Consider the following 71841-nt stretch of genomic DNA (forward strand, 5'->3'; position numbering starts at 1 on the left):
GAATGCCTGGCCTTAGCTTGGCTTGTTATTAAACAGCTTCTCTTAACTTAAATTAACCTATCTATCTTTTGCCTCTGGGCTTTTATCTTTTTCTATTTCTGTATACCTTTTTTTTTTCTTTTTTTACTTCTTTCTTTGTGGCTTGCTGTGTAGCTATGTGGCTGGCCCTTTAATCCTCTTTCTTGCTCTTTGTCTAATTCCTTCCAGATTTCTCCTCCTGTTTAGTCTCTCTGCCTGCCAGCCCCACCTATCCTTTCCTGCCAAGTTATTGGCCATTCAGCTCTTTATTAGACAAATCATGTGTTTTAGACAGACAGAGTAACACAGCTTCACAAAGTTAAGCAAATGAAACATAAAAGAATGCAACAAATCTTTTTTAATTATTAAGAAAAATTTTCTCATTCATTTTACACACCAATCAAAGATCCCTCTCTTCCCTCCTCCCACCCACCAGCCTCCCACTCCCAACACACTATCCACTCCCCACCACAAGAAGAAAAGCCTTCCCATGAGGAGGCACATCTGGTAGAGGCAAGTCCAAACCCTTTCCACTGCCTCAAGGCTGCACAAAGTGTCCCATTATAGATAGCGGACTCCAAAAGGCCCACTCATGCACCAGAGATGAATTCTGATTTTACTGCCAGGGCTCCCCCAAGCAGATCAAGCTACACAACTGAGTCACGATGCAGAGGGCCTAGTCTAGTCCCATGCAGGCTCCACAGCTGTTGATCCAACTTTCATGAATTCCCACTAGTTTGGTTTGGTCATCTGTGCAGATTTTTCCATCATGATATTGATGCACTTGCTCATAGAATCCCTCTTATCTCTCTTCGACCAGACTCCTGGACCTTGGCCTGGTATTTGGCTGTGGATCTCTGCATCTGCTTCCATCAGTCACTGGAGAAAAGCTCTGTGATGACAGACTTCATCCCTGTTCCAGCTCTACCATCCCATTCCCTTATGTTCTCATCTCCTACCCTCTAACCTCCATTGCCCACCCCTCATCTCCAGTTTACTCATAAAGATCTCATCTATTTCCCCTTCCCAGGATGATACATGCATTCCTCTTTGGGTCTTCCCTGTTAGCTAGCTTCTCTGGAATTGTGGGTTGTTGTCTGGTTATCCTTTGCTTTATATATAGTATCCACTTATGAGCATGTTTGTCCTTCTGAGTCTGGTTACCTCACTCAGGATGATATTTTCTATTTCCTTTCATTTGCCTGCAAATTTCATGATGTCATTGCTTTTCTCTGCTGAGTAGTACTCCATTGTGTATATATATCACATTTTCTTTATCCTTTTTTCAGTTGAGGAAACATCTAGGATGTTTCCAGGTTCTGGCTATTGTGACTAATGCTGCTATGAGCATAGTTAAGCATGTGTCTCTGTGGTATGATTGAGCATTCCTTGGGTATATGCCCAGGAGTGGTATATCTGGGTCTTGAGGAAGATTGATTCCCAGTTTTCTGAGAAACCACCACACTGATTTCCAAAGTGGCTGTACAAGTTCACACTCTCACTAACAGTGGAAGAGTGTTCCCCTTGCTCCACATTCTCCTCAACATAAGCTGTCTGCAGTGCTTTTTATCTTACCCATTCTGACAGGAATAAGATGGTATCTCAGAGTCATTTTGATTTGTATCTCCCTGATGACTAAGGATGCTGGGCAATTCCTTAAATGTCTTTCAGCCATTTGAAATTCTTCCTTTGAGAATTCTTTGTTTAGCTCTATAGCCCATTTTTAAAAAATGGATTGTTAGGTATTTTGGAATCTAGTTTCTTGAGTTCTTTATATATTTTGGAGAGCAGCCCTCTGTCACATATGGGGTTTGTGAAAATCTTTTCCCATTCTGTAGGCTCTTGTTTTGCCTCATTTACTGTGTCCTTTGCCTCACAGAAGCTTCTCAGTTTCAAGTAGTCCCATTTATTAATTGTTGCTCTCAGTGTCTGTGTTGCTGGTGTTACATTTAGGAAGTAGTCTCCTGTGCCAATGCATTCAAGACTACTTCCTACTTTCTCTTCTATCAGATTAAGTGTAACTGGTATTATATTGAGGTATTTGATCCACTTGGACTTGAGTTTTGTGCATGGCAATAGATATGTATCTATTTGTAATCTTCTAAATGTTGACATCCAGTTATGCCAGCATCATTTGTTGAAGACTCTTTCTTTTTTACATTGTACAGTTTTGGCTTCTTTGTCAAAAATCAGGTGTTCCTAGTAGTGTGGGTTAATGTTAGGGTCTTCAATTCAATTCATTTGGTCCACATGTCAGTTTTTATGCCAATACCAAGCTGTTTTTATTACTATAGCTCTATAGTAGAGCTTGAGGTCAGGGATGGTGGTGCATCCAGAGGTGGCTTTATTGTACAGGATTCTTTTAGCTATCCTGGGTTTTCTGTTTTTCCAAATGAAATTGAGTATTGTTCTTTCCAGGTCTGTGAATAATTGTGTTAGGATTTTCATGGGGATTGCATTGAATCTGTAGATTGCTTTTGGTAAGATTGCTATTTTTACTATGATAATTCTACCTATCCATGACTTATGGGAGATCTTTCCATTTTCTAATATCTTCTTCAATTTCTTTCTTCAGACTTAAAGTTCTTGTAATATAGGTCTTGTAAAACAGAGATGGGTGGGTGTTCCCAGGGACTGGCTGTGTCCCAGGGCCTATGTTCTTGAGGCCACAATACATCTTTGCATCAATAAAACAAATGTTCCACAGCATAAACAAATGTAATACATTTTAAAATAATATTCCACAACAGTTCTACTCTCATTACGATGATTAGATTAATACTATTACTGCTTTCTTTGACCCCACTCCTGACTCCTTGAGTGATTCTCTGCTACACAACCTGTGCAACTTGAGCATCCTCATCACTTGGAAAAAACCTCTTCCCATAAATGGTCTTCCTATATACATAAAAAAACCCACACAGGAGTCCTCTTATTTTTGTGATATCATCCTTAATACTACCACATTCTTAGCAGTTCTCCTGGCTCTTCTACCATGCTTCCCCATTCACACACAGGGTGCAGGGTGGTATCCCATCTTCTGTTCCTGTGGACTGCCTGAATTCAGTCACTTCTCTTTACCACTTAAGTGGGCATTTAATCCTTGGAACTTCTGATTCTTTTAGAGTTTTGGCAGTAGAGATGGACCTAGAATAAAGAGTTAGTTTGTTGAATCTGTTGATGTTAACTGAGGAAAAAAAATGACTTCTCTCGTGAGAGTTTGTACACTAGGGATGGAGTGTGCAGTCTTCATTTCACTCATCCTTTGACAGCTAAGGAAGCTCAGAAATTTAATTCAGGCATTAGTGTTCATTGTCTTCTAAATACTATTCTCATAAATGCAACATGGTACCCAGGTTCAGGCCAAAGCATGAGGAACATCACTGCAGGTCCAGTCTGTCTCACAATGAATTTGAGGTCAGTCCCTCCAGTTTAAGTACAGTATGGGCTACATACTGAGTTTGAAGCCAGCATGGTCTACATAATAAGGTCATAACTCAGATCAAACAAACCATAGTGAAAAAAATGTCTTCATCATGCTGAGGGTAGTAGCATATGGTTTTAATCACAGCACTTGGGAGGCAGAGTCCAGTGGATCTCTGTGAGTTCAAGCCCAGCTTGGTCTACAAGAAAGTTCGAAGACAGCCAGAGTGCTTGCCTAATATGTGTAATACCATAGCTTCAATCTCCTCTGCCAAAAAAAATAGTTTGTTCAGGACTATCCATTCAAAGATAAGGATAATTTTTGGGGGCGTTTGAGATAGGGTTTCTCAGTGTAGCCTTGGATGTCCTGAAACTCACTCTGTAGACCAGGCTAGCCTTGAACTCACAGTGATATGCCTGCCTCTGCCTCTTGAGTGCTGGGACTAAATGTGTGCGCCACCACCACCCAGCAATAATGATAACTATTAATATGGTCCCTGCCAGGATTATATTGGCCATTATATAGGACTTTAGGAACCAGTATGCCACATTCTTTCACTTAGTGCTCCTGTCTATGATACTGCCACTAGAACCTCCAGAACCCTGTGATCTCCATAGACTAAACTGAATGTCTTCTCCCATTTATCCTTCATTCTTCTGAACCCACACCTACCATTTATCAGTCTTTAAGGTTGTTAGATTGTGTGTTTTGACCTCTTCGTCTAGGGCAGGTCTCAGGAACATGGTGGCATCTCCTCTCCCTATTTCTCATATTTTGACTTATCCTTTTGGTTGTCAGGAGAAGTATCCTTCAAGAGTATTTTTCAGCACCACCTTCATCTCTCCACCATCGGATCCACTCAAACACGCATTGATACATCTTTCCACATTGACTGAAGCTGAGACTGTCGTTGGTAGATGGAACAGAGGAGTCAAGGGAGAAATGAGAGCCATGGACCAAACAATGAGTAAGTTTCACCCATAAATGCTTCTTTTAAAATATTTTAAGACTTATTTATTTTAATTTTGTGGTGCATGTGTGTGTGTGTGTGTCCAGGAGCCCAAGGAGGTCAAAAGAGGCATCAGATCCCCTGGAACTAGAGTTACTGACAATTTTGAACTACCATGTGGATTCTGGGAACTGAACCCAGGTCCTTTACAAGAGTAGTAAGTGCTCTTAACTGCTGAGCCATTTTTGCAGCCCCTAAATGTTGCTTCTTAGACGATAAAAATAGAGATGCATTCAGAGATTTGTTTCCAGGAGTTACGTTCTATTCATGTAGAAGACAATTGGCTTCAGGAAACCGATTTCTCTTGGATCCCATCTAACAGTTCATTTCTCACATTTTCCCTCTGTGGCACTAAGGACATGATTATAGATAGTACCTGAAAATCAATCCTTTGAAAGCATACTTTGGATGTAAGGGGACCTCTCCAGCACTTTGCCTATTCCTGTTCTCATGTGGTCATCATTTATCATGGTCTGTTATTCCTTATTCTCCCTTTCTGTTCTTGATCCAGCTGGGATCTCCTGCTCCCCTAAGCTTTCTTTCCCTCAAATATTGCCCTTCATTACTCCCACTGTCATCCAGGTTGTTCATGTAGATCTCATCCATTTCGCTGTCATTGGGTGATCCCTGTGTCTTTCCTAGGGTCACGTTTTCTAGATAGCCTCCCTGGAGTTGTGTAGCAGTCTAGTTATGTTTGTTTTACATCTAGTATCTTCCTATGAGTGAGTACATACCATGTTTGTCTTTCTGAGTCTGGGTTACCTCACTCAGGATGATTTTTTCTAGATCCATCCATTTGCCTGTAAACCTCATGATGTCATTGTTTTTCTCTGCTGAGTAGTACTCCATTGTGTATATGTACCATATTTTCTTTATCCATTCTTCAGTTGAAGGGCATCTAGGTTGTTTCCATGTTCTGGCAATTACAAACAATGCTGATATGAACATAGCTGAGCAAATGCCCTTGTGGTATAATTGAGCATTCCTTGGGTATATGCCCAAGAGTGCTACAGCTGGGATTTGGGGGAGATGGATTCCCAGTTTTCTAAGGAAGTGCCATATTGATTTCCAAAGTGGCTGTACAAGCTTGCATTCCCACCAGCAGTGGAGGAGAGTTCCCCTTGCTCCACATCCTCTCCAGCATAAGCTGTCTTCTGTGTTTTTTCTTAACCACTCTGACAGGTGTAAGGTGGTATCTCAGAGTCATTTTGATTTGCATTTCCCGGATAATTAGGGATCCACAATGATACATCCTCTGTAGACTGCTGGCAATGGTCGAGAGAAAGCCTGATCTGACCTAGTCTGGTGATCAGATGGCCAAACACCCTAACTGTCGAGCTGGAACTCTCATCCAATAACTGATGGAAGTGGATGCAGAGATCCTCAGCCAGGCCCCAGGTGGAGCTCCAGGTGTCCAATTGTCGAGAAAGAGGAGGGACTGTAAGAGCATGAATTGTTGAGCCCAAGATTGGAAAAAGCTTAGGGACAAATAGCCAAACAGATGGAAGTACATGAATTATGAACCAAAGGCTGTGGAGCCCCCAGCTGGATCAGGCCCTCTGGATAAGTGAGACAATTGAATAGCTTGAACTGTTTGGGAGGCATCCAGGCAGTGGGACCGGGACCTGTCCTTAGTGCATGATCTGGCTGTTTGGAACCTTGGGCTTACACAGGGACACTTTGCTCAGCCTGTAAGGAGGAGACTGGACCTGCCTGTACTGAATCCACCAGGTTTAAATGAATCCCCAGGGGAGTCTTGGCCCTGGAGGAGATGGGAATAGAGGGGAGGGGCTGAGGGGAAGATGAGGGTGGGGGCGGGAGGGTGGAGGACAGGGGAACCCATGAGTGATGTGTAAAATTAAAACACAATATAATAATAAAAAATAAAAAAGAAAGCATACTTTGGGAGATGTTGATAGCAACCATTTATCTAGCACATGAAAGTCCCTGAGTTCTAACAATATCACTTCAAATAACAACAACAACAATAGAAAACATAAGGAAAGCCAGACATGGTGGCACATGCCTATAATCCAAGTATTTAGGAATTGGGGATACCTGAATTTCCTTGAGTATGAAACCAACCTGAGCATCATAATGAGCTAAAGAAAATCCTTACACATGGTGAGACTCTGTCTCAAAATTAAAATTAAATTAAATTAAACTTTTAAAAAAGGAAAAAAGAAAGAAAAACAACTAAATATCTAAATAACAAGTATTCAAAACTACGATAATGCAAAAGCACAAAAACCATGCTTACTGGTCTCTATGCATTTTAGATTTGCTTTTCGGTAAACATTTCCTTAGGCTCCAAATTGTCCTGTCTTTTGACATGTGACAAATATCTCAGTGAATTAGTTTGCTTCAAAGTAATGTACACTGAGCAGTAAACTGTATGGGTTTACTATAATCAATTAATTATCTATTACTTTTCTCATTAATTAATTAATTAATGGTTTATTAATCATTTATTGACTTTTATTTATTTTAAAAAAAATTTTTCAAGACAGGGTTTTTCTGTGTAACAGTTCTAGCTGTCCTGGAACTCATTTTGTAGGCCAGGTTGGTCTCAAACTCACAGAGATCCCAAGTGCTGTGATTAAAGGCATGCACCACCACTGCCCAGCTATTTATTGACTTTTCTATATTAGGGTTTTTTGGTACAGAGTCTCACTATAAAACTCTGGCTGGCCTGGAACTTGATGCATAGGTTATGCTGGACTTGACACTCACCCAGTATTACAAATTGGTCATCATCTTTGTGGCTGAATATCTGTATCCAAACCTCATTGTGTGTCTGAGCCAGAATGGAACTGTTAGAAGTCATTGTTATGCCACAGTAATCATTCCTAACAGACAGTGTCCCAGGTTTGAGGACCCTGTCCTTATGTTGTCTTGTATTTCTTTGCAGTTGTCCAGTGTTCACTGTCATCATGACGAAATTCAACAAAACTTCCAAATACCAGGTAGGAGGTTTTGCTTTGTCCACCATAGCATGGATTCTTTGCCTCACCTCCATGGGCCTCCCACAGTGGCGAGTGTGGTATTTGAAGGAATCCATGATCTCTTACTCTACTGTGGCCTTTGTGGGAGTGTGGAAAGCCTGCGTCTACCACTATGAGAACTCCAGCAATATTAGAATGTGTCACCAATACAGCTACTATGACACCTTCATCCCTTTGGATATTCGTGTTTCTCAACACCTGATGCTGATCACCAGCATTTTCTGCCTGATTGGAAAAGTGGCTACCATTTTTGCTCTTAGAAATGTGTACACAGGAAGACAAGAACTGAATGTGACCTACAATGCCTTCGGCCTTTCAGCGGTTCTGAACATCATTGCCAGTAGCTTTGTCTTTCTTGCTGTTTTGTGCAATTATTTCTCCATCATGAACAAAGAGGGGATTGCATTTCCACCATCTTTTCATATGCCCTTTTACCCACATATTCAGAAAGTTGGGGTTGCTATGGGAGTGGCATTTCTAGCAGCCATGCTATTTCTATGCAGTGGTATGATTTTCATTTCTTACACATTTCCCTTAAGCATCCAAGTCTTTCCTGATATCTGAAAATGAATTTACTTCACCTTAAAAATTCCAAAATTCCCTGTGGTTATAGCAAGGATTTTTGAGATGTCTACCTAAAATTTCCAAGGACTCAACAATGCTCAAGTGGCCTGTGACAGAAAATGGCCAAATGGCTCCTTCTATTATCTTTTCTGCCTTTTTTGTTTCATTACTTCATTGGTTGGATTGTGGACTTTCATTAAAATAAAAAAAAACCCTTACCAACTTATCAATTTGTCTTATGAAATTTGGGCTTTAATTTATGTCAGTGAAGGAAATGATAAATAAACTTTGTATATATAAAAATGAGCATCAGAGCACATTAATCTCTCACATTGCCATCTGGTTCCAAAGATAAAAGCAAAAGCTGACTTATTTGCCATGTCATAATAATAATAGCATTTCTGCCACATGAAGTTTTCCTAATGTGTTTAAGTTGACAGATCAGTGGAAGGAATCTCCCTAGTATATTGCAAGTCTCAATGGTCTGAAGATGTCTATATTTCCTTTAATAAGCAATCATGTACTTTGTCTGACCTAACAGTACTCAAGACTATCATACTAAACCTTTTGAGTCATATTGAAAGGCCACTAGGTACCACTAACTCAGAAGCTAGGAATATCAGCAGATTTACATATGAAATCTATAGCAGAGGTTTCTCATCTTTGATGTAAGATCAGCTACCTAATGTTCACATTAGTGCATTGAAAGATGCCTTGGATTATGACTTTGTTTTGTTCCCAAACCATAAAAGCTTTGTGAGTAACTATAAAACTTCATTTATGATAAACAAATATCCATTCACTATTTCTGGGCCTGCATAGCTGCCCATTCCTCTCCTAGGTAGGGATATCATGTCTAAATTTCAGACCCATTTAAGTCTTTTTGATAATCCAATGATTTTTATGAATCCTTGTCCTGCAATGCTATCCTGTAATGGCCTAGAGTTGACTGGGGTCTCAAACATCACTGTCCCCACAGTCTCTGGTACAGACCCCTACATCATCCAAAAATAGTCCTCCTACATTTTAGGATACCTCTATTCCTGAGCACTCATTAACAGCCATTTCATCACAATTACTCTTAAGGACCTTAATCAGTTTCCCTGAAGTCTCCATACCCTTAAAGTCCCAAGGCATTAGAAGGTTTATTGCTGCTCACTGATTAACTCCTGGTTACTGAGCTACTGAGTCCCTGTAGCTCTTTGTACACTACCCCTTCCATAACAATTTTTTAAAAGGCATATGGATCCTACAAAAGAGCTCAGGGTCTAAGGTTCTAATCCACCCTATGTTTTCCAGTCCTGCACTTTCTTGGGGCAGATACCCTCCAATACTTCCTCGTTCACATTAGACATTAAGGATGTTTTCTTTTAGATTTCTACTCACTTGGATTCTCAATTCCTATTTGCATCCATCCGGTTTATTCAATAGCTTTCCTGGATTGTGTTATGCTAGGGCTTTTGTCATAGCCCCCACCTTTTTGGATATGCTCTAGGTAAATACTTATCTTAGTTAACTTTGTCAACTTGACCCAACCTGGAGTCATCAGAGAGGAAAGCTTCCATTAAGGAACTACCTATATCAGATTGTCCTGTAGACATGTCTGTGAGGGGTTATCTTATAAATTAGTACAGGTGGTCCCAGACTTCTGTGAGTGGCACCATCCCTGAGCAAGTGGGTCTGAGTTGTATAGGAAAGATATCAGAGAGAGCCAGCAAGCATCATTCCATGTTCCTCCATGGTACTTGTCTCCAAGTTTCAACCTTGAATTCCTGGCTTGACTTCATGCCCTAACTTCCGTTGATGATGGACTGTGACTTGGAAGTATAAGATAAGCAATCTCTGTTTGGTTTTGGTCACGTTTTATTGTTGCAACAAAATGAAACTAAACTATGTGTTCTTTGATAAATTTCTCCCTGGGAGTAACCTCCCTCAGTACACGGATGATTTATCTATCTACAGGCTGAGCAAATTTATTTTAGATCAAAATACTGTTCCAATGGTTCAAGGAAGGTCTGAACCCTTGAGAACTCTCTGTAACCAATTGGGAAGGTAATGCCAGATGTTTGGCTACAAGGGGCAGATGAGGGTACCTGGTGCTAATCCAAGTAACAACTCCAGTTAAAGTAGGTTGTCTTTGGAGCTCCTCATCGGACACCAAAAATGGTTGATGCAAAACACAGTCCTTACCTCTAAGGAAATTAGTGAGTTTATTGTGGATACAAATATGATGTACATTTCTTATAGGCTGCATGGAGATAATACTTAATTTTGAGAGCTACACTTATGCTCTGAGTGATATTGGAAATGAAAGCAAGGACATTATCAGATTGAAGGGACTAGTGGAGCCCAAAGTGAAAAAAAAAAGTGTTCTATGAAGACAATAGCTACTTTTGATGCCCTTTCTGTTTCAGTGGGAAATGCTTCCATCTATAACCACTAGAACTAGCAGACATCCGAGTCCCTTGCATAGGGACATAGGAACAAAACCTTTGTCAGTATTCTCATAGGATAGTGTCTTTATGCTGGAAGGCTGTAAAATGGTGTGTGTGAGGAGGCAGGAGGAGAAGGGCTGAAAATGTATCTGGAGTCTCAAGAAAATGACCACACAATCCAACATATTTTGGAAAGTCAAAAGTTTTATTTCTGCAGAAGGCCATGCTAAATCAAGCAAGGAAGCCTACCCGGCAGGGGTCCCAATAGGTTTTTTTACTCCTACTGCAAAGGATCCTGTGCCTTATTGTGAGTGGTCAGAGCTCAGTATCATTGGTACAAGAACAGTGCAGCTTCTAGGAAGAAATGAACTTGAGCATATATTTTAATTTCGTGAAGTGCTAACCCTGGAGGAATTCACAATTCTGCAATTTACAACTTTTAGTGGTTTGTTTTGTTCAACCCTTTGATAGAAAAAAGTATATTTTGTTTATATTTTCCACATGTATTCATAACATCTAAGACTAATATCATTTCCCTTTTCCACTTTCCAAACCATCATTCCATACATAAGATTAGAAAAAGAATCATTTATTCCTAAATAAATGTATTCCTGAATAAATAAAATAAAATGAGCTGAGTTATTGGAAGAGTAGTTAATCCCCAAAAAGCCTTTGCAATGGTGCCATCAGGAACCATATAATTGGGAATGAAAATACAATAGTGATGAGCTTTCATGACATAGAGCCCCATTTTTGTTAACATCATGTCTAGGGATAGTCCATTTTCCCACGCCATTCTACTGGTGACATCTAAAGCTCTTGATAGCATCCCTGGGGAAATTTACAAATTGTTATTGATTTTGGCACATATGATTTGTTTAGTCTGTACTTTTATGGTAGACCACCACAATAGCACTGGCTCAAATTCTGCTGTTATTTGATTCCTCTCCTTAAACTTGTTAGGGGCTCCTTTAAGCACTCTGATGAAATTTATATAATGTGAGGGCCAAATGACCTTCCAGGAATTAGAAGCTCCCAATGAGACAATGAGGTCAACCTTAGGTAGGTTGGCAATAGACAATAGTGATAGGGGTGGCCAGCTGGACCAAAGCACAGGTCTCATTCCAATTGTCCAGTATTACCTCAAGTACTAGTCCAGCACAATACCACCAGCTATCTGCTCTGGCCATGCTCAGGCAAGAAAACAGTGTTCATCTCCTCAAAGGCATGGAGGCCCTGTCATCCCAACATATTTCTCAAGAATTCCAAATTCTTCACCCACCTTTCAAGATAGGAGGTATAATTGGTTCCTATTAAAGGAGGATGCACAATTCAAAGGAGAGGGCCCTTTCCTCAGTCTCTTGGTGGCTGGAAACAGAAAGTACAGGAATTGACAAGACAGATACCTCCAGGCCATCTCATCCTGGAAGAGGAAGACCATGCATTCCATCCTTAGATATCTGAGGTCCATCTGAATGGGAAAGGACATCTCCATCCTCTGGCTTCCCTACAACACAAGTGTAACCATCATTCTTATTTAATGTTCTGACATAATATTTAATCCATTTCAGCCATGCATTCATTTCCTCATACCCACTTTCAGTTTCCATAGTCTGTCTTTATTCTTAAGTTTCTATTTGTATCCCTTAGGAATTTCTGGTTTTCTAAGTCTCCATGGGGTAAACAAGACTAGACATGCATCAAACTGAACAGTTAGCAGACAGGTTGTTTGAGTAGCATTCATAACCAAATTTCCCATTACTTTCCTCCTATAGTAAACAGACTAAGTAAATCTTTTAAAATCTTAATTTCAAAGGGACTCTGTGGGAGGACTGCATATCTCCCCTGGGCATTTTTGTTAGCAGCCTTCTTTTATTTGGGTGTGATGTGTCTGTTCTAGTTTGCTTTATATTGTTTTGAGAGACATCATGACCAGAAGCAACTTTGAGAGGAAAGGGTTTATTTGGCTTATATTTCCACATCACAGTCCATCATGGAAGGTACTCAGAGAAGAAACTTAAGTAGGAGCCTGGAAGTGGGAATTGAAGCAGAAACCATGAAAGAGTGCTGCTTACTGGTGTGATTCCTCTGCCTTGCTCAGCTAATTTTCTTATGTAGCCCAGATCCATGTGTGGGGAGAGGAGGAAGTCTTAAGTGTTGTCCTGAGAGAATGTGCACTGTTGACATGGGTTCTAACATGTCAAGAACCTCAAAAGCATCAGGCTCAGAAGGATAGGAAAGCCTTATTTGATGAGAAAGCCTTTGTTGAGTATTGACAATGTGTACAAAAATGTTCCCCATAGCTTTTCCCCCTCAGATACTTATTACATGAACACTGTTCCTCTACAGAGACTGTTCCTACAGAGATTCACTAAACCTATCACATTAATCTAGCTGCATACCATAAACCCTTTCTCCTTGTTTATGCAGTAATCCCACCTCTTTGTTCAGCTGAATACAATAAGCCCTCCTCTCTCTTCAAATCCATATAATAAATATGCTGAGCTTCCAGAGTGCTGTGGTTTCTTCATGTACCCATCTTTCTTTTCTTCATTCCTTTATCATAGCAGTCAAGTCCATGCCTGGAGTCATGCTGGATGTGGCATACCTGCCTAGGGATGATGCTGCCCAATGTGAGCTGGGCCCACTTATATCAATTAGCAATTAAGAAAATGCATCACAGACATTCCCACAGGTAAATGAAAGCAATTCCTCAGGTGAGGTTCTCTCTTCCTAGATGACTCTAGTATGTGCCAAGTTGGCAAAAACCAATGAGAACAGTGTCCAATCTCTTTAAGCCACATGAACCATAGTTTCAGTTGTTAACAGTACTAGAAAGAACCCCTCCCTAGTTGATTTCAACTTATTCTCTTCCAAGCTTCTTATCAGTGTTCAGTCCCCATGCAGGACAGAATGGATTAGACATTTGAGTGGTGGGAATCTGGGGGAGAAGGCCTTTTAACCCAAGAGAAAGCAAAGTATATAATTTGTGAGGAATTATTCTTTTTTTCCAGGGTGGGAGGTCAGTGCCTCTTCCCAAGTATGACAATCCATATAGCATCCCTTAATGAGACAGTCCTAGGTTATTTCAAGGGGCAATAGGGGTTCTAAGCAAAGCTATAAGCAAAAGCCTGGTACAAAGCAATTTAATCAAATATTAATTTGTTTAAAGGTCTGATTCATTCTTTCAACTTCACCTGAGGAGGGAGGTGCCAAGATGTATGATAGTTTTGATTAGTATTTGATGTCTTTATGAGATCTTTTAGAATAATGGCTTGATTTATCTGAGTCTATATTTTCTATTAACCTAAATCTTGGGACTATTGTCTCTAAGATTGTCTTTGTTAAATGGTTAGCTGCAGCTACAGGGGAAACGGAAAGCCTCCACCCAATTAATAAGTGGTTGTGGTAGTTGAAATGAGAAATATCCCCCACAGGCTCCATTATTTGAATACTTGGTTCCCAGTTGGCATCACTGTTGGGAGAGGTTTAGGAGGTGTGGCCTTGTTGGAGGCAATATGTCACTTTGAGAGCATGAAGCCTTGCTCTACTTCCAGTTCATTCTCTCTGCCTCTGGCTTGCATGTGAAGATGTGAGCTCTCAGCTTCCTCTTCTTACCACCATGTCTGCAACTTTCTGTAATGCCTCCCTGCTATAACAGAATCTTATAACCTTGGAAGCATAAACAAAAATAAACTCCTTCTTATCTAAGTTGCCTTCGGGTATGTTATTTTATCACAGCAACAGAAAAATAAACAAATATAGTGGTCATAATAACCAATAAATATTTCAACTGACCTACCTTGGGCATTGCTGTTAAGTCTACTTAGCTACTCTGAAAGCATTTCAGCCTATGAGGCCCTCCTATCGAAAGTTTTTGTTTGTTCTTGTTTGTTTTTCATTGCCTTCTTATTTATCTTTTGGCACATGTGCTGGCTAGTTTTATGTCAACTTGACACAAGCTAGAGTTATCTGAAAGGGAACTTCACTTGAGAAAATGTCTCCATAAGATCTGGCTGTAGGGCATTTTCTAAATTAGTGATTGATGCAGGAGGGCCAAGCCCATGGCACATGGTGCCATCCAAGGGCTGGTGTCTTAGATTCTATAAAAAAGCAGGCTGATGCTGGGTAGCGGTGGTGTATGCCTTTAATCCCAGCACTCAGGAGACAGAGGCAGGCAGATCTCTGAGTTCTGAGTTTGAGACCAGTGTGGTCTATAGAAAGAGTTATAAAACAGCTGGACTATACAGAGAAACCTTGCCTTGAAAAGACAAAACAAACAACATCAACAAAACAAGAACAACAAGAAAGTAGGTTGAGAAACCAGTAAGTAGCACCCCTCCATGGCTTCTATATCAGCTTCTGTCTCCAGGTTTCAGCTCTGTCTAAATTCCTGTCCAGGCTTCCTTCAGTGATGGACTACAATGTGGAAATATAAGCAAAGTAAACCCTTTCTTCCCCAACTTGCTTTTGGTCATGGTGTTTCATTGCAACAATACAAATCCTAACTAGGACAGCAAGTCACGCATCCCCAATAATTTTGACTTCTTTATCAATGGTTTAGGCCCTTATACAATGATGTTTTGTATTGCACCTCACATGGCCTTAGATCCCCAATGACCCCATCTTCTTATAAGATGTGCACTGGTTAGAGCCAATATCTGAATATTTTTTGTGACCTCTCTTATCAAGAAAATAAGTGACTAATCAGAAAGATTCCATAGTCCCCTCAGTCCTGGATGATCTTGGAGATTAAGGGCCAATATATTAGAACAGTTGTCCCAATTTGATACCTTTATCTCCATTTTTGTAAGCTTCCACGGCTTGGTAGTTCAACACTCAGAAGGACAGTTTTACAAGTTTTATAATTTTGACTTCTGTATAACACAAAGATAAGGCTTCAATAAAACAACTTAAAAGCTTTGAATAAATCTTGACTTTGTTATAACTCAGTTTTCCTCAGTGGTTAAAGTGTAACAAAATTTATATAAAAAACCAAGTAATGACTTGATTAGACTTACATTCTTGTTATTTTAAGCCATTTCTTGCAAATGTTATCATGAATGGATTAGAATAATATGAGGAATTTTAATAACCTTTATTCATCAAATATAAATCATTCTTAAGTCACATCTTCCACATACCTTGTACAATTTACTCAGATATTCTACATTCAGAGCTTTATTTATGTTCTGATTTTCTAATCCCTCTTAAGATCAAGTTGAAGTCCTCCTCTAGTAGCCAAGTCTTGGAAGCCTACAACAGCAAGGATAAAAATGTCAAAGTGGGGACAGCTAATCTAATATATTGGCCCTTGATCTCCAAGGTTAATCAGGACTGAGGGGACTATGGGACATTTCTAATTAGTCACTTGTCTTCTTGATCAGAGAGGCTACAATAATCTTCAGATATTAGACTCTAAAATCCCTCATGTGGCCTCAATAGGCATCATTCTCATATCTCATAGGTTCCTGGCTGGAGAATTTTTTATATGCTGTTCTTATACACTGCCCAGGTGAAAGGCTCTTTTTCCCAAATGGTTATAGTGGCCCTACTTATCATCCTCATTTCTTTACCAGATAAGAAGATACTGAATATTGGCAACAGACCAAGTATAAAGTTGTGGCTCAAAGAATTGATTCAACTGATCAGCTATCACATATGTTTCTTCTGTTACAGGCTATGCTTCTCTTTTTCAATTTTAAACCTCTGAACTGGTAAGGGAGAGGGTGCTGAAAAATCCTGTCCTTCCCTAACCCAAGGGAACTTCCTTGAGTGGGAACATTGATTGATAAATGTCCCTTGTTAGGAAGGAAAAACTTAGAATATTCTTCTAACATTGTTCAAATTTCTTCCTTAACCTGAGAAGTGAAGGATAAGTAGGAGCCAGGACTTCAAGGACAGGAGGGAGAAAGAGATCTTCAGGAAAAGGATCATGAGCAGGATAAATCACAAGTAGAGTTAGAGCTGGCAGTTCAGGGACCCAGGCTCCCAGCACATGAGAAGGAGGGAGGTGATCAAGGGGAATACATTGAGAGGGTAGGGTCTCCTCCTCTACTTTACTTCATTGTTGTGGTAGTGTAAATGTAATTGGCCCCCATAATATAGGGAGTGGAAATATTAGGAGATGTGGCTTTGTTGGAGTGGGTATGGCCTTGTTGGAGGAAGTGTGTCAGTTTGGGGAGCAGGCCTTGGGGTTTCCTATGCTCAAGATACTGCCCAGTGTCTTAGTCGACTTCCTGTTGTCTGCAAGCCAAGATGTTAGCCATCACCACATCTGCCTGCATGCCACCATGCTCCTTGCCATGATGATAATACACTGGACCTCTGAAACTGTAAGCAAGCCACCTCAATGAAATGTTTTCTTTATAAGAGTTGCCGTGGTCATGGTGTCTTTTCACAGTAATATAGAAACTCTAAGACAATAGTCATCATTATTTCAGAGGAAATGGGTTCATTGGTCCCTTTCTCCAACAAAGAAAATAATCTATCACCTTCTGACTCACAGAGATTTTAATCATTAATGACTTCTATGAGAAGCTGATACACCCAATATCCAATGGACCCAAATTTTGGCCTACGGACCACTGATTTAAGGATGGGGTCCTGAACAGTGTTTTCCAGACATGGCATGACTGACTCACATGTAAACTCACAGAGACTATGGCAGCATGCACAGGGCTTGCACAAGTCCAAGCCAGATGGGATCCTGAGAGGGAGAAGTGGACATGAGCTCCCATTCCTAACCAAGAAGCTTTCTCCAACTGAAATAACTTGCAAAGGAAAACAATTCGTTTTCTCCAATAGAGTCTCATTGGGTATATAAATCACACTTAAGGGCAGGCCCCATGTCCAGCAGTAGATGACCAACACAAAACAAACTCGATATTATTTTTTTGGAGATTTTTACCTTATATGGTGTTTGGGAGGCATTTATTATCTTCCTTATCTTTTGTTTGTATAGTATATATTTCAATTTTCTGTTTTTACGAGTTTTGGTGTGTGTTTCTCTGTGTGTATTTCATGTGCCTTTTCTTTCTTTTTTGGTCAATTTTTTTCCTAAAGAGAGAAAGGGGTGAAAGAAGGTGTGGAATTGGATGGTGGGGAGGTGGGAAAGATTTGGGAAGAGATAAGGGAGGTGAAACCATGATCAGACTGTATTATAAGGAAAGATATTTTCCATTAAAAAAATGAGGTACTGGATCCAAACAAACAACAACATTTAACCATCTGCTGTTTCTTTTCTCCTTTTGTTCAGTGTATATCTTCTTAATGCTGGAACATGTACCCCAGATGACTATCTAGGGGTTTTATCCTTACTGGTGCAGATCTTTTATCTTTCACTTTATCCAAAGAGGAAGCCTGGTTTTCCATCAATATCTTGTATTTGTGATGTCTCAATCAGAGGCTCAACCTCCTCCCATTACTGTCATGAAAATCCTCAGGAAGGATCACAGAGGTGCTTTTTGACTACTGGTGAGTCAGTATAAACCCTTGACTAGATCACTCCTAAACAGTCTGTGCAGACCATATGAAAGGATCCTCCAGAAAAGCCCTGCTTGGTTCCACACAGAGGTTTCCTGTACTCTATCCAAATGCTTCTCTGTCTCTGGTCAGGTTCCTTGAGAAGTCTGGAACTAAGTATTGAGAGTCCACATTCATTTTCGTTTGAATACACATCCCACTCCCACTCAATCAACCTCCAGGATGTCCCTCCCAATCATTGAGGCAGTACTTGAATTTTTCCAAATTTCCCTACCTTAATGCATGCATGAAATTACCTGGTTGCAGCAATGCTTGCTTTGAGCCTTTATCTCTGCATTGCTGATTTACTTTTGATTTGGGGTTTCTGTTAGTTTCAAAGCCAGGGAGTGTTTCCACATGAGGGTTTCTACAACAAGGCAATGGAGAGCATGTTCCAGGATGGGATTCAGTCCCCTAGACCCTCAATCATGAAGATAGAGCCCCATTTTGAATATCAAATTTTAAGTAATGTAACTGGGCTCTCATGAAAATGGCCACATAATCCAAAGTATTTTAGCAACTCAAAAAGCTTAACTTCTGCACTAGGTGCATACCTGTGTTAAATCAAGCAAACAAGCACATCCAGCAGGTTTTTATTATGACTACAAAGATGTCGTGTGCCTCACTCTGAGTAATTAATACTATGCCTCACATTCTTATGTGACTGGAAGATACAGAATAATGGAGATTCTAAGGAGAAATGAAACAAGTATGTATGAAACTTGAGCGCATTTTTTCTTTTATTGAAAATAGATTTTTCATATATCTTGATTATGGTTTCACTGCCCTCTAATATTCCTAGTCCCTTTCCATCTCCCTTCCTATCCAGATCCACTGCCCTTCTGTCTCTCATTAGAAAACAGGCTTCTCAGAGATAATAATAAAATGAAACATAATAAGATAAAACGAACATGTCAGAATAGGAAAAAAAGCAAACAGACATAAGGAAAAGAGCCCAAGAAAAGGCACAAGAAACAGATATAGATGCAGAGACCCACTCATTTGCACACCTAGGAATCCCATAAAAACACAAAACTAAGCCGGGCGGTGGTGGCGCACGCCTTTAATCCCAGCACTCAGGAGGCAGAGGCAGGCGGATCTCTGTGAGTTTGAGGCCAGCCTGGGCTACAGAGTGAGATCCAGGAAAGGCACAAAGCTACACAGAAAAACTCTGTCTCGAAAAACCAAAAAAAAAAAAAAAAAACCCAAAAAACAAAAAACAAAAAAACAAAAAACAAAACAAAAACAAAAACCACACCAAACCAAAACAAAAAAACTAAAAGCCGTAATATATGTGCAAAGGATCTGTAGGGTAAAACAAGAGAAAAATAATATAAATAGGAAAATAATTAAAGAAATAAAAAGCTCAGACATGAAATTGTGAAACAATACTGCTCCATTCATAATAGCCAGAAACTGGAAATAAACTAGATGTCCCTGAACAGATGAATGGATAAAGAAATGTGGTCCATTTACACAATGGAATATTACTCAGCCATTAAGAAAAATGAACTCATGAAATTCGCAAGTAAATGGATGGAACTAGAAAAAATAACCTTGAATGGTATAACTCAGACCAGGAATGACAAATATAGTATATATTCATTTACATATGTATATTTGCTGTTAAACATGTGATAACCAAGCTACAATCCATAGAGCCACAGAGGTTAAGTATAGAGTAAGGGAGTAGGGGGGACAGATAGAGATCTCCCTAAAACAGGGAAATAGAATAGTTAGTTAGGGATGGATGAGGGGAAAGTGGAATGGTAGGATCAAGTAGAGAGGGAGAGGGAAGAGGGGTCATGAGGGAGAGCTGGTGCCTACATAAAGCCTTCACACCTATGAGCTAGTGTTCGTGGTACCAGAAGGTACTCTGTATGCTACCAAAGGAGAAAAGTAAACACTGATCCAGCTACAAACCCTTTGATATATGATGATGTCTGGCTGCAAGATACATGAGTGCAATGGTGGTACAAAGCTTGTGGGAGTAACCAACCAATATCTGATTTGGCCTAGGGTCTATTCCACAAGATGGAACCCCTGACACTGCATGGATGACCAAGAACCTGAGACCAGATAGCCCAGGGATCTAAGATAAAACCAAATACTACTAAAGGAACATAGCAATAAAATGACTCCTAATGACATTCTGCTATACTCATAGATCAATGCCATATTCAGTCACCATTATAGAAGCTTCTTACTGCAGTAGATGGGAACTAATATATGAACTCACAGAGAATGAGGCAACATGCACAGGTCTGCACCAGAAGGGGTCCTAGAGCTGAAAGGAAAAGTGGACACATGTCCCTATCCCTAACCCAGAAGCTATCTCCAATTGATAAACACTTGCACATAAAAATTTAGTTTTCTCCAAGGAAATCTCACTGGGGAAACAAACTGTTCTTAAGGGTAGGCTTCATGCCCAGCAGTAGATGGCCAACAGAAAAATGAACTCAAGGATCTTTTTGAGCATATGTTTTTATTTCAAGGTCCTGACCTGGGAGGAATAAGCATTTTGGCCAAGTAGCTTCTTTATAATTCACAGTGGAGTTTTGTCTTATTTAACCCTTTGAAAAAAGGGGAGTACACTTTGTTTACATTTCCCACGAGCCTGACATTGTCAATTTTCCAGGAAGGGCAAAAGAGTAATGTAACTTATAATGGCTTTCTCACTTAGCTCACACTGGTGACTCAACAAACTTGGCTCACTTTTCTCCCAGCTCGTGGCGGTTTGAATGAGAATGGTCCCCATAGGCTCATATGTTTGAATATTTGTTCCCAGTTAATGGAACTGTTTGGAAAGGATTAGGTGTGGGCTTGTTGGAAGAGGTATGTATTGGGGTTGAGCTTTGAGGTTTCAAAGGACTCCCATCATTCCCAGTGTGAAGTGTAATCTTGGAACTGTTCCTGCTGCCATGGCTCTGCCATCATAGACTCTAACCCTCTGAAACCATAAGCCCCCAAATAAACTTTAGCCTTGGTCATGGTGTCTTATCACAGCAATAGAAAAGCGTTTAAGATACAGCTAAGGTTTTTTTAAAATTGTCATCGTGTGTGTGTGTGTGTGTGTGTGTGTGTGTGTGGTGTGTGTGTGTGTGTGTGTGTGTGTGTGTGTGTGTGTGTGTGTGTTTGTGATGTGCACACATGCATGTATGTATGATATTGGGGTAGGTGCATGCCACAGAGTGCATGTGGAGGTCAGAGGACAATGGCATGGAGTTAGTTCTGCCCTTCTACCTTTTTTATAGTATATTAGTTACTTTTCTATTATTATGATAAAACACTGACCAGCCTTCCTTATATAAATTGTCTAATTTATATAAGGAAGAGTTTCTTTGAGATTACAAGTCCAGAGGGATAAAAGTCCATCACGGTGGGGAAGCCCAGCAGCAAGCAGCAGGAAGCTAAAAGACCACATCGTCAAATACAAGCATGAAGCAGAGAGAGCAAACTGGAAACAGAGCCTTATACTCTCAAAGCCCACCCTTAGTGATGCACTTCCTCTAGCAAGGCTGCACCTCCTAAACTTCCCCAAACAGTGCCATCAGCTGGGGACCAAGTGTTGAAATACCCACACCTATGGAGGGCACTTCCCATTCAAACCACCACACTTGGGTTCTAGGGATCAAACTCACACTGTTAGACTTGTGTAGAAGAGCTTAGTGCTTTACCCACTGAATCATCTCACCAGCTGCCAGTTGCCCTTCTACGATCCTGAAATATTTCTAAGTCCATAACACTCCTCAGCCCATTCTAATTCCTTTACAACAGACTCTTCTTCCAAAGCAAACTCTACTAAATCCAACGACTCTCTTATTTTAGAATGTTTTGTTATTGGGGACAGATGATCAAGGCTGTCAATGAGTAGTGGGATAGGTGCAGTTCCAAGTCTGAATCCATTGTCTGGATCAGTTTTTTACATTAACTCAGGAGATTGGATATATCTGAAAACTTTCCCCTATGAGAAAAGACCACTTAAAGATGGCTGGCCCAGACCATACCAAGTCCTTCTTGCGTCTCCAACTGCAGTCAAATTACAAAGCTTGTCACTGGGAGTTCATCTGTGCAGTGTCAAGTTGGGTGTACTCCTAAAAGCTCAAATGATCTATTCCTATGAGCATCATAAAGATCTCATCTCCTCTTCCAGCAGACTCAGGTGAAGCCCAATCTCTCTCAAACCAAGGAACAACAACAAAAAAATACAGATATATTTTTATTTACATCACCATCAATTCTCTTTCCTAATAGCCTTGTCTTCTTAAGGTCATAACCACTTATCTATGTTTGTTTATAAACTCTAATAAATATTCATAGTAGGGAGTATATAATAGTAAGCATAATATTATCATTTGAGATGTTTTAAAATGACAGCACAAATTAAAAGTCATAACTTGTAGTCATATTTTTCTTTGGACTGCCAGCTCACAAATAATGACATGGAGACACTATTAATTATGAAAAGCTTGGCCTTAGTTTAGGCTTGTCCCTCTAGCTCTTATAACTTAAATTAACCCATTTTAGTCTGCATTCTGTCAGTGGTTTGTTAATTTATCTCTCCATACTGTCCATGCTGCTTCCTCAGAGTCTGGCTGGCAACTCTACCTTCTTTTTCCCAGAGTTCTCTCTCTCTGCCCAGAAGTTCCACCTATACCCCCTGCCTAGATATTGGCTGTTCAGCTTTTTATTATACCAATTAAAGCAATATATATTCATACAGTGTACAGATATCCCACAATAATATCTAAGTCGGGCCTAATGGTCTAGACCTGTATTTTCACCTACCTGAGAAGCTGAGGTAGGAGGAATGCAAGTTCAAGGCCTACTTACTTGGTCTACAGAATAAGTTTAAGAACAGCCTCCGGTCTCTGACTGCTGTGTGCTGGGATTTGAGCCAACATATTTGGTTATCATAGTCTTTAATTTTGTTTACTTCCTTGACTGTGCTGCATAAGAATGGATTTTCTTGTGCTGACTTGATTTCCTTGGGGTTATTTGTAATGTCTGGAGTAGCAAAATGATTGGTAGTTACTGCAAACACTACTTTCCAAAGACTATGGAATACCTCAAGGATTTGATTATAGTTTTAAAGGTAATAGTTGTAGAATTTAAATTCTCAGAAGATGTGCAAAAATCATCACACTGAAATCTGGGTTAACAGGTGTGTCTGGTAAAGTCTGGTTTGAGAGTATCCTGTTTAAGCATGTTGGTGGTCAGCAAGTTATTTTGTAGACTGTCTTGTTTTCGACCACGTACCTTTATTAGGACAGAGAAATCAAAATTTCTGCGTGTTGAAGAAGCATTTCTGTGTTAACTTTATTTTCTGTGCCGCTTTGTTTGTTTCTTTATTTGCTTGCTTACTTGGTTTATGAGACCCTCACTTTGTAGTTTATGTGGGCTTGAAACTCGCTGTATGGCAAGCTGGCTCCAAACTTGGAATCCTTGAGCCCTGGGGTTACAGAACAGCAAGCACACACTGGCTGTCTTTGCTTGGTTGGAGGAAAATAACACTTCTTTCTCATCTTCCATGTTTGGTTGAGGATTTCTAGAGAGGTTTTTCTCTGAGATAGATTTCAATGAAGGAAAATATTGTTGGAGTTATGCATTATTTGAAATGATAGGTATCCCATACAATGTCAAGAGAGTCACTACATTGCAATATCTATTTATTGGGAAACTTAGAAACTCATTTCATACTCTTTATTTTTAATTATTTTTTGTTGTATAATAGAAACTGGCAAAGGCTCAGTTCTGATTACTATTGTCTTGTTCTGCCCATGACTTCACTGATAAAAAGCAGGCCACCACAGAGATAAGGCCCTGAAAGATTTGTGGTGTCTCCAATAGAACAAAAAATTTAAAGTATGACCAGTGTTGTTTTAGATTTTCCAACAGACTTCATAATTTCCTTGTTCAAAATTACTTCTGGCTCCAACTCCATTCTGAGTTTAATTGTTTCTCTCAAAATCTTGTGTCTTTATTTTTAACTCAAAATTTGAGACATCTATCATCAAGTACATACAGATTATATTTTGTGCATTAGTTTTCTTCAGTATTTTCAAGACATTCCTTTATTGTTTAGTTTGCTTGGCTGCTCATTTGTTTCTTTTTGGTGCTTGTTGTCAGGTGTAGGATCTGTTGGTCTAATTGTGAATCCTTAATAATTTATCTCTATATTTTTCTTTGTTTCTCAAAGAATATTTTTGGGGTGTCAAAGGACACAGGATCCCCTTTTCAGGTTCTTAGTATAGCTGATAAATGATTTTAAAAACGGACTCAGAATAAAACTGGCATAAAATTTATTAGAGATAAAATATCATGGCAGGCAAGCTAGAGACCTCAGTAACTGCCAGGAAGAGAGAAACGGAATAGAATAAAGTGTTTAAAAATACATAGCAGAGCATTTAAAAATACATCTTGGAAGATCAGGCAGAAACACTGGGAAACTGAGGCCCAGATCCTTTCTCCTTGTGAGTTTTATGAAATGGTACTTTGTCTTTCACTATACCCTCTATTTTTCTCTAGTTTTTTAGATGGTTAGATATCTTTAGACATTTTTAGATATTTCTATTGCTTCACCAGGATTATCATATGTGGAAATTTTTAGAAAATAGAAGAAGAAAGAAAGATAGATAGAAAGATGAAAGAAAGATAAAAAGAAAGAAAGAGAAGGAATAGAAGTTGTTAAAGCAACAATGTTATTTGAACATGGTATATGAATACTTACTCAGAGGTAAATAAAGCAAGAATCAAATAACAAAACCACCTCCAAGGTTCGTAATCAAATAAAAAAACTCTCTACTGAGAGAAATGCTATAATCCAATCTCTATATCTCTCTACCAAGAAACTCAGCACCTTGAGTTAATGGTCCGATGTAACTATGGTGTTCTCTCTCCCTCTCCATCCCTCCTTCCTTTCCTTTCATTCTCTTTTCATTTTCGTGAGATGGGGACTTACTATGTTGGCTGATTTCAAACTCATGACTTTATTGTCTCAGTCACACAAGTGGTTAGATTGCAGGAATGTGCCAACATGTCTTGACTTTGTATTCATTCTACTTTAATGAATTCTGTAAGTTTTACCTAAGGAAAATTCATTCATTGTTAATAATAAGCATCATATATAATTTATCAAACTTTAAATATATAAGAATATATTTAGATTTTATCACTTCACTACAGTCATAAAATATTCTTCCATATGTCCAGAGGATAGTAGCGTAAGATCATTAAAAGCAGTAGAAACAAAACCAATTTCAATTATTTTAAGTTCTTATACCATTTTTTCATTTGGCCACAAGATGGCACCAAAGACCCATCAAACAAAACAAAAAGAACCAGTAATTTCAGTTCTTCCACCTTCAAATAGTATTGTTCCATTTGTCCACGTGATTGCAGCATAAAACCAGCACATACAGTACAACAAAATATTTCAATGCTTTCATTCCAATAACGCATTCTTCCACCAGTCCACAAGAAGATAATATAAGCACATTAGATACAAAAGAAACAACAAATTATTTCAAATATCTATATACATAAAGACTTCTTCCACCAGTTTTAAAACAACTACGTCAAACAGACATTTGCAGAACATTCCATTCAAATACTAAAGAGCAGCTTTTTTCTTGGCATTCCATGGAAATTTCTCCAAAATCAGCCACAAATTAGGACACAAAAGAGGTCTCAACAAATTTAGGAAAGTTGAAATAATATCCTGCATTCTACCAAGGCACAGTAGAATAAAACTTGATATCAACAACAATAGAGACTACATAAATGCATGGAAACTAGAATAACACACTACTGAATGGAAATTGGGTCAAGAAAGAAATGTTCAAATTCCTAGAATTTAATAAAATTGAAAACAAAACCTACCAAAAGCTATGGGACACAATAAAAACAGTCATAAAAGGAAAGATTATAGCGCTGTGGTACTATGTCAGAAAATTTGAGAAATTTCAAATTATTAATGTCACAAGGCCCTCAAAGTCCGTAGGAAAACATGAATAATCAACCACCACCACCAACACCAACGAAGACAGGAAAAGACAATCAAAATCGGGGCTAAAATTAATTAAATAGGAAAAATACAAAGAGTCAATGAAACACAAAGTTTGTTCTTTGAAATGGTTAACAAGATTGACAAACTTTTAGCCAAACTAACCAAAAGAGAGGATTTGTGAAAATTAGAGATAAAAAAGGAGACATTACAATAAACATTCAGGAAATTCAGAGAATCAAAAGACATATTTTTAAAATCTACATTCCACTGACGTGTGATGGCCTTTAACCCCAGCACTCTGGAAGCAGCAGCAAGCAGTTCTCCATGAGTTTGAGGCTAAGCTGTTCTATGTTGTGAGTTCCAGGACATTCAGACCTCAGCAAACAAAAATATGTAAATAAAGTACATTCCACAAATATTTAATATTTTAAATAGATCCATAGTATCCAGTGAGATAGAAACAGCTAAAATTAAAAATCTCCCAACTGTAAAAGGTCCAGGGCCAGATGGATTTTGTGCAGAATTCTACCAGACCTTCCAAGAAGAACTAACATGAAAAATTCTCAAAATAATTTACAAAATAGAAAAGAAGGAATAGTTCTAAATTCCTTTTACAAAGCCAGGATTCCCCTGATACTAAAACCAGGCAAAGACTCAAAAACAAAAGAGAATTATAGGTCAAGATCTTTCATGAACTTAGACACAACAAATTCAGAAAGGAATACTTGCAAACTGAATCTAAGAACACATCAAAAAGATTATCCACCATGGTCAAGTCAGCTTTATTCCAGAGATACAGAGGTGATCTTACATACATAAATCAATAAAAGTAATCCACACATAAATATACTAACGGACAGAAATCATAAGATCTTTCATTAAGCGTACATTAGGCCCTTGACAAACTGAAATATTGATTCATGATAAAAATCCTAGAGAGAATATAGATGAACATAATAAAAGCAGTTTACAGTAAGTTCACAGCCAATATCATTCTAAATGCAGAAAGAATTTCCACCAAAATCAGGAAGATTAGGATGTCCACTTTGTCCATACCTGTTTAACATATTATTAGAAGTCTTGGCTAGAGCAATAAGACAACTGAAGGAGATTAAGGGCATGCAAATTGAAAAAGAATAAGTCAAAGTATCCTTATTTGCAGATGATATAATTCCGTACATTAAAGAGTCAACCAGAAAACTCAAAGTAGGAGAATTTTTACAAAAATCAGAAGTCTTCCTGTGTACAAATGACAAACACACTAAGAAAAAAAAATGAAGGAAACAATACCATTCATAACAGACTCAAAAATAAATAAAATATCTTGGAAGAAATCTAACCAAGCAAGTGAAAGATTTGAACAATGAAAACTTTAAGACCCACAAGAAAAGAAATTGAAGAAGATACCAGAAGATGGATCAGTAGGATTAATACTGTAAATATGGCCATCCTACCAAAGGCAAGCTACAAATTCAATGCAATCTCCATCAAAAATCCAAGGTAATACTTTACAGAGATTGAAAAAAAAGTATCATAATTTGCATATGAAAACACAAAAGACACAGGACAGTGAAAACAATTCAGAACAATAATTTTTAAAGAACTGCTGGAGATGTCACCGTCCAGGTCTCAAGTTAGACTACAGGGCTGTAATGATAAACAAACAAACAAACAAACAAACAAACAAACAAACATGGTGCCGGCATGAAAACAGAATTATTGAACAATGGAATGGAATGGAGGGTCCACACATAAACCCACACTTCTACAGACACCAGAGTTTTCACAAAGAAGCCAACAATAATACACAGTTGACAAAAGACAACTTCTTTAACAAATAGTACTGGTCAAACTGTATAACTACATGTATAAGAATGGAATTAAATCATTATCTCTCGTCCTATACAAAACTCTATTCCAAATGGATCAAGGACCTTAACATAAGACCTGATACCTTAAATTTGATAAAAGAGAAAGTAAAAACATAGCTGAACTGATTGGCACAGGAAAGAACTTTCTGAAGCCAACAATGAATAAATAGGATCTTATAAAATTCAAATGTTTCCATACATCAAAAAACACCATCACTTGAGTGAAGAGGCAGTCTACAGAGTCAGAAAAATCTATACCAGCTGTTTCATCTGACAGTATCTAGACTATGTAATGAGCATACAAAACTAACCAAATTGAAAAGAAATATTTTTTAAATATTCAAAATCCTTCCCCTAATGGAAATACAAATTAAAACTACATTTAGATTTCATCTTATCCTAGCTTTTTTAAAAAAAGGTTTTAAAAAGACAACTATTGCCGTGGATGTGGATGTGGGGATAGGGAAACACTTATTCACTGCTGGTGGTAATGCTAATTGGTGCACTCACTATGGAAATCAGTGCAGAGATTCCTCAAAAGACTGAAAATAGATCTACCTGATGATCCAGTTCTACCACTATTGAGTATATACCCAGAAGACTCCATATCATACTCAAGAGACATCCGCTCATCCATGTTCATTGCTACTCTAGTCAAAATAGTCAGAATCAGTCAATTCATGAATGAATAATAAAAAGTAGCACATATGCACTATGGAATACTATTTAGCTCTAAAAAATGAAACTATGAAATTCCCAGGTTAAATTAATGGAACTGAAAAAATTATTCTAAGTAACCCAGACCCAGAAAGACAAGTGGCAAATGTTTTTGCTCACCTATAGATGTTAGCTTTAAATCTTCAGGTATGTGTGTTTTATTTAGAATATCCATAGAGGTCAGGAAAACAGTAAGAGCCTATGGGGATGGGGTTTAAGGGAGAGTATATAGAACACACTGGTATAAAGGGTTAAAAGGGAACAATGGATCAGAAAGTATTACATTGGTGTAGAGTCAGGGAAGGTAGGATAGAAGATGGAAAATGGAGAGGGCTAAATAACACTAAAGACCTGGAAAAGTTCTATGGAAACATACTACTGTAGGAGTTTCCTAAAATATGAACACACACACACACACACACACACACACACAGAGAGAGAGAGAGAGAGAGAGAGAGAGAGAGAGAGAGAGAGAGAGAGTTAAGACAGAATTACCCTATAACAGGGCAACAATGCACCTACTAGACACAAGACACTAACAAGTAATAAGCCAGTGCAAAGAATTAGTTACTTGTCTTGGAGTTGTTAGCCAGTGAATTCCCATAGATCCCCAAATAGTACAGACTATTGATATTGCAGAGGAGTGTAAAGTAACAGAAAGGATATCTGAAAAAGTTAGGAGTCATACTATTAATTAGCTACCTAAAAATACCCTATAATATACATATGTAATTTAAATGAAATTCTCTTTTGGGCTTTTAAATGAAATTCTCTTTTGGGCTGATAATGCTCCCCCCAAGAGCCAAAGACCATATAACAAATCTTAATACCAGACATGATAATCCCTCTTTCAAGTTGTTGGTCACAGTTGTCCAAGTGACTCCTAAAGTCTCATAGGTTATTCCTGTGGCTCTTTGTTGCTCCCTAGAGGTAGAATGTAAGTCCCTATTGCTGAAGACACCATACAACTCAGGCACAGGATCCAGAAGACCCTGAGCTAGAACTGACCTGAAAGCCTCTTCCTTGGGGTCTAGCTTTCATGGTACCAGAAGTGATCATATAAGCTTCCAAAGGAGGGAAGCAAGCAACGGTCCTACTCAACTAATACACCTGTGAACTACAAGGACTAGCATGGAATGAACTAAGGGTTTAGTAGTGGCATGAATGCTTTAGTGGTAACCAACAGATCTTTAATTTAACTTAAGACCTACTCAACAAGAGGGAAATCAGGCTTGGTACTAGAATCCTAGATAACTACCCAAAGCTAGTGAGGTCATGGATCTTGGAGGATAACCTACAACTGCAACTTTACTGAACAAGAACAATCCCTAACTAAATTATAAATATTTGTCCTTATACCCACAGATAACTGTAATTCTCACCCTCATCAAGGAAACTTATCTTTGCAACAGGCAGAGACTGTGGTGGTTTGAATAAGAATGGCCCCCATGGGCTCATATATTTGGATGCTTAGTCCCCAGCTGGTGTACTGTTTGGAAGGATTGGGTATGTGACCTTGTTGGAGTGAGTGTGGTCTTTTTGAGGAGGTGTGTCCCTGGGGGTGGGGGTTGAGGTTTCAAAAGCTCACACCAGACCTAGTGTGGCTTTCTATGTCTTCTGCCTATGAATCAAGATGTAAAGCTCTCAGCTACTGCTCTAACACCATTCCTATCTGCTTCCTGTTGTGATGATAATGGGCTAACTCTCTGAAACTGCAAGCAAGATCCCAATTAAATGCTTTCTTTTATATTAGTTGTGGGAGTCCAGCTCCCATGCTTTGAAGGGTTCTTAGGTGAAGGAGAGAGGAATGAGGAAATATCAAATAGAATGAGAGACCTAGCTGATGAGAAGAAAGACAGAAACATGGGATAGCTTTGGGAGGGTTTGGATCAATACCCAACAGCCTTGTCCTTTGTTCAAAGGGATTTTTATAACATGCCAAGGGGAGAGGCAAAAGCCCCCCCCCCCCCCTGCAAGATCAAAGCACACTGTACAGTCAAGTGTAGACAATTCCAAATACCTGGTAAACATTCCTGTGGCCAAATCATCTCCTTATGTAGCCCTGCTAGGTAAAGGAAGCTCAGATTCTCTGACCCTGAGTAAGATCTCACTACACAGCCTCTGTGGGCTCCCACAGGTCTCCCTTCTTAGTAATAATATAAAGGGCCCTTCAGATACCTCAGATGGACTGTGCCTGTCTTATGTAGTCTTCTTCACTCTATACAGTCTTACCCATCATTGAGATACACTTCCCACCAAGTGTAATCTGTCTTATTTGATACCTAGCAAGAAGGACTTACCTGTCTCTGACTACCAGTCTCTGGAGAGGAAGGGTGCAGAGCTTAACTCTATGCAGCTCTGAAGCCACTTTTCCACTAAGAACTTGCAAATAGTTGGAATAATTATAGCAATACTCCTGATCCTTATGGCTGCTAGGCTTCCTAGTAAAGGAGTAGAGGATGATAAAGATGGAATGGCCTTTTTGAATGGATCTAAGATGTCTAATGCAATCTTAGCTGCATCAAGCTCTTTTTTTTTTTAAATCAATAAACTCTTGATGCAACCACATCAAATAAATCAGTAAAGTCCTGATGCAACTGCATTGAATCTACAGACTACTTAGCATCACCCTTAACATTAACAGGTTAACATCATAATTCCAATGTAAGTATTACTATACATAATTACAATTCTCACAAACTTACATGCAAGAGCAAGCTCTCAATAGAACTATTTGCACTTTACAAACTTTAGCAAACATCCAAAAGCAATTTCTTAAACAGTTCCATTCATTAACCAAACAGTTCATAAGTCACCACAGTTAATAAATCATATACGCATACACAAAAACAACTCATAAGTTATCACAATTGATAAGTCTATATGCATAAGTAAAGTCAAAATTGTCCCATTGCAATTGAATCACTCCTGTCCATCCCATTTCTTAAGTATGAAAAGTTAAAAAAGGCAGTTCTATCACTAGTCTTAAAGTTCCTCTGAACACTCAAAATCAGGGCCTGGCTTGTCAGCTGCCCTGAAGTCTTTGTGTAGCAGTCCAAGTTGTAATGACTCTGAAGCAAACAGCTCCAAATATGAGGAGTCCATTACTTTTTTTTTTTTTCAGTTCAAACAAGTGTCTCTGAAACTTTCATTCTCTGCTATGGCTGCACTTTGCAGTCCATAGCTTTTCCTTAAGGCAATTTGCTCTAGGGCTAAAGCTGCTAGCTTCCCAATGCTGGCAGGTCCAGAGTCCTCTCAAAAGAGATCTTCTTACAACCAGCAAAAAGAAACTGCACAGCTTTGGCTGCTGGCTTTTACAGCCCCAGTCATTGAATACCAAATAGCAGCAAAGCCTTTGTACCAGTCTGCTTTTTTTATAGTCCTGGTCCTGGGGCCAAAGGCTCTCAGCTGCCTCTCACCTCAGGGGCTCAAGGTACCTCCCCACTGCTATGAGCTGTGGCTCTCAATTCAGTATCCTGGTTGTGGAGGAAACCCAGCTGCTATGAGCTACAGTTTCCTCAGGTCCCATTACCTGTTCTGCTCATGACCTTGTATGCAGCACTCAGAGTCTGGGAAGCCTCTGTGGGCTTCTCTGCTTATAGAGCCAATTTTGTTCTCAAGGCAGCTCCACCTTACTCTGCTGCTTGGAGCTCAGGCTGGCCATTCAGCCTGGAGCACTGCTGCTGCATGCTACTGCTAGGGACTCAGAACCTGTACATTTCATTGCAGGGAAGATTTCAAAAGCCCTGCTATCTCCTTGCCAGGGCTATCCCACTCCAGCATCCTCTCAGCCAGCAGTTTCCCCACAGGTCCCATATCACCTCTGCAGTTCTGCCCTTGGGAATGCTGCCTGGCCTCTACAGGGACCCCCCTGCTCACCCCTACTTGTGGTAGTCACGCCTACCTCGGTGTCCCTGGAACTCACACACACAGTTTCAAAGGCACCTGTTCCCTGGCTCTCCTGGTGTGCACCATGAGGGCATCTTTCTCTGGAGGCTTTGTCTCTTGCACAGCTGCCACAGCACCTTGTGCTCTCCCTCCAGCTGCCTGTTGATAGACCTGCTCCAGTTGCTGGGGTCTGAAGTCTCTACTGCACCTTCCAAGCTACACACTGCCTGCAGTTTGCCTCTTCTGTGCTGCAGCATCTCTGCTGCTTGTCCAGCACTTCTGCTAGCACTGCTGATGTTGCTTCTCTACCTGGGGAGGCAGCTCCTCTGCAGGGCTCCCTCTGCACACCACTGCTGCCATTCGCTTTTCCTGGCAGAAAGCACACAGAACCCTGCTGCTTGTGTTGGCTTACTCAGCATCTGCAGTGATACCCCATGAGTCTCAGCTGCTGATACCTGGCTGCAGCAGCTGCTCATGCTCTGCTGCTTTCTGAAGCTAGCAGTCTCTTAAGCAGCTTTTCTTTCTCAGACTGCTTAGTGTCTGCTCAGTCCTGGATGCTACTCTCTGCATCCCAGATCCCATCTGTACTTGGGGAAAAGCTAACCTACCCTGAGTTAAACCTTTACCAAAACTTTTTTACAACTTTAAACAGAGAGAATACTCCTGCAGCCTAACTTTAACTACTCTGCATTATATTTATATTTTTACTCCTGAAGATTAGAATATCACTGCTTTATTTAATTCATTACCAGCATGCCCACTTAACTCATGTCCTCTGCACCTAAGTTCCACATTCAGGGTACCATCTGTGGGGGTCAAGCTCCCATGTTTTGAAGAGTTCTTATGTGGAGGAGAGAGAAATGAGGAAATATCAGATAGAGAGACCTAGCCAATGAGAAGAAAGAGAAACACAGGATAGCTTTGGGAGGGCCTGGATTAATACCCAACAGCGTCATCCTTTATTGAAAAGAGCTTTTTATAACATGCCATGGGGAGAGGCAAAAGACCCACCTTGCAAGATCAAAGCACACCATACAGACAAGTATAGACCCTTCTAAGTACCTGCTAAACATGGCTGTAGTCAAATAATCTCCTTATCCTGCCTTGCTGGGTAAAGGAAGCTCAGATTCTCTGATCCTGAGTAAGAGCTCACTAGATAGCCTCTGTTGATGCCCACACTTGGTTCATGGTCTCTTCACAGGAATAGAACAGTGACTAAGATAGATAACATTACAAAAAAACAAAACAAAACAAAACAAAAAACCCACAAACAATCAAAATGCAATTGTGTAGCCCAGTCCCAACTGAACAAGGACAAAAGCAATAGACATTGTCAGAGTGAATAGGGAAAGCCCATTAGGCCTCAACCCTACACAAAGAACTATAGGCAACTAAGGAATACTCAGAGCAGGCGAAATAGTCCTCCCTAGGGAAGAGCATACCAATTGGTTATTTAATACCAAATGGTCAGTCCTGAATTCACACATACAAGTAACATTATATAGACTGAACAGGTTGTATATATATATTTAGGAATATATGTGTATATGTATCTATTCATATATATATATATGTATATGTATGTAGTAGAAAAATTTAAAGTATATTACTTTTGTTTATGTTGCATTTGTTTAACTCTGTGAAGCTGTGTTACTGTGCTTGTAAAACACCTGATGATTTAATAAAGAACTGAACAGCCAATAGCAAGGCAGGAGAAAGGATAGGTGGGGCTAGCAGGCAGAGAGAAATAGAAAGAGAAATCTGGAAGGAGAAAAGATCAAAGGAGCTAGAGAAAGAGGAGGACATCAGGGCCTATCCACCCAGCTACACAGCAAGCCATGGAGTAAGAGAAATATTTATAGAAGTAAGAGAATGGGACAAACCCAGAGGCAAAAGGTAAATGGAATAATTTAAGTTAAGGACAGCTGGCAAGAAACTAAGTCAAGCTAAGGCTGAGGATTCATAATTAAGAATACACCTCTGTGAGAGATTTATTTGGGAACTGGGTGGCAGACCCCCCCCCCCAAAGAGTAAAATACCAACAACATATGTGTGTGTGTATGTATATGTGTAACAACAATTAATGAAAAAAGGGGCCATGAATTTGAAAGAGAGCATGGAGGGTTGTATGGGAGGGTTTATAGGGAAGAAAGGGAATGGATAAATGGTATAATTATAATATAATTTCAAAAAATAAAAGAAAAAATAATTTTAAATTATCTACATCTATAAAGCATTCATCTATCAATCCACAAGGTGGCAGCAAAAGCCAATCAAAATGCAGTAGAAAAAAAGAATTATTTCAATTAGTCTCTGCTCATAAACCATCCTTTTATTAGGAAAGGAGTATTTGATCAAAGAGATTCTTGACCCTGGTCATTACTCAAAAGATGCTGCCTGTGGTTGGGCTTTCAAAAGCCCAAACTGAAAGAGATGTAAGCCTGTCCAAATGGATGGGAGTCAAGAATTCTAGGTCAAGTTGTACCTGCCCACCCCATTCAAGGAAACTAAAAGATTCTACTTATTTCCTGATCAAGAAAGAGTACACCTATAAACTGGAGGATATTAGCAAATTTCTACAAGATGGGTCCCTTATGTGCTACAACTCCTATGAAATCCCACATGTTGGTTATTCCAAAGCCTCACAGCTCTTACAGATTAGTACAGGACATAAGAATTGTAAATGAGATCATCAGTCCATTATACCTGGTAGAGTCTAACCCTATACACTTCTGGGACAAGAAACCCAGAAACTCAATGTTATATAGCATTAGATGTCTATGCATTCTCTTGGACCTAAATTCCCAATTCCTTAATTCTTGTTTGTCTTTGAATGAGCCATAACTGGCAGATGACCTCGGCAATTTCTATGGACTACCCTACCTCAAAGATTTTGAGATAGCTTCACTAGTTTTGGCTAAGCCCATACCTGAGATCTAAAGGAAATGTAAAATGCAGAGGGAATTATAACTCAACATGTTTTTTACTACCTCCAAGGAATAAATAACCTTTAGGAATCCTTGCCTTTAAAGGGACGATAAGATCTCCAAGAAGAGGTAAAAACTCAGAAAGTCTGGGCTTCATTATTACCCCAGGACACTAGGCTTTATACTCAAATAATTTTCAGCTGTTGTACATCTTTTCCCTCCCCAGACCCAAAGACAGATATAAGCATTTCTTGCATGAACTGGGGGTTGTTAACTATGAATTCAGGTGTATAGGGAAAGAGGCAAGCCTCTATATGAAAAGCTAAAATATGGCCCAGAATACATGCTTCTGCATTCCCCTACAACTTGATGGATCAGATGAACAATTTTGTACTAAAATTTTAAAAAACCCTCTTGAAGGTTCAAGCCCTGGGGTTACCTGGAAACAAAAAAATGCTTTTAACATTTGTCACCCAAAACAAGGGATTACTATGGGAACTCAACTCAATTCCTAGGCCCACACAAGTAACCCATGCATGGCACAGTCATGAAACTATGTAACTTGTGGCCGGAGAACAGACCTCTCCCTCCAGGAATTGACAGGAAACGTCATTGGCTAATGAAGCTTTTAAATACACACGTGAGTCTCTCATAAATATCTACATGCATTCTTTTCTTTATTAGAGTCAAGCAGATCTCTTCAATCATCAACTAAATTTATCTAATAGCAGTCTTTTGGCACTCTACCCTGAGATCACTCTGCAGGGAAATATCTATAACATGGATGCTTTTTTTAGCTCTCCCTGAAAGTTCAGGTCAGGCCATCTATGACTGTTTAGATGTCCTTTCAATACCCAATTCTTCAATATCCAACCTGAAGGATATCCCTTGGAAAACCCTGCTTAGGTTTGGCTTACTCTGGGGAGGTGCTTTGAGATACAAGAAAAATGGATTGCCTCCCTCAAGGACACAATAGGGGCCAAGCCTCTGGCACTGCAGTTCAATTAGCCAAACTTATAACTCCAATTAAAGTCTTGGAGTTAACAGAAAATAGGGAAGTAGCCATAGACACATATTCTAAATATACCTTCCTATCGTTACATGACAATTCTGCAATCTGGAAACAAGGGAAATCGTTAAAATACCCTAAGTAGTCCTATCAGATATAGACTGTAGTTACAGTCTCATCTAAGGCATATAAAAACTCTCAAGATCACTGTAGTACATTATAAAGAGAACATTAAAGGGACAATAAACTTATCAGCAGAGGAAATCAATTGGCTGACAGAGCTTCAAACATGGCTGGTATGACTCAGTCTTACTAACACTTGCTGATCTCCTGACATGACTCCTCATAGACCTCTATAATCCTCCTCTGGGGAAAGAAAAAGCAACAGAGGAATGGATACTAGATTTTTTTGCGAGTTAAGGAATTGTTTACACTTGTCTGTACTTTGTACCTTGAACCATAGTGTCCTTGAGAGGGAGAGGTCTTTTGCCTCTCCTCTTGCTGGTGTATAAAATGTCCATGAGGAATAAACTCAGGGTGACTGTGGTACTGACCCAGAGCCCTCCTGATGCTGTTCTGTGTCTCTGTCTTTTTCTTTCACATCTACGTCTCTATTTTTCATACCTATTATTTCTTAATAATCACTCCTCTCTTCAAGGACTGTTTGACAGTCAGGTGGGACCCGGCGCACCCCTCCCCCATTAAGGATACCTCCTGGCAGAGCTTTGTTTCTTCTCTCTTGCCCAAGATGTTGCTTCTTCTGCTTCACTCTGCTAAAGGGGAACCCCTGCAGTAATGTAATAATCTCCTCTGGCTCCCCTGAAAAGTTGTTACTTTTTTCTACTCAGGCCCCCCTAAGGGAACGTCCAGCAGAGGTTTTTTTTGTTTTACACCATGAAAGAAGATTTTCACCCAAAACTCTTTAAGAAAGATTTATTTAGGGAGGAGGAGTCCAGGCGAGTGGCTGTCTCTGCCAGGGTGGGAATGCCAGGGTGAGAAAAGACAGCTCACTACTGAATAGGCAGAGGGGCTTATATAGGACTTCTTAGAGGTGGAGTTTCTCCAGGGAGAAGGTTTTCTCCTCATGGATTAGTTAGTTTTCCTGCTCAGGGATTGGTTGGTTTAGTTGGTCAGGGCAGAGTTGGCTCTGGTTTCAGGGCCAAACTATGTTTTATTCACTGGTCCTTTTTAGTTAGCCCTTTGGTCTAATTTCAGGGCCAGAGCATATTTCTTTCACTGGCTTTGGTTCTAGGGTCAAAGTGTGTTTCTTTGGCTCTCATTTCAGGATCAAGGTGTATTTCTTTGGTTCTGGTTTCAGGGCTAAAGTGTGTTTCTTTCACTGGCTCTGGTTTCAGGGTTGTGGTTGGTTTCTTTCATTAGCTCTGATTTCAGGGCCAGGGTGGGTTTCTTTGGCTGGCCCTTTTACCCTACAGTGAGTGTTTGGATGGGACATCCACTTAAACCCCTGACACCCTGGTACCCCGGCATCCCTATACCCAAATAGTCTGCAATGTTTGGAAGGAGTCTGGTGGAAGATCCACCTTGGCTCCCTTCCCCATCTCTTTGCCTAAAACCACCCTTTCAAAGCCCAACAAACACAGCTCCTCCCCAAACCCGCTCCTTCAAAGCATGCTAAACACAGCTCCTACCCCAGAAAGGCTTAGGACCACTCCCACAGGAGATATATAAGCAGCATCCCAGAAAAACAGACTTGTTCTGGTCTCTTATACCTCTTCCTCCTGTCCGCAGGGCTGGGGAATCACCTGGGAGTGCTTTACCCATTAAACCTGGGCTTTCCAATTTGATCTGATTGGGTTTGTTGAGACAGTGGAGAGGCCTAAGACTTATCAGTGAGTGCCTCCATGCCCCATTTGTTTGCTTGTTTGCTTGCTTGTTTTAGTCTTCAGGTGAAACAGCACAAAGGGGGATTTATTACAGACACAATATGCTCATTCACCACTGAGAACAGAACAAATACAGGAGGTTGTGACTGTTAAGCTATTGATCAAGGTGGATCTCGTGATGGAACAGCAACAGAAGATCTAGATTCAGACAGTAGAGCACACAGTCAGAAGCTGCTTTAGTTGAAGATTATGGACTGAAGAGCCCACAAAAAGTGTTAAATAATCTACAAGACTGATTAGAACTTCTTGATTGTGCTATATTGGGCATACTGCAGCCCCTTTAACAAGCCAACTGTTGTCCATCTCTCTGTCTGATCTAACAACTCAGGGCTGTCTTAAGAAACCTTTTTGGCCGTCTTCACTTAATAGAGCAGGAGACTTTACTAACTCCAAAGCTAAGAACATCATCAGATAGCATCTAATACCTATAGTAGACATTTCCCTGCATTGCTGTAACCTGCCTACCTGAAGCTTCAAACATGTATTTGACAAGTACTTTTATTTGTGAGTTTCATTTGTTCTGTCTATAAACACTTCATGAAACAGCTACTATGTTGGAACACAATATTTTGGACAATCTGAATCTGGTTCCTGGATATGGAGTTATAGGCAGCTGATATAGATTGTGGGAACCAGAATTGAGTCCTCTGGAAGAGTAAGAAGCACTCTGAACTGCTGAGGAATCTCTCTAGCCCTCCTTTGTTACATTGTAAGGGAAATATAAGAGTTAACTCTTTCATCCAACAGAAAACATAATTTATTTCCTTCAGACAGGGTGGGGGTTTTCATTATCATAAATTATTAAAGTTTGACATATCAAATCTTTATCTGAACAAAACTGGGTATTCATTTGTGTATTTCACTTTGTTACGTAGAATTTCTAGATTACTGAGGGACATGCCCATTTCTGGCCTCCACAAGGAATCCACACATACATTGCACACACACACACACACACACACCAAATAAAAATAAATCTTAAAAGAAAAATGACAAGGGAAATCCAGATAAAAAGTTCTGGGATCCCCTGTCTTGTTTGCCACCTCCTCATGTTCCATAAAATGAAGCAAAGGGCAAAAAGACCTAGGAGCAGTAGCTGATGGATCAGATTGTGAAAACTATGTGATGAAGAAGAGGTAAATCCAACAACCCATCCCAGTCCCTATGCTGGCTTCAAGAAGGAATTAAAACAAGGTAAAAGGGTCATCCTAGGACAGTCAGCAAATGTTACAAGTGTAGGAAACCTAGGCATTTTAAGAGATTGTGCCCAGAATGGAAAAAAAAAGAGAGGAAAAAATAACTCATCTCAAACCTTTGATAATTTGAGGACTTAGAGTTGCATTGAAAACCTTCAAAAATTTGAAGTTAGGAGTGGAGGGAGAGAAAATGACTTTCTGAGCCAACTTTGAAGCTATGCTCTACTCTACCCTAACTAGAAAAATGAAGGGAATTTGTCTTCTATCATCTAACACTTCAGTTACAGGGCAAACATGTAAGGATATTTGGCACTCTGCCTTTGTTTTTAAAAGAGTGTGCATTTCTCAAGGTCTTTGATATTTTTCATGCTGGAATGTAAACACATCTCTAATTCTCAGGCTCTATGAGATCACACATATTAATTACTTTTCTCTTGCTGTGATAAACCACCCTGACCAAGGCAACTTATAAAAGGAAGAGTTTATTTGGGCCCACAGTTTCAGGGGGTTAGAGTCCATGGGGCAGAGAGGCATAGCAGGAAGTGGCAGGCATGGCAGCAGGAGCAAGAAACTGAGCACTCACACCTTAAAATGCAGGCATGGAGTGGAGAGAGCTAACTGGAAGTATGTTAAGGGCTACAAAATCTCAAAACTTGTCCCTAGTGACATACTTCCTCCAGCAAGGCTGAATCACCTCCCTAAATGGAACCACTAACTGGGAACCAAGTGTTCAAATACCTGAGAGTATGGGGGACATTTCTAATTCATACCATCAACCACAATGGGAAAAGGTGTGTGTGTGTGTGTGTGTGTGTGTGTGTGTGTGTGTGTGTGAGAGAGAGAGAGAGAGAGAGAGAGAGAGAGAGAGAGAGAGAGGGAATCCAAGTAGAGAGGAGATTTGTTTGAGAATCACACAGGAAAAAATTCATGGTAGCTAAAAATACATGTACAACTAATCTTAATTTGCTACCATGCGCCATATGTGTAATTTGGGTTCAACTCTTGTTAAGGAAAATGAAGAAAAAAAACAGTAAGTAGGTGAAAGAGAACTATTGAGAAGGATTCAAGTGTGAGGTTATATTTTTGTTGAAAAGGGTTAAAAAAGGAATATTTTAAATAAGGATGGATTTGTTATGATTACATAAGAATGTTGTCCTAAGAACAAAAGATAAAAGATAATAAAATAAAAGGACAAAACCATGAAGGTTCAAAGTGAAGTCGCAAAATTTATAATTAAGTTGAACAAGGTTTATGGAGGCACTTATGTTGATATATGTTTGATAACTGAAGATTATAAAAATCCCTGAGTTTATTTTGACCCACTTATGGTAACATTTACAAAATCTGGCTTAAAAGAGCAGAGAATGTGTGTCTAATTAAGATAATTATTTGTGTTTTTTTAGCTTTGTTAGGCTTTAACCAACTGGGAAAATTAAATTGTGGTATTTTTCTGAGATTTAGTTATATGTTGCACAGCAGTTAAAATTACAAGACTGTTAAAGCTCTCCTTCTGTATATTCAAGCATAAGGACCTACTTCAATGAGGATAAGAGAATCAGAAAGGACAGCCAATATTTTGGCTCTTATTTTATAAGGTCAAACACGACTCAAGCGATGATGGGACTCCTCTGATAAGTCACCTGTCTTCTAGATCAGAAAGGCCATGGAGTTCCCATAATTTGGATTCTAACCGGTGCACATCCAAAAAGAAGAGCAGTCACTGGGGAGCCAAGGCCATGTATGATGAAATACTTTGAAGTAATGGTTGCAAAGAGATCTCCACCATTGTTAAACAGGTGTGTGTGTGATATGTAACTTGACCAATGATAAGCAAAAAAGTAATGAAAAACCCCAGGTAGGAGACCTTCTGGACTGAGATCCTTTCAAATTGTCCAGTGGAACTTCAAAGAAATGCCTACGGGAAAAAAGCGATTTTTTTTTTTTTTGCCAGAGCTGAGGACCAATCCCAGGGCCTTGCTCTTGCTAGGCAAGCGCTCTACCACTGAGCTAAATCCCCAACTCCAAAAAAGCAAATTTATAGGTGATAGTGGACCACCTCTCTGGGCGAGTAGAGACCTTCCATCTCCCAGGTATTAGTGCTGGTAGTGTGATTAAAGTTATCATAAAACAGGTTGGCCTTGTAGAAAATATCCATTCAGATGATGGTGGTCATTTGAAGTATTTCATAGAATTAAGAAAAGTTTAAATATTAAGGTGTGACTACTATTCCCCATTCACTATCTGGGAAAATAGAATGAATCAATTGCTTAAGAAATGTGTAGTTAAACTTATACTTAAAGCAATATTACTATGGATTGTCAATAGATTTAGTTAGGATTAGAACAGCTCCAAGAAGGAAAGCAGACCTATTTCCATATGAAAAATTATACGAGTTTCTATATCTTAGTGGGTCCACAGACCTCCCCACTGTGGAAACCAAAGAACAATTAACTAACTAACTAACTAACTAACTAACTAACTAGATAGATAGATAGATAGATAGATAAATAAATGATAAAAGAAAAAAAAACAAAAGAAACTGGGTTGGTTGCCAGGGATGGTCATGGCATACATTTAGTCTCAGTACTCAAGGGGCAGAGGCAGGTGGGTCTAGATGAATTGGAGGTCAATCTGGTCTACATGGCAAATTCCAGATAAGCCCAAGGCTGCATAGTGGGACTCTATCTCAAAAAAGGAAAAGAAGGAAAAAAAAGGAAGCAGAAACTGGGTTAGATAGATGGTTCAACAATTAAGAGTACTATTGCTCTTGCATAGGACCGTGGACCAGTTACCATCACTCACATGGTGGCTCATAACTATCTGTAACTACAGTTTCAGAGGATCTGACATTCCATTCTGACATCTATGGGTACTAGGCTAAGATGTCCAGCTATACCATCCAGAGATAGGAGAACCTAAGTGTCTCCATACAGGGATATGATTTTATATTCTGTCTGTATTGACATGCCAGCTTACTTACAAACCTTCTTTCACCTGGTATTTGTTGTGTTCTTTTTTTTTTTTTTTTTGGTTTTCTGAGGCAGGGTTTCTCTGTGTAGTTTTGCGCCTTTCCTAGAACTCGCTTTGGAGACCAGGCTGGCCTCGAACTCACAGAGATCTGCCTGGCTCTGCCTCCTGAGTGCTGAGATTAAAGGCGTGCACCACCACCACCCAGCTGTTGTGTTCATTTTTCCAACATACATTTTGTGAGTATTTTTGCCTGCTATTACTTATTGTCAGTATTTAAAGACATGTTCATGACCTGAAGAGTTTAGGATGTGAAAATATTTAAAGAAAGGAATGCAACTGACAGGCAGAGGTGTAGTTGGACTTTTTTTGTCTTTCCTGTGAGCTCCCAAATAACCACACAGAAAATTATGAAAGCTCAGCCAATAGCTTAGGATGGTTTCTTTTATCCCCCTCCTTCCTCTCTCTTTGTCTCAGTATCTGCTGTGCACATGTGTGTGCTCTGCATAGGTTCACAAGTGCTGATAACTCTTCATTCTAAACATAAGTATAGAACTTCTGAAGTATATTTTAAGGATATTTAATGTTATGCCATCATTTTAGCAATATTATAAATAAGGGACATTGCAAGAATAATTTATCATTGCATCATTATAACTGGAATCAATTAAAATAATTTTAATCTTAATATTCTATAGCTTTCCAGGAATAGTTGTGTGTGCATATGGGATATGTATGTGTGGTTTATGCACATATGGCAGGGTGCAGAGACCAGATGGTGTCCTGCTAAATTACTCTCTCCACTTTATTCCCGTGAGACAGAATCTCACTGAACATGGAATTAGGTTGACAAACCACAAGCTCAGCAATTCTCCTGACTCTGTACCACCACCTCTTTCCCCTGTACTGCTAGGGTTCCAGGTACACATGCCACACCTGGCTTTTGACATAGGTACTGATTTCCTTTTTGCCTTGTGGCTTTATTACCTTTACTATGTACTACCCATGTTGCTTTCCTGCTTCCTCCATGTCTGGTTGGTGACTCCTCCTCCTCCTTCTCCTCCTCCTTCTCCTCCTCCTTCTCTTCTTCTTCTTCTTGTATGTAGCCAGGATTTTCAGGGGTCCTACCTGATCAAATCTGATCTCTATCAACTTTGAATGAATCCACAGCCTTTTATTTTCTGTGGAAACAAAAGCATAACCTCTTCCCCAATGTAACATATTTTTTAGTTGTAGTTTGAAGTTAAGACGTTCTTAAAGTTATTAGGTGGGTTTATTTCTGCAGTCCCTTTCACAATCCCATATCTCCCAGCAGCTGTTGTTTATCAGTAATCAAAATAATCAAAGATGATACAATAACATACAGGATCCAGAATCTTTGTTTATTTACCACCTCTATGTGGCCTATTCTTTTTTATTATTTTACTCTTTCTTTAAAGACTTTAGTATTTTTAAACTATTTATTTATTCATGATTGTCTATACCCCTTTTCTTTTTTTTCTTAAGTCTACCCACATTGTTAAACACACTGTAAATGGTTTAGAGTTTTTTTTTTCCATCTGAACCTGCTTTACTGTGTATCTGTAATCTTTTCTGTCTGCATGGGTGAAACTCAAACCACTGTGAAGCTTAGCTCATGACATGCTGGTGGCTCAAGCCCACAGGCTATGGCTGGGAGACATGTCTCTGTTCTGTGGCCCAAGTGACAGACTGTGGGACTAGGAAGCCATGTTTGGCTCCATTTTTGTGTGTTTGGAACCTTTCAAAAAGCCTTTTCGGGTCTTATGTGGAAAGATGTGCCCCACATTTATCACCATTTGTAGTTGGACCTTACCATTGGGACCACCGGCTCCCCAGTAACGACACAGAGACTTATTGTTAATTATTAAAGCTTGGCCTATCAATAGTTTAGGCTTGTTTCTAATTAACTCTTATAACTTAAATTAACACGTATCTTTTAATCTATGTTCTTATATATGGCTCAGTTAATTTTACTTTGTAATGCCCATGCTGCTTCCTCTCCATCTGGCCAGTGACTCCCCCTTCTTTCTTCTTCCCAGAGCCCTGTGTAACTGAAAATCCTGCCTAGTTATTGGTCATTCAGCTTTTTACATTTGATCTTAGCCAAAAGGCCAAGTAGAAATCAGCTTTTTATTAAACCAATCAGAATGACACATCTTCACAGTGTACAGAAAGATTATTCGACAACACAGAGGTAAATACATATTTTGGAAAGACACCCAGAAAACAGGTTGATATTTTATTTGGATTGAGTTGATGACTACATGAATATTGTGTGTGAATGGGAAATATCTTCAAGCATTCTCCTGGCATATTTTGCAAACAGCAGAGCTCTCATTTCAGACATTTTGATTGGCCCGCTTGGAAGCACGATAGGCCTTCAGCTTACACTGTCGTTCCAATGACCTGATCTCAAAGAGGAACATAGTCATACCAAGAAGTGACAGGGTGGCTGTCAGCATCCCCACAGGGAACACATGAGTGTGGTGTTTCTTTATCAGTGCTTCTTTCCTAACAGGAAAGGTGGGTGGAAAGTCAAGAGTGGTTTCACCATAAAGATCTTCTGCCTGGTTCCAGGTCACAGAAAGAACTGTGCAAAGGCTGCTGAGAAGCAGAATTAAGACACAGCATTTGTAGCAGAGTATCTGAACCTCTGGGATTGAAGCTTTGATAATGCTGATTCTAATGGCCACTGAGCTGAAAACCAGGACAACAGGTTTTATCAAAACTGACAGTAATATCAGGTTCTGTGCATACCGAAATTCAGGTGAAATGGTCCAATGCGAGTTGACAGGGCTGTGTACCAGAATCCTGGTCACAGAACCAGAGATGTTAAACTCTTGATGGTAATAAGCTTTCCAGAGTCCAATGTACACAAGCTGAACCACCTTATTATCGAATTCCCAGAGGCGCCAGTACCGGCTGCTTATGAGGATTATTCCAAACCCCAGAGACAAAAGGCTGCAAATGAAGCCAGTCAGTCTGAAGATCCACTCCTTCACTACAACAAATCTGAAGATGAGACTGAAGAAGCATAGAGTCAAATTAGGAACAGAAGTCAGAAAATAAAAATGAGATCTGGTTTAACAATCACTAAGTACTCATACCTTACCCCTGCTGTCTCAAAATTGTGTTTAAATAATCTAAATACTGTAGATCAGAATATAGGAATGACTGGAGAGACAGATCAGTGGTTAAAAGTGTACTGTTCTTGCTTAGGACCCAATTTCAGTTCCCAGCACTCACATTGGGTGACTAATAATTGTTTATAACTCTAAGGGGTCTGATGCCCTCTTACAAGGACCTACACTTGCATGCACATATCCACACGTAGACATAGAGACACATAATCTGAAATAAAATAAATCTTAAAAAAAGAATAAAAAGCACCTGGAAATCCATGACTATGACAAGAGTACTCATTGTATGGTTTGAAAAACTATGTTGTTATTTGCCTACATGTATGTCTGTGCACCATATTCATGTCGGGTGCTCCTCTTCTGTGTGAAGGCCAGATGAGGACATTGGATCCCCTGGAACTGGAGCTCTAAATAGTTGTGAGCTGTCATGTAGGTGCTGAGAATGGAACAAGTGTCCTCTGGAAGAGTAGTCAGTGCTCATAATCACTAGCCAAACATAAGATGTTTTAGATAGCAATTTGGCAATATCTTTTGTTAGAGTACCCTGCACTTAAGGTTGCAGTTTACCATGTCTGGACAGCTTTCAGAGTTTGGTTTCAAATGGAGGACTTCCTTCCTCTAGCAGGGTTTCCTGAATGGCAACCACTGATTGATATCAACTTCCCAGTTTCCCTTAATAGTAACTTTTATCATTTGAAGGTAGTGGATGTTTTGAGATGTTTTTACTATGGATTATAGTTCAATATTCTTCCCATTCTCTTATTATTGTAATGACAAAAAATAAACATAAAATCCTGTGTGTGTGTGTGTGTGTGTGTGTGTGTGTGTGTGTGTGTGTCCCTGCCCCCCTACCTGAGACCATTGCATGCTAATTCCTAACCAACAACCAATGTGATGAATTTCTTGGCCTCATTAACAGGAGACTGAAACTTAACTGGCAAATGACCTGGTGAGTTTTTCTTTGCCAGAAACATGTAAACTACCTACGCATTGTATTACTATGAACTGCAGCACCCTACAGTTGTAGGGACATCTACGTCTGGTCTCCTTCCTTAATGGAATTTGATTTCTGATACTCTGACCTAGTATTGGCAATATGGTGTGTGTGTGTGTGTTTATATGTTATGTATATGTATGCTATTTCAAAGTGCATACTTGCCTACATTTTTGTCAAGCTTTTTATTAGTTCTTTGAGAATTTCATGTGTGTTGATCATATTCACCTCCCTCCCCAAGTCTTCCCAGATTTCTCCTTCCCCCTCCCACCCAACTTTTTGTCTTTCTCCCTCCTTCAAGACTAATTTGTGCTGTCTAAATTTTCCTGTCTACTGAAACATGGTAGACTTATGAGGGTCTATACTCTTGGAGAGAACTAACCCTTATTCTACAGGAGCTGATAATTACCAATAGTCCTCCACTAGCGGTAGAACATCATGGCCAGCCCCCCTCTCCCTGATGGTTTGATTTCAGCTTGCCCAGGTCTTGTGTGTTCTGCCACATCCATTGGAAGTTCCTATTTTCAGCTCCCCTGCTGTATCTAGAAGAATCTTTCCCTGAGGTCCCCCACTGCCTCTGGTTCCTATGCCCTTTCTACCCTTTCCACCCATCTCCTGCAGTGATCCCTAAGACTTTTGAGGAGTGGCTGTGATATATATATTCCATTCCATTTTTGGAGGACATTCTATGGTCTTTTGTTCTCTACACCTTCACCAGTTATAGGTGTCGGTGCTGATTGTCATCTACTACAAACAGAAGCTTCTCTGACAAGGGTTGAAAGTGCATGAGTCTATGGGAATAATAATAATCAGTCATTAGGAGATGGTTAAATACTCAGATTAATAGTTGTAGGTTCCCTCCTAGAAGCAATGGTCTGTCTAGCCATGATGTGTCTTAGCCCCATTGTGCTGCTACTATGGGTTTCATCTTGTGGAGTGGCATGTCAGTTAGAAAGTGATGGGTATCTCTCATGGCACTTGTGCCACTACTATCAAGCATGACCTTTGACACAGATCCCTGCAGATGCTCTACCCCTGCTGTCCATATGATAATTAGGTATTGTGCTATATGTTAGGACTGTGCTCACAATCTTTCACAAGTTGAAATGTTCACATTTTTGTGACAAGGAATTTCATTTCCTGCAATTAATAGTAAGATAAGAGTTTACAATATCATATATAAAGTAATATTTATTTTAGTAGTGTTTCCAAAATGGAAAAAAATTAATAATGTAAATGAGTGTAGAAAGCAGAGGAATGCTCAGTTTAATTATGATTTCTCTAATAGTGTAGTAGAATATCACATGACCATTACAAAGGGTGGATTAATGTATATGATCTTAGAAGAAACAAGTAAAATGAAAAATGTCCTTTAGTAACTAGGCATGTAGATAATGCCCTTGCCATTGTCACTGTCATTTCCCATGCGGAAGGTTTAAGGGGTCTACAAACTGAATCCCCTTGTCAGGAAAGCTTTCCTACAGGCTTCCCACTGCTCTGCAAGTCTCTGTGGAATGTGCTTCCTAACTGGGTGAAGGCAGTTCTACTAGGTAAGTTCCATCAGCAAGCTGTGTTTGCAATTGGTGATGGCTTGGATAACACCCCACCCACACCCTCTTCCTTGCCCAGGCAAGTTTAAGGCAGTGGACTACAGAAACAATGTGCTTAAAACAGAACTGGAAACAGGGTGGAAAATGCTGTTGTGCCAAATAAATGAGCTCTTTGGCCAGAGTTTTATGCATGGATCTGAAACCTAAGTAGTAGAGGTATTTATTTCCTAAAGACCCAATTGGAAAACTCCATATAACTTATTTTAAATTTTTACCTTTTTGTTACGTAGGTGAAGTAATCCATTTGGAAGGTGGCAGAATTATAAATTCACTACAAAGTAGCAGAGAATGTTGACCATGGAGGGTGTCACATGAAGAGGGAAGTCCTTGAATACAAAGAAAAACTATTAGGCAATATTTCAGTTCAGAACAAGGGCTGACTAATAGGCTCTCACAAACTCTGGATTATCTGGAGAGTCATTTAAACACTTCAGGAGTATTAGCCCACTTGATATTCCTGTCTCTTCAACAATATTTCACCCAATCATTATTCCCATTTTGTAGATAAGGAAACAACACAGAAAGGCTAATTTACACATTCAACTTCAGGGAGCTACACAGATAAGACTACAGCTCCCTGATTCCTGTAGTCACACATGGGGCTTCTTGACATGATATTCAGCAGGACTATATTACACACACCTAATCACATGTCAGTGGTTTTCTCTGGCATTCTGTGTCCTCTGAAATTGAAAGTGATTAATAATAACCACATGGAAAATAAAAAATACTTGCCTCTTTGTCTTTTCTGTTAAGTCCAAATGTTAGTGACTGCCAACCATAAGAAAAATAACTGCAAACATTCCCTATGTTTCCATGGATACCAGGGTTTAGATGACAGATTTTGAGCAATGAACACATTCCAAAATACAGGAATATACTGTCCAATATCTCTTTAACATGCTGATAAGTCTTTGTAGAAATTGAAATTTATTTTGAAGTCATGAATCAAATATCTACTATAATTTATGAGATCCATAAAAAATGTTCAAGAAACAAATCCTGGGCAGGTGAAATGGCTGAGTGGATAAAGGCACTTACCCCCAATCCTAATAATCAGGAACTCAAATGGTGGAAAGCAGAACAGACTCTGGTAATCCCACCAATCAAGAATAAGACCACTACCACAAGTTAAAGCCAACTTTGAAGCAAGCTTTAATTAGATATTGACCAGGTGGATGGGCTCTGGCCAGGTCCGTCTCTGGGTTTCCAGAAGATGGCCCCAATTCAAGTTTTGCAGTGGCTTAAGTATTTCCCATCAGGTCCTGTGTCATGAATCCTAATTGGTCTTTATAAAAACCCAGAGCCAGATATTGGGGTAAATGCTGAAAGATCAGAGAAGCAGAGCACCCAGACACTAGAGTTCTTACCTCTACCAAATCCTCAGCCTGAAAGAGCTTTCAGTTCCTGTCTCCCCCCCCCACCTTATATTTCTTTTTACATCCAGCCATATCACTTCCTGTCTCAACCTCCCGAATGCTGGGATTAAAGGTGTGTGTGCCTCCCAAGTACTGGGAGCAAAGCCATGAGATCCCAGGTGCTGGGATTAAAGGTGTGTGTCACCACTGCCTGGCTCTGTTTCTCTTTTAGATTGGATCAATCTTGTGTAGCCCAGAGTGCCCTTGAACTCACAGAGATCCATCTGCCTCTGCCTCCCGAGTGCTGGATTATAGGTGTGTGCCACCACTGCTTGGCTTCTTTGGCTAACTAGAGGCTTAGCTCTGTACTCTGATCTTCAGGCGAGCTTTATTTGTTACATCACAAACAAAGTATCATCACAAGGTCCAATCAGGGGTAAGCATACATCCTGATGTACCTGCAGCCTACACCCAATCAAGGACAAGCATACATTCTGACATATTTTCTGCCTGTGAACCTCTGGATCACAATGCAATCAAGTGCATCTTGTGCAGATGGGTCAAACAAACTTGTTTAGGGGAGTAAAAAACATGTGGCATGTAGCCTCCAGCATTTCAAGAACTGTCTGTCCTTGAGCAAGAGGCTTTCAGATCAGAGAAATTTTTGTTTCATGAATCTCTTAGGCATAGTAATTAAAACTTAAACTGTAACTTTGGTTCTCACATTCCCCCCTATAGTTGTATCCTGAGTCAAATCCTTGACTCTGTGATGGGTACCTGTTTATATTTGGATCCAATAAACATCAGCTTAATGGTACCCAGACAGGAATTATCATTTAGTTAAGGAATCAATGATGCAAGAGCCAACAGCAATTAGCATAAGCAGAAGGGCCAAAGGCCCTGTAATGGCTGACATCAGAGTACTATCTAGGAGGAACCTGGAAATGAGAATGGGAACCAGTTATTTACTTCATCTCAGGTCTCTTTTTTTGCAATGTTTTTTTTTCCCACTACAGCCAGATTACTTCTAATAATTTCTGAGTGGTTTATATACAAACAACAATTTTATCTTAAAGCTACATAATAACCTCTCTGTTTTACATAGAGCAGGATGAGTGCCCTATCATATTATATACTATTTCATCTAATTGAATGTTCCTGTCAAGATCTGAGTCTACTTGGTTTTAATAGGTACCTTTCCTGGTATGCCAATAGGCATTATATGTAACTATTTTTCCCCTGTGCCAAGGAGTTTCCTTTTGATCTAACATTCTAGCTTGTTAGGGGACAAGGGGTAATGTACTCTCTTTTGTAACTACTCCATGCTGAAAGTAGGACATTGTTGTCAGGGCTCAGAAAGGCTGGAATAGTAGTCAAAGGCAAGGGGGGAATTCAGGCAATGGGTCATTCATCAGAAACATCTGGTTCACTGACTCAGAAGAAGAGACAGCGAACATTTGCATTGGCTGGACGGGTCCACATCACCTTTTAGCAAGTCTAGGATTTGCAGTCATTTGGAGTGTGTTGTAGTCAGCAGCTGATGCTTGGATGGTATCTGTTAGCCAAGTGGAAATCTGCTGAGTCAGATATAGACTAGGGACAGTAACATCAGACAACCAGAGTCTTCCATAAGGTTGCAGCCACCTTATTAATTAATTGATCAATGCATTAATTAATTAAAGCTACTAAGTCTCTTACAAGAGAGAGAGAGAGAGAGAGAGAGAGAGAGAGAGAGAGAGAGAGGTTCTGAATATAGACTTACAGATGCTTTTCATTAAGCCAAAGACATTTCAGTCCAATCTATACCTGGCTCTCTATATAGAAAAGACAGTATGGATTTCAAGGCAAATGGATAATACTACAATTACTGAGACTATGGGTCTGAAATCTCCAAATAATTTCATAAATTTTAACTCCTGTTCCTAGTTCATATCTGTCTCAACAGGTTTCCACTTGACTGACAGATACATTCAAGCATCATTTGCTGATGATCCCTGATCTTGCTGAAAGCTGATACAGACCAATCCAGCTGATATAAATGCCACCTCTTCAGCTGGTCAATAAAATGTTCCCTCCTTGCCTTTGACTAACATTTTGGCTTTCCAGGGCCCTGACAACAATGTCCCAATATCAGCAGGAAGTTATTACAGAAGCAAAAACCTTGCTCTTGTTTCCTCCTGGAATGTTAGCTCAAAAGGAAATTTCTTGTCATAGGGAACCTGAGATAAAGTAATAACTGGTCCCCATTCTCATTTCCCAAGGTCCTTCAGGATAAGGAACTCCATCAGCCATTACAGAGATTTTGGCCCTTGTGCTTCTGCTAATTACTGTTGGCTCTTATGTCACAGATGTCTTAACAAAATGAAGATTCCTGTATAGGTACCCCTAAACTGATGATGATAGAATCCCAATGTCAGCCCTTTAACTCATGACACACTTCACTTGCAGACGGCAACAACTGAATAAGGGAAGCTCACTTTGCCACTGAAAATGGGAAAACTCTTAAGTCCTGATTCAATTAGTATTTAAAATAATCTACTACTCTGGTAATAAAGTCTTTTACCAAAAAGAAACATCTCCAAGATTGGAGATGATATACAACTCAATGGGGGAATGAAAGGATCAAGCAGATACCACAATAGGATGCTCAGTCTTCTCTCAGAGATCAGGCCTCAATTTCATTTTCCTGAGACTTAAGTAGTTTCTTGGAGGGCCATAAACAAAAGACAGAGTCCTTGCAGTAGCTCCCTTTCTGCATGTACTCTCACTGCTCAAGGTTCAGCCAGTTGTTTACTGTCTTGGATCCCTCAGCAACTTAGAGCTACATGCATGGGTCAATGTGAATGTGGAGGCCAGCCAGCCTCCATGGCAGCTCAAGGACAGAACCTGGGCCACTGAGTCAGCCCCCACAGTCAGTATGTGCAAGGCCAGACAGCCCCCTTGGCAGCTCAAGGACAGAGCCTGGGACTTGTCCCAGACTGCCCAAAAATGGTAACTGTAACCTCCAACCAGTAAATTCAAAGTTTACACATCTCCACCCAATCATATGATGCAAAGGTTTGTACCACTCTGCTTGTGGATTTTCCCTTAAAAAACCCCTTACCCTAAGAGCTCAGGGCCTTCCTCCTCCACTTGCTGTGTCAGATGTTGGACATGGACCAAGCCAGTGCTTGCTTGTTATCAATAACCCCCTGTGTGTTTTGCATTGGATATCGGCTCTGAAGTGGTCTTGCTTGGGGGTCTCGCAACATGGCCACAACAAACATAAATATGGAATGTGTGGTGTGCCCAAGTCAGCTAAAGATGATTTGTTTTATGTTTGAGCAGATAAATGACATCTGTCAACTTTATAAGTCCATTTGGACTGTATAACCAAACTGCTAAGAGGACTCTGTAGCCAACAAGATTTATCATGTCTCATCCAGTTTCAGAGCTCTTTCCATGGAGAGAGATGGCACACACATCACCTGTCCTGTAGTTTTTCTGGCTTTCTCCCTCATATCTGCAGCCAAGATCCTCAGGAGGTCTCCCCCAGTCACATCTGATCTTTATTAAGTGGAAACAAAAGCACAACTTCTCCCCCAATGCAACACATTTCCCAACTTCCATTCTGAAGCCAAGACATCCCTAAAGTTTATACACTTGTTTAATTCAGGAGTTACTTCCACAATTCAGTGTCTCTCAGCAGCTACTGTTTGCTCATCAGCATTTAAAAAATTCAAAGTCAACAAAGCAACATATAGGATCCAGATGCCCTGTGTATTTCCCATCCTTATGTGGTGTTTCAGCTACGGTTTCTACTGCTGTGACAAAACACCATAATCAAAAAGCAAGTTGAGGAGAAAAGAGCTTGTTTGGATTACACTTGGATTACACAGCATTGCTGTTCATCATTATAGGAAGTCAGAAAATGAACTCAAATAGGGCAGAATCCTGGAGGCAGGATCTGATGCAGAGGCCATGGAGGCGCGCTGCTTACTGGCTTGCTTCCCCTGGCTTGCTCAGCCAAACTTTTTATAGAACCCAAGAACAGCATCCCAGGGATGGCATCATCTACCATGGGCTGGACTGTCCCCATTGATCACTAAATGACAAAATGCCTTACAGCTGAATCTCCTGGAGACATTTCCTCAGCTGAGGCTCCTTCTTCTGATGACTCTAGTTTGTGTCAAGTTGACACAGAAAACCAGCCAGTACATGTGGCTTGTTTTCATATTACTTTACTCTTTTTTTAAAGACTTTATTATTTTTAATTAATTATTTATTTTTATGACTGTCTATATCTTTTTTTTTTCTTTCCTTAGCACCTAAGAACATTTTCAAGCATATTGTAACCTCTTCAGAGGTTTTCTTGGCCTGGAACTGGCTTTTTCCCCAAGTCTACAGTGTTCTCTGACTGTGTGAATCAATGCTTAAACTGTTAGGTGGTGGCTAGGACCTCTGCCACATAGCTCTGGTAGCTGGCTCTGCCCATCTTGGTTCCCTGAGAGTCTAGTCTCAGGCTGGTCATATGGGAGGGAGCTACATTTACTGCCCTAGCTCTAGGAAGTTGTTAAGCCTACTTTCCAGAGTCTCTGTAAGTGCTCATGGAGAAGCCCAAGCAACAATTTTGGCAGCACTGACTGGTGTGATTTCTCTGTCTGTGTGGTCATGCCCCACACTGGATACCAAATATAGTCAGATTTTTCTTAATATCCTTAAGAGTTTACAATAACTTATTAGCTTTCATAAGACTAGGACTTGCTGGGGTAGGGCTTGAAGCAGGGACTGGTAGAGCCTAGAGACTAGCATTGCCCTTGACAAGTTAATAGGCACCACAGCCATGTGTTAATGGAAGGGCCACAAGTTCCTTTTGCAAGATATGAGAATGGCTCCCTTTTTAGCAAGCAGAAACTTTCTTCAAGCCCCTGAGGGAATGAGGGCTTTCGTCTAATGCCTGACCTTGGGAAAGGACTTTATAGTTTTATCTCTGTAAAGTTTGAGTCTTAAAAAACAATTTCTGAATTGAAGCTCCTTTAGTATCAAAATAAACCTTTTATCTCATAAACATAGTCCACAGAGAGACTGAGTAATTTCCTGATCCTTTTATAGTACACCATTACAGAATATAACAGTTTCTTATATGACTCAGTTTATCAAAATAGCTTAAGCTTAACAAAGACAATGAGGCTAGACGTACATTCTCAAGCATGAATAGACCTTAGGTAAGGAGATATTCTATAAACCAGTGTTTCTCAACCTTCCCAATGCTTTGACCGTTCAATACAGTTCCCCATGTTGTGGTGACCACCAATCCCACAAAATCATTCCCGTTGATATTTCACAACTGCAATTTGCCACTGTTATGAATCTCAGTGCAAACATCCAACAAGAAGGTGGTCCTAGGTTACTCCTGTAAAAAAGGTCTTTAAACCCCAAAGGGTCATGATGCATAAGTTGAAAAGCTTCTCCAAGTTCTTTGCCGGACTGCTTAGGTCATTGTCTTGCTGCATCATAAGATAGGAATTTCCCAGTTTCTGGTGTTTAGTATTTGGTAGTCATAGCTGTGGCCTTAATTTTTAACATTTTATTTATTTTTAAGTTCAAATGCTAATAATATAAAACATTTTATAAACATAAAATGTCTATAGCCTATAAATTTAAATACTTTAAAAACTGTTCCTTAAAATGTATCCAGTTTTTTAATTTAAATTCTGTAAAACTCCAACATCTTCTCTTAAAGAAGTTTAAAATCTTTCAACTGTGTGTTCCTACACTATCAAGAGGGAAGATAGGTGACACAACTACAATTTGCATTAGACAAAAACAAGCTCTAATAGTGCAAACAACTCAAAGCTCAGTATCTGGGATTTCATTCACAATCCTTTGGGTTTTCTTGAGAGGCTTGTATCACCTCTTTGGCCCACCCTCAGCATATACATAGCCTGCCTTCTAGATCTCAGCTTGTTCCATTTCATTGTGGCTGGTGCTTCTGGTCCTTTTCATATGGCACTAGCATTTCCAAAACTGCTGAGGTCCACCATTGCAACTGGGCTCTCTTTAGGAACTCTAGCCTTGCCACACATTTGCAATCCTCAGCTGTTCCCCATGATCCCTTCATGTCTTTAAAACCGTTATCAGCTGGGTAACTCTTAAGTTACCAAGTTTAGCTGCCAGAGCAAGATACATTCTTGTGTATAAAAGGATGGAGGTGCAGCTTTAATACCTTATTAAACAAGCATTGTTTTTTAAATACTATCTTTCATAAACTTTGTTTTTAGGACAGGACAGGAATTATCATACAAAAATCCCTCCTAATCCAAAATAATTTGTAGACCTGTTGTTACATCCTTGGTAGGCCCATTTCATGTGGTCACCTTTAATCAAGACGGCAGAGAAGTCACATAACATCTGCTCTCTCCAATCCTAGCAATCAAAAATGGAATCATGCTACATGGTTCCTGTAAAATTACCCATGCACAGATTTTTAACTATCAACTCCAAGTGTTACTAGTTTTAATTTTTTTCAGATTATATTTTAGATTTTACAGATTTTTTTTTTTTTGTTTTTTCGAGACAGGGTTTCTCTGTAGCTTTGGAGCCTGTCCTGGACTAGCTCTGTAGACCAGGCTGGCCTTGAACTCACAGAGATCCGCCTGCCTCTGCCTCCTGAGTGCTGGGATTACAGGCGTGCGCCACCACCGCCCGTCTGATTTTACAGATTTTTTAACCACATCCAACAAATTAAAGTTAGAAATATTGAGGCACAGAATGTTTAAATAAAGCAAGTCTAATTTTTGACTGTTCTGCTTTGCTTTCTTTTCCCTGTCACTGTGCCAGGTGGCTCAACTGACAAAGCGACATAGAGGAAACTTTTAATATGTATGCCTGGGTCTAGCGAATGGAGAGCCACAATCCAACTCTAGATCTAGCTTTCCAATAAAGAAGAACAGCATAAAATAACTTTAATGTTATCTATGCCCAAAAGACATCTGAACTCCTACTAATCTAAAGCCAGTGACCAGAGAGCTCAGAGACAAATTTTGAGCCCTGACCATGAATGCAGCCATAGCAGTGCTGGTGACTGGCTACTGTCAACAACAGAAACAGCAAAAATATCCAAACCATTTCTGTATCAGCTCCATGCTTGCACCAAAACTTACAAACACACCATAAAAAACAGACAAAACTTTCCAACAAAACACGGAGACACTACTCTCATGAGAACAGATGGTTAAATTTCCAACAATTCAATGAAACTTATAGACACACCAGAAAACATAGAGAGACACAATTTTCTAACGAAATAAGCATACACAACTTTCTTGAGAGCCAGAACCAGATGGGTGGGTTCTCACTATATGTCCAGAATGGGAGAATATTGGGGTCCCATTGAACCCACTCCACATTCCAGATAGGGATCCCACAAAACAGAACCAGACTATGACCCATCAGGAGGCCTCCATAAATGTTTGCTCTATTTCTCAGCATGGGAGTTCATGCCAATGGTCCATGAACTGAAGGCAGCCTCAAAGCCTTGTAACGTCTCAAGGCACATGGCCTCCTGAAGTGGCTTCTCAGCCCTAGAGTTCTGGAGTGAAGGTCCAGCTTTAGAATTTGGGTGGGTGGTCTGAATCTCATTGGGGCCTCCATAAAATGTTATTCCCTTTGATGGAGAATAAGACCACTACCACAATTTAAAGCCAAACTTGAAGCAAGCTTTAATTAAATACTGGCGAGGTGGATGGGCTCTGACCTCCACATGTCTTCTAACCTCCACAGGCAATCTGCAGCATGTGCATGCCCACACATGATTATTATTATTTAAAAAGAAGAAATCCCACAATGGATAGGAAGATGTTTGACTATAAAAGCCAAATATCTTTACTAAAAAAAAATCAGGCATCCTGGCCATCCCAGGTTCTTTGAGATACAGAACCATGGTTAGATAATGATGGTTTGTAGTTCCTAACCTGTTATGGGAATTTTTGGTTTTGTTGCAAATACAAGTCTATTTCTTTTCTTTTCCGTATTTTACTTTCAATGTGACTGTGACCTGGTTATGCTAAAGGTTGTACATGCAATCTATTTTGGTTCTTCCTATATACAAAATTGGAGAAACTCCCACACTATAGGAGGCACAAAGGTCTTTATGCTCACAGATAAGCCCTAGGAGAACCTGGAATGTTAAGTGCACAGAGTTGTTCCTTCAAAGAAGGAATGTCATATTTTACATTATTTGGCCAGATGGCTAGGAGTGGCTATGCTTATTAGCCTGGTGACCTTTGCTCTATCTGTGTGGGTAGAGATTTCCCAGCACTGTATCCTCCCCAGACTCTTAACATAAATTTGTTTTTCTCAGTCAATCTATAGAACCTATCATTATGGACTTTACAAAGAGTTTTGATGTAGTCATGTCTGATCTGTATTTAGCTTACATTGTTCCTCAAGGAGATTTATGTACGCTATGTTGTACACATGTGATAGAGTTAATTATCACCAGAATAATGTTCACCAAATAATGATGTGCTTAAATATGTCTAAAATAAACCACTAAGAGTCAGACTCCAGAAGTTTGAAACACTTGATACTGAATTATGTTGAACTGAACTGCTTGCTTGTTTCTCAAAAGCCTGTGAAGGTTGCAGAGAACTCCATACCATATCATAAGAACACATTCAAAATAAACCAGAGATATAAGTGAGCAGAGAAGTTAGAGAAAACGTGGTTTCCTTCTTTATGATTTCCTTCTTTGCCCTTCATATTTTATGAGTGGTGTAATTTCCAAAAAAGAAAATCCATACATCTGAAGCATGCAGCTCAACAAATCATCACAGATTAATGTACCCCTGTGATTTACTTGGGGTCAAGACATAAAATATTCCTGTTAGTGGTTCTGTTGTGGAGTATTCACCAGAGAAGACTGCTTGAACATAGATTTAAACCAATAAAAGTCTTTATTAGCCAGCTGGTAGCTACACTGGGTGCCCAGGATTCCAGTGGATCCTGAGCCTTTCTCAGAGTGACCTTTTAAGCACAAAAACCATGTTTTTGGTTGACATACTTCAGTTAACAAGAACAATTAGCCAGAAGTGGAACTACAGAGAACTAAAATGCAAGGTTTAGTGAATCTTGAGACTTTGAACTATGGACTTTGATGGAGTAGGCCTTTGTTTTAGTTTTGGCAGGTAGTGCTGTCTATGTGCTGAGTTTCACAGCCTGAATAGAATTTTCACCATGGAGTCAGTTGTGCTAAGGTCTGGGGGCCTTCTAAGTTCTGGGGCCCTGTTACATTCGTAGGTATTGTTAACTGATAGAGCATATATCTTTCATTAACAAGTGCTTAAGTTCAATTCCCAACAACCAAACTAAATAATACCAACTATAAAACAACAAGAAAAATCTTAGCAAACCCAATTATTTTCCTATGAACTGTTATAGAAGCTCTGTGTGTAGCTTCATAGGGAAGCCAAAGGAATGGTCCAAAATATAGATCAGAGGGGCTGAATGACATTCAGAAACAAGACACAGATACTTTTTAGAACCTGAGAAAGAAGTAAAGAATTTTAAAGAGGGATTTTTTTTTTACAGTTATTCATGTGTGTGAGCTGAGGGCTGCAAATTATAGGCAAGAAAGCAAAGGCACTTATTGAAGAACATTCTATGTATTTCTTATATTTTTGGTTGTGAGCCTAGCCTTTAATGGCTGAGCCATCTCTCCAGCCCCTATGTATTTCTAAAATCGCCACCAAGGAAGACTTTCACTCACAAGTCAGATCTCAAAACAAAAAGTGTAGAGGGTTTTGTGATATTTCAGTGGAGTACCTGATAGGTGTTGTATTCTGTATTATAAGGGTACATTTGTAATTCATTTTGTCAAAAGTAATCTGCACATACACACTGTTAATGTTTTTGTTTTTGTTTTTTTTTGCTCCAAGTTAACCCCCCAACTTAGGTGGTACCTGTAGGTATGCAGGATTGATACCAGCAGACACTAACCAAATTCAGCACCCTTTGGATGAACTCAGAAGTTCAGATGGGTGGCAGTTACAGAGAGTAAAGATGATAAAGAGAAAGGCACAAGCAGCACAAATCTCAAGGATGAGACTGACCATCTGACCAGAGGGACAAGAATGAACTCTAGTGCCAATGAAATGGCTCAGTGAGTGAGTAAAGGCACTTGACACCAAATTTGATGAACTGAGTTCAATACTAGGGACTCACAAGATTGAAGAAGAGAATTTTCTTCTTCTCTGACTGAAAGTTGTCCTCTGACTTCCATATGAATGCAATGGCAGGCACACACACACACACACACACACACACACACACACACATGCACACACATACACATACACACACACATACACACACACGTGCGTGCACACACACATGCATGCATTCTCACAAACAAAATAAATAAATGTAAAAACAAAGTAAAGAATGAACTATTAAATGATCAGGAGAGAGCAGATAAATGACCCTCTGTCAGCTGGACTGTGGCCACCCACTGCATCCTGTTCCCCCAAGACCCACTCTGACACCCAACCCCGACCACCTCATCATCCTTCCTGTAGCTAGCTCTTCCCCAAAACTCCATAGGCCCAGGTAGAGCCCACACCAGTCAGAAGAACATCACCCCCTCCACTTGTCTACAACTTTGGAAGAAGACTTTGTCTTTATAGGAGGTCAAGTTGGATCTAGGCATCCAAGGCTCATAAATCTTAGCAAAGACAGCTTACTGGACATGAGGACTTGCCAGTCACCTTGGCCACCTGTTGTTGGTTGTTTTGTTTACTCTTTTTACTTTTTTGGCTCTTTTGGGGGTCTGTACCCAGCTCCCAAATAAATACACAGAGACTTATTCTTCCTTATGAATGCTCAGCCTTAGCTTGGCTTGTTTCTATCCAGCTTTTCTTAAGTTTTCCCATCTACCTTTTGCCTCTGGACTTTTACCTTTCTTTATTTATGTGTATCTTTTCTTTCCTTCTTATTGTCTGTCTGGCTGTGTGGCTGAGTAGCTGGCCCCTGGAGTACTCCTCTGCTCTTTTTCATTCCTTGAACTTCTTCTCCCAGATTTCTCCTATTTATTCTTTCTGCATGCCAGCCCTGCTTATCCTTTCTTCTGGCTAGCTATTAGACGTTCAGTTCTTTATTAGACCAGTCAGGTGTTTCAGACAGGCAAAGTAACACAGCTTCAGAGTTAAACAAATGCAACACATCTTTGGATCATTAAACAAATGTTCCACAGCTAAACAAATGAAACACATCTTAAAATAATATTTTACAACATTTCCCCTTTTGTCCAAATAAAAATGAAAGATTGTGGTGATATATTGTGTACCCCAAAATATTATGTACCCTAATAAAGTTATCTGAGGATCAGAGGACAGAGCCAGCCACTAGATTAGACAGAGAGGCCAGAAAGAGGTGGCACACACCCTTAATCCATTCACTTGGGAGGCAGAGATCTGTCTGGATCTCCGTGAGTTCAAGTCCTGAGAACAGTCAGGCAGTGGTGGCACAAACCTTTAATCCCAGCACTTGAGATCTCATGCCTTTGCTTGGAAAGCACACATACCTTTAATCCCAGGAAGTGACATGGCTGGGTGGAGAATGGTATATAAGCCATGAGGAGACAGAAACTAAGCAGCAGTTCAACTGAGACACTCAGGGGTGAGGACTCAGAGGCTTTCAGTCTGAGGAAACAAGATCAGCTGAGGAATTGGCAAGGTGAGGTTGGCTATGGCTTGTTCTGTTTCTCTGATCTTTCAGCTTTCACCTCAATATCTGGCTGTTTTGTTTAATTAATAAGACCTTTTAGAAAGACCTTGTATTATAAAGGTTTTAACTTTAAGATAGTAAAACTATACACAACAAATCAGTTATCAAGTAAAAATTATATTTACAACATTCAGTCCATTTGTATTTAGCAAATTCAGAGAAAATATTCCATTGTCTATCTTATCTTAGTGATTGCAAAGTTTTATACCTAATTTACTTTCTATCATAAATAAGGAAAACTGCAATTGCAACTATCTAGTCTTCAACTCTATCAAAGACCCCAGAAATGATATAATATTACCCTAATAAACAGGAAGTGCATTGCAAGCAACTTCCAAAACTCTCCAAATGACAGACATCTTGCTGCCTGCACAGTCATCCGAAGTTCTGTAATGTTGGTGCATTCATCTTCAGCTTACAGGCCTAGAGTATCTGGCAGACTTTTTGGTGAAACAGGAAATTTGAAGGACCATCCCACTTTTTGAGCTTTAATCCATGGTGGTCTGATAGAATACAGCGAGTTATTTAAATCTTCTTGTATCTGTTGAGAATTTCTTTGTGTCCAAGTATGTGGTCAATTTTGGAGAAAGTTCCACGAGGTACTGGGAAGAAGGTATATTCTTTTGTGTTTGGGTGAAATGTTTTGTAAATAAGCATTAGTTCAATTTGGGTTATACCATCTGGGTTATATCCAGTATTTCTTTGTCTAGTTTTTGTCTGGATGACCTGTCCATTGCTGAAAGTGGGGTATTAAAGTCTCCTACTATCAGTGTATGAGGGTAAATATGTGATTTAAGCTGTAGTAATGTTTCTTTTACAAAAGCAGGTACCCTAGTGTTTGGGGAATAGATGTAAAGAATCTAAATGTCATCTTGGTGAATTTTTCCTTTGATGAGTATGTAGTGTACATCATCATCTCTTTTGACTAGTTTTGGATTGAAATCTATTTTTATTAGAAATTAAAATGGTGCTACCAGCTTGATTCTTAGGTCCATTTGCTTGGAATATCTATTTCCAAATTTTTATTCTGAGGTAACTAACATCTATCCTTGATGTTGAGGTGTGTTTCTTGTGTGTAACAGAAGGTTGGATTCTGTTTTCATATCCATTATGTTAGTCTATGTCTTTTTTTATTGGTGATTTAAGATAATTGATATTGAGAGATATTAGTAACCATTGACTGTTGATTCCTATTTTTGTTGTTGTTGTTGTTAATGATGATGTTGTTGCTGCTTCTCTCTCTCTCTCTCTCTCTCTCTCTCTCTCTCTCTCTCTCTCTCTGTGTGTGTGTGTGTGTGTGTGTGTGTGTGTGTGTGTGTGTCTTCCTTCTTTTGATCTTGATTTTGCTGATGTGAGATTATTTCCTGTGTTTTCGTGGATGCAGTTAAACTCCTTAGGTTGAAGTTTTCCTTCTAGCACCTTCTGAAGGGCTGGATTTGAAAATAGGTATTATTTAAATGAGTTTATGATGGAATATCTTATTTTCTCCATCTATGATGATTCAAAGTTTTGCTGGGTACGGTAGTCTGGGTTGGCATCTGTGATCTCTTGAGAGTCTGCAACACACTTGTTCTAGCCATTTTGGCTTTTACAGTCTCCTTTGAGAAGTCATGTGTAATTCTAATACTTCTGCCTTTGTTATGTGATCTTTCTTCCTTGCAGCTTTTATTCTTCTTCTTTGTTCTATATGTTTAGTGTTGTGATTATTATGTGGAAGGGGACTTTCTTTTCTGATCCAATTTATCTGATGTTCTATATGCTTCTTGACCTTTATAGGCATCTTCTGCTTTAGGTCAAGTTAAATTTCTTCTATAATTTTGTTGAAAATATTTTCTGTGCCTTTGACCTGTGTTTCTTCTCCTTCCTCTATTTCTATTATTCCTAGATTTGGTGTTTTCATAGTGTGCCAAATTTCCTGGATGTTTTGTGCCAGGAACTTTTAAAATTGAACATTTTTTAGAATCAATGTACCCATTTCTTGTATCTTCGATGGCTGAGATTCATTCTCCCATCTTTTGTATTCTGTTAGTGAAGTTTGCCTGTGTAGTTTCTGTGCAAATTCCTAAATTTTTCATTTCCAGAATTCCCTCAGTTTGTGTTTATTGTTTCTATTTCCATTTTCAGGTCTTGAGTAGCTTTATTAATTTCCTTCAATTGTTTTTTTCTTGGCTTTCTTTAAGGGATTTATTCATTTCCTCCAATTGTTTGTTTGTGTTTTCCTAGCTTTCATTAAGGGATTTATTTATTCATTCCCTCTTTAAGGATTTCTATCATATTCATATAGTTGATTTTTAAGGTCTTTTTCTTGTGTTTCAGTTATGTTGGGGCTGTTATGGTAGGATAGCTGCGCTCTGATGGAGACATGCTCTCCTGGCTGTTACTGAGTGTGTTCTTAGGATGGCATCTGCATATCTGAGCAAAGTGTCCCTGTGTAAGCCCAAGGTTCCAAACAGCCAGCTCATGCACTAAGGACAGGTCCCGGTCCCACAGCCTGGGTGCCTCTCAAACAGTTCAAGTTATTCAATTGTCTCACTTATCTAGAGGGCTTGACACAGTTGGGGGCTCCACAGCTTTTGGTTCATAATTCATGTGTTTCCATTAGTTTGGCTACTTCTCCCTGTGCTTTTCCAATCTTGGTCTCAACAATTCACACTCTTACAGTCCCTCAACAATTGTCTTTCTCAACAATTGGAGTCCTGGAGCTCCACCTGGGGCCTGGCTGTGGAACTATGCATCCACTTCCATCAGTTATTGGATGAGAGTTCCAGCTAGACTGTTAGGGTGTTTAGTTATCTGATCACCAGACTAGGTCAGATCAGGCTTTCTCTTGACCATTGCCAGTAGTATACAGTGGATGTATCATTGTGGATTTCTCTAGCACTCTAGCACTTTGCTTCATCCTGTTCTCATGTGGTCTTCATTTATCATGGTCTTATTCGTTGTTCTCCCTCTCTGTTCTTGATCACATCCAGGTTGTTCATGTAGATCTCATCCATTTCTCTGTCATTGGGCAATCCCTGTGTCTTTCCTCGGATCCCGTTTACTAGGTAGCCTCCCTGAAGTTGAGTAGCAGTCTAGTCATCTTTGTTTTACATCTAGTATCCTCCTATGAGTGAGTACATACAATTTGTCCTTCTGAGTCTGGGTTACCTCACTCAGGATGATTTTTTCTAGATCCATGCATTTGCCTGCAAACCGCATGATGCCATTGTTTTTCTCTGCTGAGTAGTACTCCATTGTGTATATGTACCATATTTTCTTTATCCATTCTTCAGTTGAAGGGCATCTAGGTTGTTTCCAGGTTCTGGCTATTACAAACAATGCTGATATGAACATAGCTGAGCAAATGCCCTTGTGGTATGATAGAGCATTCCTTGGGTATATGCCCAAGAGTGCTACAGCTGGGTCTTGGGGGAGATGGATTCCCAATTTTCTAAGGAAGTGCCATATTGATTTCCAAAGTGGCTGTACAAGCTTGCATTCCCACCAGCAGTGGAGGAGAGTTCCCCTTGCTCCACATCCTCTCCAGCATAATCTGTCTTCTCTGTTTTTGATCTTAGCCACTCTGACAGGTGTAAGGTGGTATCTCAGAGTCATTATGATTTGCATTTCCCGGATAATTAGGGATGTTGAGCAATTCCTTAAATGTCTTTCAGCTATCTGAACTTCCTCTGCTGAGAATTCTCTGTTTAGTTCTACAGCCCATTTCTTCATTGGACTGTTGGGCATTTTGATGTCTAATTTCTTGAGTTCTTTATATATTCTGGATATCAGCCCTCTGTCATATGTGGGGTTGGTGAAGACCTTTTCCCATTCTGTAGGCTGTCGCTTTGTCTTGTTGACCATGTCCTTTGCTCTACAAAAGCTTCTCAGTTTCAACAGGTCCCATTGATTGATTGCTTCTCTCAGTGTCTGTGCTACTGGTGTTATCTTTAGAAAGTGATCTCTGGTGCCAATGCATTCAAGACTACTTCCTACTTTCTCTTCTATCAGGTTCAGAGTAATTGGATTTATGTTGAGGTCTTTGATCCACTTGGGCTTAAGTTTTGTGCATGGTGACAGATATGGATCTATTTGCAGCCTTCTACACATTGACATCCAGTTATGCCAGCACCATTTGTTGAAGATGCTTTCTTTTCTCCATTGTACATTTTTGTCTTCTTTGTCAAAAATTATATGTTCATAGGTGTGCGGGTTAATGTCAGGGTCTTCAATTCAATTTCATTGGTCCACATGTCAGTTTTTATGCCAGTACCAAGCTGTTTTTATTATGGTAGCTCTATAGCAGAGCTTGAGGTCTGGGATTGTGATGCCTCCAGTGGTTGTTTTATTGTACAGGATTCTTTTGGCTACCCTGGGTTTTTTGTTTTTCCATATGAAGTTGAGTATTATTCTTTCCAGGTCTGTGAACAATTGTGTTGGTAATTTGATGGGGATTGTGTTGAATCTGTAGATTGCTTTTGGTAAGATCGCCATTTTTACTGTGTTAATCCTGCCTATCCATGAGCATGGGAGATCTTTCCATTTTTTGACATCTTCTTCAATTTCTTTTTTTAGGGACTTAAAGTTCTTGTCATATAGGTCCTTCACATGCTTAGTTAGAGTAACCCCAAGGTATTTTATATCATTTGTGGCTATTGTAAAGGGTGAAGTATCTCTGATTTCCTTCTCAGCCTGTTTGTCTATTGTATATAGGAGGGCTACTGATTTTTTTGAGTTGATTTTGTATCCTGCTATGTTGCTGAAGGTGTTTATAAGCTATATCAGTTCCTTGGTTGAATTTTTGGGGTCACACATGTATACTATCATGCCATCTGCAAATAGGGAAAGCTTGACTTCTTCCTTTCCTATTTGTATCCACCTGATCTCCTTATGTTGTCTTATTGCTCTGGCTAAAACTTCAAGTACTATATTGAGTAAGTATGGGGAAAGGGGACAGCCTTGCCTTGTTCCTGATTTTAGTGGTATTGCTTTGAGTTTCTCTCCATTAAATTTGATGTTGGCTGTTGGCTTGCTGTAAATTGCCTTTATTATGTTTAGGTATGTTCCCTGTATTCCTGATCACCCCAAGACCTTTATCATGAAGGGGTGTTGGATTTTGTCAAATGCTTTTTCTGTGTCTAGTGAGATGATCATGTGGTTCTTTTCTTGGAGTTTGTTTATATGGTGTATTACATTGATGGACTTTCGTATGTTGAACCACCTTTGCATCCCTGGGATGAAGCCTACTTGATCATGGTGGATAATTGTTTTGATATGTTCTTGGAGTCTGTTTGCCAGTATTTTATTGAGTATTTTTGCATCAATGTTCATGAGGGAGATCAGTCTGTAGTTCTCTTTCTTTGTTGCATCTTTGTTTGGTTTAGGAATCAGGGTAATTGTAGCTTCATAGAAGTAGTTTGGTAATATTCCTTCTGCATCTATTGTGTGGAACAATTTAAAGAGTATTGGTATTAAGTCTTTTTTTGAAGATCTGGTAGAATTCTGCAGTGAAACCATCTGGTCCTGGGCTTGTTTTCGTTGGGAGACTTTTAATGACTGATTCTATTTCCTTAGGGCTTTTTGGACTATTTAAATGGTTTATCTGGTCTTGATTTAACTTAGGTATGTGGTACCTATCCAGAAAATTATCCATTTCTTTGAGATTTTACAGTTTTGTGGAGTAGAGGTTTTTTAAGTATGACCTGATGATTCTCTGGATTTCCTCATTGTCTGTTGTTATGTCCCCCTTTTCATTTCTGATTTTGTTAATTTGGATGCTCTCTCTGTCTTTTGGTTTGTTTGGATAAGGGCGTGTCTATCTTGTTGATTTTCTCAAAGAACCAATTCTTTGTTTCATTAATTTTTTATGTTGTTCTCTTTATTTCTATTTTATTGATTTCTGCTGTCAATTTGATAATTTCCTGGCATCTGTTCCTCCTGGGAGACTTTGCTTCTTCTTGTTCTAGAGCTTTCAGATGTGCTGTTAATCACTAGTATGAGATTTCTCCAACATCTTTATGTGGGTATTTAGTGCTATGAATTTCCCTCTTAGCACTGCTTTCATAGTGTCCCATAAGTTTGTGTATGTGGTGTATTCATTTTCATTGATCTCTAGGAAGTCTTTAATTTCTTTCTATTTCTTCCTTATCCCATTGGTGATTCAGTTGAGCATTATTCAGTTTCCATGAGATTGTGGGTTTTCTGTAGTTTTTGTTTTTGTTGAAATCTAACTTTAAACCTTGGTGGTCTGATAGAACACATGAATTTATTCCAATTGTTTTTTATCTGTTGAGATTTGCTCTGTGGCCAAGTATGTGGTCGATTTTAGAGAAGGTTCCATGGGGTGCTGACAAGAAGGTATATTCTTTTTTGTTCAGGTGGAATATTCTGTAGATATTAAGTCCATTTGAGTCATAACATCAGTTAAGTCCATTATTTCTCTGTTAAGTTTCACTTTGGCAGATCTGTCCAGAGTGGGGTGTTGAAGTCTCCCACTATTAATGTGTGGGGTTTTATTTGTGATTTAAGCTTTTGTAATATTTCTTTTACATATGTGGGTACTCTTGTGTTTGGGGCATAAATGTTCAGAATTGAAACTTCATCTTGGTGGATCTTTCCTGTGATGAGTATGTAATGTCCTTCATCATCTCTTTGGATTGATTTTATTTTGAAGTCTATTTTGCTGGATATTAGGATGGCTACACCAGCTTGCTTCTTAAGACCATTTGATTGGAAAGTCTTTTCCCAGCCTTTTATTCTTAGGAGGTGTCTGTCTTTGAATTTGAGGTGTGTTTCTTGTATGCAGCAGAAAGATGGGTCCTGTTTTCGTATCCATTCTGTTAGTCTGTGTCTTTTTGTAGGCGAATTAAGTCCATTGATATTAAGGGATATTAATGACCAGTGATTGTTCATTCCTGTTATTATTTTTATTTTTTGGTGGTAGTGTGTGTGTACTTCTCTTCTTTGGGGTTTACTGCTGTGGTGTTTTCTATTGCCTGTCTTTTCATGGGTGTATCTGACTTCCTTAGGTTGGAATTTTCCTTCTAGTGCTTTCTGTAGGGCTGGGTTTGTGGATAAGTATTGTTTAAATCTGGTTTTGTCTTGGAAGGTCTTGTTCATTCCATCTATGATGATTGAAAGTTTTGCTGGGTATATTAGTCTAGGCTGGCATCCATGGTCTCTTAGTGTCTGCATTATATCTGTCCAGGCCCTTCTGGCTTTCAAAGTCTCCATTGAGAAATCGGGTGTTATTCTGATGGGTTTGCCTTTGTAAGTCACTTGGCCTTTTTCCTTTGCTGCCCTTAATATTCTTTCTTTATTCTGTACATTTAGTTGTTTAATTATTATGTGGCGAGGGGAGTTTTTTTTGGCGGTCTAGTCTGTTTGGTGTTCTATAGGCTTCTTGTATCTTCATAGGCATTTCATTCTTTAAGTTGGGAAAGTTTTCTTCTATGATCTTGTTAAATATATTTTCTGTGCATTTGAGTTGGTATTCTTCTCCTTCCTCTATCCCTATTATTCGTAGGTTTGGTCTCTTCATAGTATCCCAAATTTCTCGGACATTTTGTGTCATGACTTTGTTGGCTTTAGTGTTTTCTTTGACTGATGAATCTATTTCTTCTACCATATTTTCAACACTAGAGATCCTCTCTTCCATCTCTTGTATTCTGTTGGTTATATTTGCATCTGAAGTTCCTGTTCATTTACTCAGATTTTCTATTTCCAGCATTCCTTCTGCTAGTGTCTTCATTTTTTTCTATTTCCCTCTTCAGGTCTTGGACTATTTCCCTCATCTGTTTCATTTCTTTTTCATGATTTTCTTTCAGGGACTTATCGTTTTCTTCTGGTTTATTTGTCCTTTCCTCTATTTTTTTTTTTTTTTTGTTCCCATTTTTTTGTTTGTCTGTTCCTCCACTTTATTTTTGATTTCTTCTATATAAGGCTCTAGCCTCTTCATGATGTTACTTATAAGGTTGTTTTCTTCTGCTTCTTCCATTCTGTGATGTTCAGGTCTAGATGTTGGAGGAGGGCTATGTTCTGGTGATGATGTATTGCTCTTTATTTTGTTTTATGTACTTCTGCCTTGAAGTCTGCCCATCTCCTCTTGGTTTCGTTCTTGGTCTTATCAGTGCACTTGGTCCAGACAGAGCTGACAGATTTAGGGAGCCTCTCTCTGGTCCATATGGAAGCTCTGGGCTGGATGGGAGCCTTGGTCCAGATGAGAGTGCTGGCCGGATGGGAGCTGGGGGCTGGACTCTGAATCTCAGGAAGTCCCTGGGGTCTCCTTATCTTGTCCAGATGGGAGCACCTCTTGTCCAGATGGGATATCTGGGGCAGGATGGAAGCTCTGGTCCAGATGGGAGTTTTGGGGCGGATGGTAGCTGTGGGCTCTGGTCCAGATGGGAGTTCTGGGGCAGGACAGAAGCTGGGTTCTAGTTTCTAAGTCTTAGGAAGTGGCTGGGGTCTCTTTGGTCCAGATGGGAGTTCCCAGTCAGATGGGAGCTGGGGGCTGGTCTCTGAGTCTCAGGAAGTGGCTGGGGTCTCAGGCAGATTGGTGTGGGGGCAGGGCGTGGAGATTGCAGGGTCTGCCTGCAATCTTGGAAAAGGGAAACCTTCTGCAGGGCCCTCCTAATGGCCTGAAACTGGGGCCATGTTGGGCAGGTCTTCCCTGGAGTGGCTGGTGCCCAGGGGTGGGACCTAGATGCGGGGGCCTCTCTGACTACAACCCCAGGCACTCACTTCTGGTCCAGATGGGAGTTCCGGGGCAGGATGCAACCTGGGGGCTGCTTTCTAAGTCTCTGGAAGTGGCTGGGGTCTCCAGCAGATGGGTGTGGGGGCAGGGCGTGGAGGTTGTAGGGTCCACCGGAGGGTCTTGGAGAGGGGTAACCTTCCTGGTGGGGATGGGGTCCTGCCCTATGGCCAGAACCTGGGGCCAAGTTGGTCAGGTCTTCCCTGGAGTGGCTGGTGCCCACGGCTGGTACCTAGGTGTGGGCCTCTCTGGGTGTGACCACAGGCACTCACCTCTGGTACAGATGGGAGTTCTGGGGAGAATGGATGACCTTTGGAAATTTAAAGGACTTAGTATCTGCTCCTTGCCTTAGGAAGTCTAAATTTGCTAAAGCCTTTTCAATGACATATGCATGAAAGACTGTCTCAAAAGAACAAAATAGTTAAGTTCTACAAGATTGACTGAATTTTATACATACATATAATTTAACACTTAGGATACAATTATCATAAAGCAAAACAGTTACCAGATTATTTGCCAAGTGTCAAAAAAAAAAAAAAAAAGACAACTGGATTCATCAGGGAATTACCATCTGGGGAAATGCATCATTTCATCATTTAACAAGTTCAAAGTTTATCACTAGCATATTCTTTCTTTCTTTCTTTCTTTTTTCTTTCTTTCTTTTTTTTTTTTGAGGCAAAACTTACCATGTAGACCAGGCTGGCCTGAAACTCACACAGAACTACCTGCCTCTGCCTCCCGAGTGCTGGGATTAAAGGTGTGAGCCACCACTGCCCAGCTCCACTAACATTCACTTTTGAAAATTAAAACCATATTACACCAAATGGTACCCTTGAAAACATACACACACAAGTAACATTATATGGATTTAGCACATTTTACACACACACACACACACACACACACACACACACACACACACACAAGAAAAAGAAAAAGAGGGCATGAATTTGAAAGAGAGCAATGAAGGGCACTCAGGAGGGTTTGTAAGGAGGAAAGGGAAGGGGAAAATAATATAATTATATTATAATCTCAAAAAAATAACCCACTCAATAAGAGTGAAATCCTTCCTGGTACTAGGAACCCAGCCAACTACCCAGGGCTAGTGAACACATGGATCTTAGAGGAGAACCTACAAACACCACTTTATTAAACCAGCATAATTCCTAACTACACTGTATTTGCCCTTATACTCACAGACAAATGTATTTCTCATTCTTCATTAAGGAAACTTCTCTTTGCAACAAATGGAGACCATTATAGAAAACCACAGCCAATCAAAATGCAGAGTTGTGGAGCCCAGACCTAACTGATACATCTACAAATCAATCAGGGATCACTGTAGAAGAGTAAGAAAGATTGTAAAAGCCAGAGGACCAGGGAGTTTGTTGTGTGATTGTGTCTCCTAGAAATGTCAGAAGCTATACCCATAAAGTCCCACCAACATGACTACCTAAACATGAGCTGACCAAGGACAATTGTAGATATGCTAACATGGATGGGGGAAAGTCCTTGAGGCCTTAACCCAACACAAAGAACTACCAGCAACTAAGGAATGCTGAGAGAGGGAGAAACATTCTTCACTGAAGGGCACACCAACTGGTTATTCAATACCAAATGGTCAGCCCTGAAAACATACATACAAGAAACATCACAGAGATGGAAAAAGGTGTATGTGTGTGTGTGTATACATACATTAACATATATATGTATATAATAACTAATGAAAAAGAGACCATGAATTTGAAAGAATGGGAG

At 39.7% G+C, this 71841-nt stretch overlaps 1 protein-coding gene and 1 pseudogene across 1 annotated transcript; one reads left to right on the plus strand and one right to left on the minus strand.

Moving 5' to 3' along the window:
* Positions 1–4257: 4257 nt before the first annotated feature.
* On the plus strand, positions 4258–8255 carry LOC118574531 (claudin-34-like). The gene is made up of 2 exons (XM_036175478.1): positions 4258–4409; positions 7363–8255. Exons 1-2 carry the CDS (start codon positions 4360–4362, stop codon positions 8018–8020), a joined length of 708 nt encoding a protein of 235 aa, XP_036031371.1. The 5' UTR covers positions 4258–4359; the 3' UTR covers positions 8021–8255.
* A 36526-nt stretch (positions 8256–44781) lies between these two features.
* LOC118574815 lies at positions 44782–48475 on the minus strand (annotated as a pseudogene).
* Positions 48476–71841: the final 23366 nt, after the last annotated feature.

This window comes from Onychomys torridus, chromosome X (genome assembly GCF_903995425.1).
Source record: "Onychomys torridus chromosome X, mOncTor1.1, whole genome shotgun sequence".
In the NCBI taxonomy this organism is placed as follows: domain Eukaryota; kingdom Metazoa; phylum Chordata; class Mammalia; order Rodentia; family Cricetidae; genus Onychomys; species Onychomys torridus.

Excerpts from the sequence above, each read along its gene's own strand:
- LOC118574531 (XM_036175478.1), top strand. The coding sequence starts at position 4,360 with ATGGAACAGAGGAGTCAAGGGAGAAATGAGAGCCATGGACCAAACAAT. Across the intron at positions 4,410-7,362 it reads AGCCATGGACCAAACAATGA|TTGTCCAGTGTTCACTGTCA; the intron begins GTAAGTTTCACC and ends ATTTCTTTGCAG.